Source organism: Aotus nancymaae, unplaced genomic scaffold (genome assembly GCF_030222135.1).
Source record: "Aotus nancymaae isolate 86718 unplaced genomic scaffold, 86718_ANA_hifiasm-v0.15.2.pri h1tg000029l, whole genome shotgun sequence".
In the NCBI taxonomy this organism is placed as follows: Eukaryota; Metazoa; Chordata; class Mammalia; order Primates; family Aotidae; genus Aotus; species Aotus nancymaae.
Window position 1 is genome coordinate 85,993,578 of NW_026988442.1, and position 71,002 is coordinate 86,064,579.

General features: G+C 52.8%; 1 long non-coding RNA gene across 1 annotated transcript; it reads left to right on the forward strand.

Moving 5' to 3' along the window:
- Positions 1–14,853: 14,853 nt before the first annotated feature.
- Positions 14,854–48,825, forward strand: LOC135276947 (uncharacterized). Its single transcript, XR_010344505.1, has 3 exons — positions 14,854–14,942; positions 39,994–40,129; positions 48,753–48,825. It is a non-coding gene; the product is annotated as an uncharacterized LOC135276947 (long non-coding RNA).
- Positions 48,826–71,002: the final 22,177 nt, after the last annotated feature.

The window sequence follows — 71,002 nt, forward strand, 5'->3', positions numbered from 1 at the left end:
GAGTCCCGTGCCTCTGACACATGTGCTGTTCAGAGGAGCAGGCTGGGCCAGGCGCAGTGACTCACAGCTGTAATTCCAGCACTTTGGGAGGCTGAGGTGGGCAGATCACCTCATATCAGGAGTTTGAGACCAGCCTGGCCAACGTGGCAAAACCCCGTCTCTACTAAAAATACAAAAAAATTAGCCGGGCGTGGTGGCAGGTGCCTGTAGTCCCAGCTACTCAGGAGGCTGAGGCAGGAGAATCGCTTGAACCCGGGAAGCAGAGGCTGCAGTGAGCCGAGATCACGCCATTGCACTTCAGCCTGGATAACAAAAGTGAAACTCTGTCTTAAAACAATTTTTTAAATAAAAATAAAAAAAAATAAACAGAGGAGCAGGTTGACAATGTCAGAGCCAGACAAGGGAGCACAGTCAGCTCAGAGATTAGGGCCCAAGGAAAGGCAGGAAAGGAGACTCTTTTAGCTGCTGAAGGACGTCTTGAAGTAAAAATAGCCCAGCATAGGCCTGCTAGGAGGGGGCTGGGTCGCCCTGACACCCCAATGCTCCCTCCCATGTCTCCCCTCTGGAAGTCCTCAGGCGACTGTCTCTGCAGCCCAGAAGTCCTGTGAAGGAGCCGGAGTGAAGGAAGGGGCAAGACACCCTTTGTGCTCTCTTCTTGAGGTCAGGGTGAGGGCAGGGTGGCTGGAGAGCTGGCAGTGAAGGAAGCCCAGCGTTCCTGTCCCTGACACTACCCATTTAACCCTAGAGCCCTGCGAGGACCTCAGGGTGTGGGTGCAGATACTTGTTCGAATGTGGTGACCCACGGTGCCTCCCGGTGTTCCTGACTTATCTGCTGTTGTCCTACTGATCGATATAGGGAGGGGCAAGGAGCCAGGTCCCCAAATGAGACACTTGGCTAGAAGGAGAGTTCTGGGGCTCAGGGATTGCTCTGGCTTTCCTGTTAAGAAGAGTGTTCAAACCTCGATAGGCAAAAGCCCCTGTGGGTCCCACTCAGGACAACCTGGGCATTAAGGGAAATTATTACCAGTGCTACTATGTCCAACAAAAACGCATGTCATAAAATATATTGCAATCATTGAGTTGTACACTTCAAAGGGTGCATTTTATTGTTTGTGAATTACACCTCGATAAAGCTGGTTATGCATCTCTCACTCCCGAGCACTTGTGTTGGGCACTCTGCAAGTTTTTTATGTGGATTATCTCATTAAACCTTTCCCCAAACCCACTCCACATGTGAGGAAAGGAGGTGGGGACTTGGTTCAAGGTCACGCAGCTGGTCAGCGTGGAGCACTCAGAACCCCACGTGGCAAGCCTGGCAGGCTGCCTCATTTCTTCTTCCATTCATTCAGTCAATTTTCACTCAATCGACAGAAGATGTAGATATCCAGTACCAAACAGTGCTGGTGGTTCCTGAACGCCAGTAGGCAGCAGAAACCTCACCAGAAATGCTTATTAAAATGCTGGCTTGGGGACCCACTGCCCAGGTTAGGTCTCAGTGCCGGGGGCAAAACCTGCACTCCAACCACCAGCCCAGCGGGCGACCCCTGGGGGCCAGGCGGCAGAAGGAAGGAGGGGCCGGGCGCCTGAGCACCCGGGCATGAGGAGGCTGAGTCACAATGCCTTTGTGCTCGGGTAGGTATTAATAGAAACATAAAACCCCGGATCAGCCATTTCTTCCCCTTCTGGACAAGCCCGGACGACACGGGGCCGCTGTTCTGCGACTCCGACCTCTGCTGTACATTAAACAAGAGGAGGGCTGGTCACATGGACACCTCATTAATTCACCCTCCCCGTGGCAGGAGGATGGGGGGACAACAGAGGGCAGAAGTCGCCACGCTGCAGCCTTATCAAGGATAGCGAGTGACCGTGGCTGGGAAGCGGGGGAGGGGCGAGGAACCCTAGGGGCGGGGCGAGGATCCCCAGGGGCGGGGCGAGGATCCCTAGGGGCGGGGCCTCCATGAAGGAATAAATTAGTGCATCCTTTGTTTGCCTGTCAATAGGTGCTTCCAGGAAAGCCCCGGGGGGTTAGGGAACTTAGTTTGCCCAAAGCGTTTAAACAATTCCCCTGCAATCCTGTTTGCACTCTTCATTTGCTCAGCAAACCTGCCCCTCGGATATAGCCTTGGGGTAAACTCAGGCCCAGCTGCTGCTGAGCTCAGGGCTGTTGCTTGGCCCTCCCAACTGGGGCAGGGCCTCCAAATGTACACAATGCCCCCCCCCACACATACACACAAATAACACCCCACCTGACCTCATCCTGCTGGGCAAGTGAGAGTTAAACTTCCTAGTTCAAGTTCATTCTGTCTCTTTTAGCTAAGTACCTGACTTTTCAAAGGTCAGAGCTGCTGCAGGGCTGTCTCTGCTCTCAGAAGGACACCTTTCCTCCCTCTCCCTCTTTGCCAGGCTGCAGTGGAGGTGGGGGTGTTGGGTTGGGCTATCTTGCTTGCAACACGCCTTGCAGTCCTGGGGCTGGGGTGGGGGTGGGGGGTCCCCTGGTCTCTTTACTACACCTAAGTCATGCAGGGGCATGGTTTTGTGCCCTGCAGCTTGATCCCCTATTCTGGGGCTGCCACCTGAAGGTCTAGCTATGACCCCAATGACCCCTGGCATGGCTGGCTGCTCTGCAGTTCTTGTCTATAGGGCTGACTCCTCGGCGAGTGCACCGGCCAGTCTCAGCTCCCTCTGGTACCCTTTCCACACAGCTGGGAGCCTAGGAACCTGGGGGTGCTAGACCAGGCTCTTCTGGTACTTCCTGAACCTGCCAACACCGTCTACTCTGGGTGGCAGCCTCATGCTGTGGAGTTGGGGTCTTTGGCACCAGAAGCACAGGGTGCAGGGGAGGGAGGGAGCGTCGGCCTTCTCTCGGATCTAGGAAGTTTCTTACTCACCCCACCCCCGGGTGCAGGCTCACTATCTCCCTCCTGATGTCTTATGCAGTTCCAGCTCAGCTTCTTGTCACATTCTGTGTCCTCTGTACCCTACACGGGCTGAGAGTAAACCTCACGCTCAGACCTGCAGGCATTGCACTTGATATAGAAAGGACAACGTGCAGACGTACAAAGCTTTTTCCCCTGCAGGGGAGCCTGGCTTTCAAACTCCCCTTGCTGTGGGCCTGGAGAGCCTAGTCTGGCCAAGCGCTCACGTCCCTTTGTGTCTTGTCACAACCCTCATCCTCCTGGAGGCTTGGGCCTCTGGCAGACTAGCGGGAAGGTCACAACCAGGGAAGAAAAGAAAAACACCAAAGGCATTCCCACATTTTAAATGTATTATTCCATTAAATGTCAATCTGCCCTGGAGATGTCCTGGTAAGGGCACCAAGTGAACACAGGAGTACGTGGAGGGGCCCCCATCTGGGCCCAAGGATCTCCCGGCATCAGGCGTAGAGGGCAAAGGGCCCCTGCCACTTCTTAGTGAGTGGCCAAATGCCTGTGGCCTAGGAACAGTGATGCCTACATCACAAAGGTATGCAGATGAAAAGATTAAACTCTGGTGTAGCCTCGGCCTTACCATGGGCATACATGGAGATGCTCCTCGTCTTGCTCCCTCTCGAGCTGGTCTTAATGCCCAGCTAGACCAAATTTCCCCCCAGAACAGGAGTTCCCCATGCCTTCGTCTTCCAGGCAAGTTTCAGTAAGAGGAGCAAGTTGAAGGCTGATGCAGTTTCCAGGTGTGCAGGGCAGAAAGGGATCCTCTCCCCAGCATGGCTTTTTGACAGCTAGAAGGCATGGGTGTGACAGAGAAGGAGGCTGGATCCTGGGCTAGCTATCAAGCTGCGGGTTTGGGGAGGACTGGGGGCTCACAGCCCTTAGACTACCCTGACTCATGGCTGGAGCCAGACATCGGAGCTCCCTTCCCACCAGACCACCCCTGCCGAGATGTGCTTGCCCCTGTCCCACCCCACCTCAGTTTCTCCACTGCAGAATGGACACCACATTGAAGTCATAAGGTGTAGGGGCAGTGAGTCTGAAGCGCACCACAGTTAGGAAATCAAAAGCAGCCTTTGTCTTGGTGCTGGCGAGGGTAGCTTGCATGAAGGTCAAGATAAAACCCGAGGGGAGAAAGGAGCGGCGGAGTGTTTTGTTTGGCGCGGCTGGCAGGCTGTTACCTCGGTCGGTCGCTGAGAACGTCGGCTCTGGTCACGCTTGCTTCTGCTCCAATCCTATTACTCCGTGCGGTTGGGCTCCGAAAATAGCCCCAGTCAGCCCCATCATCACAGTTCAGCGTTTCCACCACCGGCCACTTATTGTTCCGTGGACACAGTCATCCTTAACCCCTCCTCTGCCAGCTGGCCAGGGGCACCTGGGGATGAGATTCCACCTCTGGGGAGAGCATTTTTCTGTGCACCCCCATCCACTCTGCAGGGAGAGCCAAAGGGTGCTTCCAGGGGATGGAGCTTCCACCCGTTCCAGACACTGCAGACCTGCATGGTGTCTAACTGCCCTGCAAGTTAGAGGAGTGATCCGCATTTGGTGGAGGAGGAGGTGAAACGACTTACTCAAGGTCATCAGCCAGTGTGTGGCTCAGCCCAGGTGCAGACCAGGGCTGCTGGACTCCAAGGCTGGCCATGTCACCTCGCCCTGCAGCCACAGTTCTTCTGCCCCAGCTGGGGTGAGGCCTCTTCCCCGCAGCCTCCTCCAGGCCCCTTTGGTTAACAGACACTGGCCTGGAGGCATGGGGGGAGAATGCTGCCTGCTGCAGGGTCACCTGAAGTGTTTGTGTAGAATAGAGGTCGCAATAGCTTGCCCCCAGACCACCTGGCTCAGTAACCTAGGGACACAGCCCAGCAGGCCTTATGAGTCTAACCCCACAACTGTCCTGAGAGTCTGCAGGTGCCACTGGGAAGGAAGGAAAATTGGCCTTTTTGGAGCCTGGTGTGGCATCCAACACATTAACATATAACAGCGTGTTTCTTCTCAAAAGTGAATTTTTCAGATGATGAAATGCAGAGTCCCTCCATGGCACCGGATTGTCTCTCAAAAGAAAACAGCCAACAATTTTACAGCAAAGACCAGCCTGGACAATGCACAAAGGTATCACACAGACCTAAGTGTGGAGTAGGCGCCCAGCTGGGAGGCAGCTAGGGCAGTGGCCTTGAGCACAGCCTTGGGGACCAGGCAGGCCCTGAGTGGTTGGGGGTGTGAATGAGATAGCGCGTGTCCCGGGGCAGCACAGAGCCTGGTGCTAACGACAGTGTCTGGGATCACTGAGGCCTCGACTTGTGCAAAAACACATGTCCTAAGAAGCTGATATTCATGGGCTCGTCCACACTTGTTAGGCAAATTCTGCTGCTATTCCCAGGGGAGAAAATAGAAACTGAGAAGTAATTTACTACTGGAAGTAGGATGGGAAACCAGGCATCTGCTTTCAGAGCTTTGTGCCTTCATCATTACGTATGTTCCCTGGGGACGGAGCAGTCCTGGTATACTTGCTGGGGAGTCCTGGCCTGCCACTGAGACTCCCCCACCTCCCCTCGGGCTTCTCTGTCTCCCCCTGCAGGGCCTGGACCACGTGCTCTCAGGGGCCTTGTGGCCCTGACCCATGGAGGATGCACCCTGCTGTGGTCTCCTTGCAGCAGCCCAGGATGAGCCACCCTGGCTTCTGCAGGCCAAGCCCCTGGCACTCTGGCTCCTCCTGCTGCGTCAGGCCCAGCCTCCTTCCAACCTGCCGAGCAGCTGACTAGCCCCTGATGACCTTGAGTAAGTCGTTTCACCTCCTTGAGCCTTGCTTTCCTGAGTTTGGACAACGACCTGTAAACCCTGCCCATGCTGTGATTTGATCCTGGCTAGTCTTTGCTTGCATACCATGGCCATTTACATCGATCTGCTGGTGGAACCTGGGGTGAAGAAACCAAGGGTTCTGGGTCCCTGTGTGGTGACCCTGCACCCACAGCAAGGAGAGTAGATGTTGGAACAATCTATACCTTTCACAGGCTTGGAGTTCACTTGCTCCAGAACAGCTTTGTGACTTTCCGGGAGAATGCAAGCAGTCATCTCCATGGGCCCTGTGGAAAGAACTGAGGCTCTGCCAGGCTTTGGTGCCCCCTCTTCAGCTCTTGGGCTGAGTTTTGGTGAAATGATGCTTATGGAACGCCTAGGAAAGCGCCCCAGGTCACAGTGGCCCCATGAAGCAGTAGGTCCCCTAAACCACCTCCACTTGCCCTTCTGAGCCTCCCTCCCACTGCCCCTTCTCTGTGCCCCAGAGCCTGACCAAGTGGACATCAACAAGCCCCCATCATCGGGCTCTGGCTGGGTTTGCCTAGTGGGGTTCCCTGGCAGGGGGAGTGAAGTGGCCACGATCTGGCTGAGTGTCTTGCCCACCCTGGAGTCCCTGGCCCAGCAGGAGGCGCTCTCCACTCGGCCCTCCTGCTGGGATCGGTAATACTCCTTATCCCTGGAGGCAGGAGCAGACCCCTCCTGGTGTCCTGTACCCTGGCCTCAACTTGTAAATAGTTCCTTTATTAAACTCTCAAGTCCTTCTACTTTGAGTGCGTCATCTGTTTCCTCCAGTTACAGTGACTGGTCCAATAGCTAAAAATATACAAAGCCAAATGAACAAAAACCCTTGTTTTTGTGGACCAGCGCTTCAGGCTCTGAGCTGGGCGGTGACCTGCCCAAGGTCTCTGGAGTTAGTGACACACCTGGGCCTGGGCTCTGCCTCCTGCCCTCTGTGTTGTCCTTTCCTTGCACCCCAGGATCTCGAACCCTGGGGCCTTCTTCAGAGAAAAGGGAGCTCAGTCCGCCCCCCACAGAGGAGACCCCAGACCCAGGGGCTGTGGGCTCTGGGCCCTAGCAGATCTGGAGTGTAGGGGATATTCCTCACTCCCGGCCAGCCGTCCCCACCTTGGTTAGGACTGATGGCCAGTGTGAAGGGCCCTCATCTTCTTCAGCCTTTTCAAGGCTTTTGTAGGGAATTGCCTCTGAGTTTTCTGCCCACTCCACCTCATCATTGGGGTCCTTCTGTCCCTTCTGTTAATGATCAGTAGGCTGGCAGAGAGCCCAGCATGCCTGGCACCCCTTCTCTCTCTCGCCTGTGTGTGGGCACAGTCAAACTCCCCACCCTGAAACTGACGTCCAGCATTCACCTCAACTACTACTGATGGGTCCGACAATTCACCATTATGAGTTTATCAGAGCTCAACCTGGGAAAATCTCCCAATAAAAGGAAGAGTGTTAATACTCAAGCTCTCAGTGGGAACTAGAAGGGCTCTGACTGGCTCCCTTAGCTCAGAAGCCCGGAGCTGTCTGTGCGGAGGGCTGTGGTGTCCTCCGGATCAGCCTCTGCTCATCTCCTGGTTATGTGGGCTGGGTCTCTGGAGCAGCAAGAAAGATGCCCACCTCCTGCTCAGGCTGCTGAGAAGGCCCTGGGGGAAGACAGGCACCGAGACTGGGAAATATGGGCCCGAAAAGAGGATGGGGCGCTGTTTCCCATGTCTGTCAGAGGGAAAGAAGAGAGCAGGAGGCTTTTGGTGCCTGAAGGAAGGAGAGCAGATACTAGGAAGTTAGGGAGATAAATGAGGTGAAATGCTTCCCACCATTCTCCCTCCGAGAGACCCAGTGCAGGGGATAGGTGCCGCCTCCTCCATGGGGCCATCTCTGATTACCCTGTCTTGCATCTAGGCCCAGGGATCTTCAGGTTCCTCTGTCTCCCCGGGTCACCCATGGCTATTTACTTATCTCTGTTCTCTACCAGATGGAATGCTCCTCCAGGCCAGGGGATATGTGTTAGTTATAGCGGCCAACACCTTCCCCAGCCCACATCTTAACTTCATACAAGAAATTGACTTCTCTCTCACATAGAGCTCCACGTGGATGTTCGCAGCTGACAGGTGACCCTCCACCTGGTCAGCAGAACGCTGGGGTCTTGGAGCAGCGCCTCCAAAAGAACTTGCGATTCAGTGCCCATGTGGCTGAAGAGCATTTGAAAGGTGGCCGGTGTGATGGAGAAACTAAACTTTTCATCTCACTCAATGCCAGTTAATTTTAATTTAAACAGCCACATGCTGGGGCTGCCATCTCACTGGATGTGGCCTTGGCGCTCCTTGCCTGATCGGATTTCAACTGGAAGACAAAAAAAGGGAGAGGATTTTGAGTCAGGCTTGGTGTGCCTCTTGCTCACCTTGTCACTCGGCCACCTCTAACTGCAGTGGACGCTGGGAGCTGTCACCTCACAGGGAGCCCTGGAGGTGGACGGATGAGTTTGGCAAGAGCAGCCGTCTCTACCCACACCTCGCTGAGTCGCCCCTCTGCTTCCCAGACCTGGCAGTGCCTGGCAGGATGCTGGCACTCAGGGAAGGCATTTGGATGAGGAGATGTGAATAGGAGTAAGGGGATGTGTATAAATATGAATATGGGGAGAGGCGTGGCAGGAAGACTCTTAAGCAGATCTCTGCTTGAGGTGCTCTGTCTTGCCAGTGGCTGCCTGGAGCTCTAGGCCACCTCCCTGACCCCTGGACCCAAACTACAGGGCAAAATGCAGAACGTCAAACACGGGGAAAGAGCATCTATTAAACAGCCAATATTGACCCTGTGAGGAGAAAAGCAAAGTACAGAGTGCGGAAGCACTGGCCCAGCCCCTGCCAAGTGGGGTAGGAGGCACTTCTCGAAGCCAGGGCCCTGGGTCAGGGACAGAGTGGGGACACCCCTTTATCCGACTCCATACACACACCAGCCCTGCAGCATGGGGTTTGTAGACTGCACTCTAGGAAGCAGGGTCTCTTTGGAAGGTACTGGTGGCCACTGAAGGGATTCCAGGGGCAGGGAAGGGGTGTGAAGAGGAGTCTTTTTTTTTTTTTGGAGATGGGGTTTTACCATGTTGGCCAGGCTGGTCTTGAACTCCTGACCTCAGGTGATCTACCCACCTCGACCTCCCAAAGTGCTGGGATTACAGGCGTGAGCACCGCTCCCAGCCAGAGGAGGAGTCTTAGCTAAGGCCCCAATTAGGGGCTGACTTCCCCTCCTGCCTCTCTCTCTAACTTGTCATGGAACTGCAGGCAAGTTCCTTTCCCCCTCTGGAATTCTGTAGCCTACCTAAAAATGAGAGGTTTGAACACAGGATTTCTAAGGTCCCTAATGCACAATAGACCCGAGATTAACTTTTGTCTCCACCTCAACAAGCTGCAGAGACTTTAGCAAGGACTTCGACCTTCAGATGCCTCAATTGGCCCAACTGAAGCCAGAGGGAGAGGCGTGCCACTCACCTGGGACTGTGCGGGAAAGAAGCATAGACCCCTGGGTCTATGGTAACCCAACTCCTCCGCAAACACGGCCGATCTTGTCCCCAGCACTGAGGACCTGATGTGGGGCCTGCAGAGGTGACATGGTCACAGGATGACTGTCTCCCATAGAGATTCAGAGCTCTTTAAGGAAAGGAGCCTTGCCCTGTGCTGAGCTGGTTCTGAGGAGGCCAGGAGAAGCCTGACTTGCAGCGTCTGCCCGTCTCTCAGGGGTGGATACCCCGCCTTGACCAGTGTCAGGTTACCCACAAGATGTCATGGAACATGGAGCTGGAAAGAGGTGCACAGTGGTCTGGAAGCCACGGGGAGCTGGCTCTGGTTACCCTTCCCCAGCCAGGCCCTGTTCATCTTGGCACCTCCAGGACCAGGGAAGGGCCTGGCACGGGGCAGTGCTCAGTGCTCCCCAGCTGAGAGAATGCTTAACTAACACAGGCTGATGTCAGGGGAGGCCCTCCTGGAATTCCTCACACCGAGGCCCTTCTTTGTGGGAGCAAATGGTGACATCAGGAGGAGTGAGAGACCAGGGCATGGATGCTGAACTCATTACAGCCCCTCATCAGAAAAACCTCCCTCCCCAATTAGCAGCACAGACAAGGGCAAGTCTCTGGATCCCCGGAAGGGTCCCCCTCCCTCCAAGTGCTTTGACACCATCCGAGTGGCTGAAGGAAAGCGCTAGAGAAACCTGCAGGCCCACACCCCTCCCGGCAGCACGCGGGGCATCTCTCCTGGAGACTCTTGCTGCAGTCTGCCCCACCCATTCATCCACTGCACCAACGAGAAGGAGAGGCGGGGCAACAGTGACTGGCAGAGGCCACTCTACAGGCTGTGTGGAGAGCACCAGGCTAAGTCATTCTCCTCATCTGCTTCTCCCAGGGCAGGGGGCTGCCAGTCCCTGGCCTCCTAATAAGTGAGTTTGTGATGAACAACCTACCCCCAGCCCCCTGGCAGGAGTCCTGTGGGAAGCAGCAGTCTGGCTGCACCCCCAGCGTCAGCCCTAAATGGACCTTCCCTTCTGTTCAGGTCAGACCCTGCGTGAGTATCTTGGAGTGCCTGAGCCTGCCTGGTCGCCGACCTCAGCTGACCTTGTGGGCTCCCCCTCTGTTGGGAGATTTAAGCAGGGCTCCGCTGGAAAATTCTTCCGCTGTCCGTGGCATCAACTATGGGTGGGCTGGGCTAGAGGGTCCAATGTGACTTCACTGCCATGCTGGCACATCTGACGCCTGCTCCTGGTCTCCACGATGACAGTCCCGGGGCAGTTGGACTTCTTAGGAGGCAGCTGGCTTCCCCAGAGCAAGCATCCCAAAAGAAGCAAGCGGAAGCTGAGTGGCCTTTTCCAACCCATGACCAGAATGGAACATGACTTCTGGCCCCGGGTCCAAGGAGGAGGGAAATAAGACTCCACCTCTTGAAGGGATGATTGTGTCCACTCCCCGGGCTTGCTGGGGATGATGTGGACTCGTGTGTAGCAGGTGTCGGGCAGGGGGCTGGCACTGAACAAACCTTAATGCAGAGTGCCAGTGCAGAGGAGCATGAGAGAGGGGATGTGCTGCCATGCTCCTCCGTGAAAGTACAATCGGCCACAGATGGGGCACCCAGCTCCTTGCCTCCGGGTAGCCTAAGGAAAGGTCGGCTTGGAGGGTCTGATTCAGAAAGCTTACTAAGAAAATGCCGGGTCACAACTTTCGGATAATATGATAGTTAAGGTTATTTGAGCAATTACTGTGTGCCGGGGACTGTCCTAGATACATGCATGCGTAATCTCATTTCATTCCCACAATCACCACGTAAGGTAGGGACTGTCATTCTTTTCCTTTTACAGATGGGGAAAAAGGCATGTTGGACGCTTGTCCTAGTAACTTTTCTAGAAGAAGCACAGGCAGGAATCAGACCCAGCACTGGGGCCCAGGGTATAAGCACTGACCCTTAGGTTTCTAAGGCCAACTGGCCTCTGGCTGATTGCAGGCTGACTGCAGCCCTGCCTGGATTGGAATGCTGGCACTGCCACCTATGAGCTGAGGCATACATCCCTTAGCCCTTCTGAGCCTCGGCTTCCTTGCCCATGAAATGGGATGATTGTGTCCACTCCCCGGGCTTGCTGGGGATGATGTGGACTCGTGTGTAGCAGGTGTCGGGCAGGGGGCTGGCACTGAACAAACCTTAAGTCTCTTTCCTTCCTTGAACTCCAGGAAGGAAATGTGAAGACAATGCATATGACAGAACACTTTTGTTCCCCAAGAGGGAAGGGACCTGGAATTCTAGTGATGCTGGGATTCACCCAACAGTGAGCCCTCTGGAGAAGGGAAAAGGGGTGATCGCTGTAGCTAATGCTTCCCAAGTGCCTGCTGTGTGCCAGGCTGCCTACAAGGTACGTCATGTCCCTGGGCCCTCCTGACAAAGCTGCAGGGCACAAGAGTCTAAGATTCAGAGAGTATAAGCAATGGACCCAAGTTCCAAAGCAGTCACAGCAGAAGACAGCTTTGAACCCAGTACCCTCTTATTTCCTGTGTCCCCTGCATCTTCCTGGCTCCCAGAAGGCACTGCTGAAACACAAGTCAGTGTGCCAAGGAAAAGAGACAGTTTGAGCATCACCTCTGGGAGGGGAAGTGACTGCTTACTGTCAATCATGCTAAGGATCTCTTGCCCTCTGGCCATTGGTGTTAGATCCAAACTCCTGCAAGCCTCAAAGCCCCTGCAGGCTCTGGGTTCCTACAAGCTCCTACCGGCTCTGGGTTCCTGCAAGCCCCTGTAGGCTCTGGGTTCCTACAAGCTCCTGCAGGCTCTGGGTTCCTGCAAGCTCCTACCGGATCTGGGTTCCTACAAGCCCCTGCCAGCTCTGGGTTCCTGCAAGCCCCTGTTGGCTCTGGGTTCCTACAAGCCCCTGCTGGCTCTGGGTTCCTGCAAGCCCCTACCGGCTCTGGGTTCCTGCAAGCTCCTACTGGATCTGGGTTCCTACAAGCCCCTGCCAGCTCTGGGTTCCTGCAAGCCCCTGTTGGCTCTGGGTTCCTACAAGCCCCTGCCGGCTCTGGGTTCCTACAAACCCCTGCCAGCTCTGGGTTCCTGCAAGCCCCTACCGGCTCTGAGTTCCTGCAAGCTCCTACCGGATCTGGGTTCCTACAAGCCCCTGCCAGCTCTGGGTTCCTGCAAGCCCCTGTTGGCTCTGGGTTCCTACAAGCCCCTGCCGGCTCTGGGTTCCTGCAAGCCCCTACCGGCTCTGGGTTCCTGCAAGCTCCTACTGGATCTGGGTTCCTACAAGCCCCTGCCAGCTCTGGGTTCCTGCAAGCCCCTGTTGGCTCTGGGTTCCTACAAGCCCCTGCCGGCTCTGGGTTCCTACAAGCCCCTGTTGGCTCTGGGTTCCTACAAGCTCCTGCCGGCTCTGCGTCCCTCCCCTCTACCTGATCTTATCTCCTTCCACACTACCCCCATCTGCCCCCAACTGCCCTTGCCAGTCACATTCCTGCTTCCAAGACTTTGTGCCTGATCTTCCCTCAGCCCTGAACACACTGTCTGCCTCAGTGTGGCCTGCCCTTCCTTCATTCAGGTGTCTGCTCTGGAGCCCCCTCCTCAGGGAGGCCTTCCCCAACCACTTCACCACTGTGCCTCCCCCTACTTTCTAGCTCCTTACCTGCCTTTTTTTTTTTTTTTTTTTTTTTGCTACCTAGCACATAGCACCGTCTCACATTTTACTGCATATTCATCTCTTCATCTATTGTCCGTGCTCCCCACTACAATGCACATAGTGGGTGTTCAATAATAAATGGTCACAAGGCTGAGGCGGAAGGACTGCTTGAGCCTGGGAGGCTGCAGTGACCCCTGATGGTAAACCGCTGCTCTCTAGCCTGGATGACAGAGCAAGACCTTGTCTCTAAACAAGTAACAGTCACAGAAAAAAAAAGCCTGATTAACAGGACAAAGGGGAAGCTTGGGAGGCGGAGAAGCTTGTGACTTAAAAGATTCACCTTGAAGGAGAATTTACTTAGGGATCTTTTTGTTTTTAATCAGAGCTTTGCTGACTTGTCTAGAAGAACGGCCAAGGCTTTGCCCACTGATTCCAGGATTTTCAGAAGCTTTTTCCTAACAAGAGAAATGTTGCTTTTCAGCTGAGCGTAACCACATTGCAGGCAGTGCCCCAGATGGGGGCAGGAGGCAATATTTTAACAGGAGACTTAAAGGCAGGCTGCTCCAGAGGCCTATGACCTGTGAGGTTGTACAGGGGCCCGCCCTCCCCCACCCTGAGGGGCACCCCATGCTGGGTTTACTCCTCTGTTGTCATTGTTTTAAAATTTTTCACCTTTTCACAAGGGACCTGCATTTTCTTTTCTTTTTTCTTTTTTTTTTTTGAGACGGAGTTTTGCTCTGTCGGCAGGCTGGAGTGCAGTGGCCCGATCTTGGCTCACTTCAGCCTCTGCCTCCTGGTTTTAAGAGATTCTCCTGCCTCAGCCTCCAGAGTAGCTGGGACTACAGGCGCGAGCCACCACACCCAGCTGATTTTTGTATTTTTAGTAGAGACAGGGTTTTACCATGTTGGTCAGGATGGTCTCGATCTCTTGACCTCGTGATCCACCCGCCTCGGCCTCCCAAAGTGCTGGGATTACAGGCGTGAGCCACCACGCCCGGCTTATTTTTGTGTTTTTAGTAGAGACGGGGCTTCGCCATGTTGGTCAGGCTGGTCTCGAACTCCTAACCTCATGATCCACCCGCCTTGGCCTTCCAAAGTGCTGGGATTACAGGCATGAGCCACCGGGCCTGTGGATCAGCTCTTTCTTGTTGGAGAGTCTTCCCTCAGCCACTGTGGCAGCACGTGGAAGAAGGAACAGAAGGCAAACTCCCCAGAGCAGGAAAAGAAATTCTTTTTAAAACGTCTTTTCTGCTTCCCCGCCCTTGGAATCTCCATCATTCATTGAAAGATACTATACCCAGTGATATTCATGTGACTCCTTCCATCCTTCTAACCACCCAGGAGTGTGAGTAACTCCATTTGTCAGAAAAGGAAGCAGTAAAGCTCGGAGGGGGATGGGGATGACTTGCCCAAAGTCACACCACAGGGAGACACAGAGGGAGTGGATTAGGAAGGCCCAGGCCAGGACGCCCGGAGCCGAAAGTGTCCCCTCCCCCGCAGCAAGGGGAAAACCTCGCTCTGCTCTGGCGCGTTTGCCCCGTTGGACTCCACCTTGGGGCCTCGGAGGGAGTGGCCTGCGTTCTGGGTCCCCGAAAGACCCTGGGGAGCCCTGGCGGCCGCCGAGGGGGCACGAGCGGGCAGGAAAAGAGCCTCCAGCTCCCGGGCGCTCCACATCTGCGCGGGGGGCTCCCCGTGCGCGTTTCCGCCTCCTGGGGGCCGTGCCGAGCGGATGCTGCTGCCTGCGTGTGAACAGGGCTTGTTTTCCCTTCACGCCCTCGGGCTCCGTTTTTATGAAGCACTTCCTTCTGTTGGCGCTTTGGGAATATTCATTCTTGGCTCGCGCCCCGCACGGTTGACAGTTGGGCTGGGAAATGTACCCGCGACTTAATTAGGGCATCGCCAGACCTGCCAAGCTCCAGCTCCTCCCCTTCGCGACTGCCGCGACCCCCGGGACCCCCAGGACCCCCAGGGCCTGCCCCACGCTGTGGGAGGGCGCCTCGCTGTTCCTACGGCTGTACCATCAGTGCCCAACCCGTGTGCTCCGGCTCATAGAAACCTGTCCTGGCCAAGGCAGAGCGACGGCCTGTCCCACAGGTAAGCAGTACTATTGCACGCTTTTGTTCTTTCTCTTGCTCCCTCTGGATTGACCTCTGCCCTCTGGACATAATCAGAACTCTCCTGGCCACAGACCACTCCAGATGCCTTCTACTCACCCTCCCTAAACCTCCTTTCCTGAAGCCTGGCTGCTGCTGTGCCCCAGGCACTGCCCTGGGCCGATAGACCTATATGGGCCACCTGCTCTGTTTCCAACATCCTCACCTGGAATCCAGGAGGAGAGGCTCCACCTGTAGGTTTCACCCTGTTTTTGAGGAAGCTGAAGGTAGCATTAACAGGAAGGCTGGCTTTCCAAGCACTGCAGAGCTGAAAATGGACCGCATCCATCTACACGGCCAAGGGCAAGACCAGGGAAAACCTCGCACCCCCAAAAGCCCAGAGGAACACCGCAGAAGGAGGCTGGCTGGGTTGACTTGAAATGTCAAGTCAAAAAATAAATATTGAAAATTCAACTGCATGTGATATTAAAATCCCACCATAAAAAAAAAACTAGAAAAAATATTTGCAACACATATGGCAAGGGGTGAGTTTCCTTAAATGCTAAAGCACTCCTACAGTCAGCGGAAAATCAACAACCCCAGGGGAACACGAGCAAACAGCAACAGGCCGTTCACAGAACGCAGCCCCAAATGGCTTCCTCAGAAATGAGACGCGCAACCTGCTGCACAATGACAGGAATGTGGAGGTGAAAAATGGCATCGTGCTTTAGATTGTATCGAGAAACACCTTCAAGAGTGTGGCTCTGTGGGGGGCTCCCACGGGCGTGGGTGGTGAGGGCCCGGCGGATTTCAGTGACAGCCTGCACGGCAGGGGAAGAGCCTGGGTGAGGCCCCAGCACTTCCCAGCTGTGTATTCGCCGGCAGCTTACATTCTCTGGGCCTCCGTCTTCCCATATGTAAACTGAGGACCTGGGAACTGGCGTTTCCTGGGAAGATGAAGGTGCGGTCTCAGAGGGAAGAACCAGGGAGTGCCACAGAGGCTGAGAGGGCTCTGGGAAAAGGAGGAAGGGGTCCCGATGGGGAAGGGCAGGGGCATGAGAGGGTGGGAGAGGAAGTCTTGGTGGACGCAGACCTGGAATGGTGGAGGGAATGGGGTGAAGATGGAGTTGGCCTTGGCGACCACACTGTCAAGGTTATTTGGTGGTGGAGGAAAGAAGAGAGCCTGCAGGAGGGACAGGATACAGATGGGAAGGGGGTTAGGATGAGGGACATGAGAATATCTATAGACTGAAAATGGCCTAGGCTCCCAGGCCCCGGCTCTCTAGCAGTATCTCAAAGCCTGGCCCACAGAAAGCCTCCAGGCTGGCCTTGTTTTATGTGATCCAATCTAGCAGAAGGCCAGGTTGTGCTTCCAGGGCTGGAATGCACCCACAGCCCTATAGAGGGATGGGCCCAACCCAGCTTCCCAGGAATCAGCTGGCGAGGTGGCATTTAACTCAGAGCTGTGAGGATAGCAAGACCAGAGCAACAGCCCAGAGCATGGCGTGTGAAGGAGGAAGCAGAAACTCTAACCCAGGAAAGGCCCAGCACCACGGCCAAGCAGCAAGGCTAATAGGAAAACCGATCCCAGGGTCAGACACTGGGAGGAAGCGTAAAATGTGTGCTTACAGAAAGGTGCCTGATATACGGAGGGCACTCCACTAACATTTCACAAATGCCTAAACTGGAGGAGACCTCACGCCTGAGCCCGTGAGAGCAGCGAGGATACAGAGGCATGGTGGCCGTGAGGACAGGTGCTGGGCGGGTAGCGCAGGTGCGGTGGAAATGTCTGCTGCAGTCTCAGCACTCTCGAGAGTGCAGATGCAATCGGCAGGCACTCTGCTCCCCCGGGAAGTTGTCATCTCAAAAGGGAGGAAGGTTCCTCGCTGGGGCCTAGCGGCTGAATGCAGGCTCCCTGGATTCTACAGCATTGCTCTCCTTGGTGCCTTGGGGTACGTGACTTTCACAGTGCAGGAAACTCTACTAACCTTGGATAGAAAGAGGGAAAGCTCCTGAGCCTCATAGCTTCCAGGGCCTCGAGGAGGGGTACAGAGGGCAGGCGGGAGAGGGAGAAACCTGGCCAGCTCTGAGCACCTGCAGACTTCCAGCTACTACCCCTCCGTTGTGCCTCAGTTCTCCCAGTTCCCTCTGCAGATTCAGGTCAGAGCTAGAAGTATCTGATTGGCTGCTGGCCAGCCAAAGGGGGCACCCTCCAAATCCACTCTTAGTCCAGTGGGCTCTGGGCTGAGCTTGTTGGGGCAGGTCACATTTGAAGAGGAAATGGGATTCAGCAGGCCAATGAGCTGACATCTGGGTTGTCCTAGATGATTGGTGATTGACTCCAGAGGCTGCATGATAGATCAAAGAAGGCTCGAAACAGGCTCAGCCCACCTGGGCTCCATCTCCTCCCTCCAGAGCTGCAGAATGCAGGGCGTTCTCCCTCCCAGCCTCAGTTTCCAAAATCACAAAATGGAAATAATAATGGTTTGTCACAGGTTGTTGAGAGAAGAAAATAAGATAATAAAGAGGATAGTGCTCTGCAAACCCCAGAGCTAGAGATGAGTTGTTTTATTTCACATCCAAGGGAGTGAATGCCTTCGGTTTTACTTTCCATGAAATCTTGGTCCAGCTCCCAGCCGATGCTGGGCACAGGTCAGATCTTACACCTTTATCCACAGCTTGTGAGGGAAAATGCATGTAAATCTTTCTGCAGTCGGCACCAGGCTGGACCAGCTCAGCTTCAGTTGTAGCACTGCCCCCAGAGGAAGGAAGGTGGGTTAGTCCTCTGGGTCTCAGTTTCTCCATAGGCAAAAGGGGCTTGCAGATGACTGCCTCGCCCAGCTCACACACTGCTGGAGGATTACATAACGCCTTCTCCCTGCTTGTCTTCTTTGCTCCACATTTGCTCTTCTTCCCCTTCTCGCTGGGCTTTCTATGGATGGTGGCAGTTGACAAGGAAGGAGCCCTTTGGACCATTTCTATGCCCTCAGCAAACTCTTCCTCCTGCCAGGTCCTCTGAAATCCAGGCCACCTGCTTGCAGAGCCTGACGCCAGATGAGAGTGCACTTTGTGTTCCTCTTTAATTGTTCCAAGTATGTCAGTTACATTTTCACAGCTGGATTCTAAACCTCAGAAGTTGTCGGTAATCTATTTTACCAAGATCGCAGGTGCCCTCCCTGCAGGAGCAGAGCAGGCGCCCGGCACCTCGGTTCAGGGAAAAGGAACAGAGCAGCTCTCAGCACTGTGTTCTCCCTGACTCGCCCGGCCCTCCCTTCCAGTTCTCGGCCTCTTGACCTCTGCACATTCCTCACTGTCTGCACAGCCTCAGTTTCCCACACATTGCATGCCAGGGACAAAATACTCCTCATGAGTGGGCCCACCATGCTCCTTCCTCCTGGACCTCTTCTCACTGGTCCCTGGGATCCTGGGACACCAGCAAGGAGGGGCTGTCGCTCCTGAGCTCACACCCAACTCCGCAGGCCGGGGTGTCATCTCTTGCAACAGCTGACAGTGGCGCCGGCACCACTTTGGTGTCACTTTTAACACTGCGCGTTAACACCACCGGCTGACTGTCTGTGCAAGGAGGCCCCGGCAGAGCCGCGTGCAGCCACACCCCACATGTGGAGTTGTTAATCCAGCAGTTGTTCAGCAGTTTCTCTGGGCCTCACCTCCAAACGTGTTACTTCTGGGGGGAAAGACGCCCACGGAACTGCACAAGCTCTCCAGGAAGGAATGACAGAACCGGCCTGTCCTGCGTCGGCCAGGAGAAGAGGAGGCATTTCTGAGCAATGACATGCGAAGTTCTGGGGCCTGGATCTCTGCCACCTACACACAGTTCCCTAAATTAGAAGAATAAGAGGAAGGAGAGAATGAGGAAGAGGGAAATAGTGTCACCATACAACTTAAAATCTTTTCTTAAATCTGCAGTTTTATGTGTGCCACATGTTTTCAAAGAGTATTTGATGATGTAATGGGAAGAGACAAAAGCTGTGAAGAAGCAGAATCACAGACGCGATGTGTCTTCGATTCTGGGAACATGAGGGGTGGTCATAGTCACGGTGCCCCCGGCCCCACTGCCCATTGCATCCAGGCACCCTGGGAGATTTTCCGTCCTCGCCCCTTGATATCGGGATCGTTGTGTGACTTGTTCTGGCCAGTGACATGCGAGGGAAGTAACCTGTGTCACTTCCTGGTGACGGTGTTCAATTGCTGGTACTCCCCTTCCCAGCCCGCTCTCCCCTGGCCTAAGGAGCCATGGAAATATGTATTGATTCAAAGGAGCCTCTATCACTGAGCCAAAGTATGGGCAACAGCACCTGAGAGGCACCCGGACTCCTGTGATCTGGGTATAAGCAGAAAATGAACCTCTGTTCTGTGAAACCACTGAGATTTTGGTGCAGTTTTCCCTAGAGCATGAGCTATATTGACTCATATAATAAGCATACAAAGTAGATGGGAAAATATTACTGAGAAGCATTGCAGTGACTGGAAATTTTTATTTTTACACTTTTCTAGATTTCTCCAGTTTTTTACAGTCAGCATGTATTACTTTTATGATGCTTAAAAGTTCACAGTCTTATGCATAGCTAGCTTTTTTGAGTAAATAAATGTGTCCCTGGTACTGGGCTGTGTCTTTTGCTAAGTCATCTCATTTAGTGCTCTGAAAACACTAAAAGGATTTTCTCATTTTGCGAATGAGAAATTTAAGTTTTAGGGAGATTAGGTACCAGGCATTCCATACTCATTATCTCATTTATCTCTTCAGAGGCTCAAAATATTTTCTAACAGTTTTAAAGGGGAGACTTGGGGAAAATGCCCACAGTTAGTCACTTAGGCTTTGAAGAAAGTGAAATTAAAACCACCACCATCACAACAGATATCCTTTATGGGATGCTTTTATGTGCCAGGTCTAGGCGTGATCTCATTTAATCCTTTCAGTAACCCTACAATGTGGGTACTAATATTATTCTTACTTTCTAGGTAAAAAAATTGGAGTCCCAGAGGGACTGAGCAACTGGCCTAAGGCCACACAGCTAGCAATCTGTAGAGCTGGGACTGGTACCTTGGTCTGTCTAAATTTTGGTGAGCTCATTTTGCTAAGAATGGGGGTGGTACTTTGGCAGGGCACAGTGGCTCACGCCTGTAATCCCAGCACTTTGGGAGGCCAAGGTGAGTGGATCACCTGAGTTCAGGAGTTCAAGAATGGGGGGTGGTACAAAAGGTGATTTTTAGGTAATACAAGCAAGAAAATTTTTTAATTAAATTTCTAATTTTATAAAAAAATTATATGTTCAAAATTTTAAAAGTCAAATGGTGCAGCAAGGCTGGTAATGAAAAGCAGCAGTCCTGCCTCTCCTCAGAGAAAGCTACTTCAAGTCTTTTAGCTGTTCCTGCTGACATTTACTTTCATATTTCTAAATATCATTCTCTAGATGTATTTTTTTTTTTTGGATATTATGTATTGGCTTCCTCCTGTGGAAGATTGCTGGTTCTCCACCAGCCACCATACACAAACACACACTTTTCCTTCCAAGATAGTCCTATCTCAGTTGCTAAATCAACACTCAGTTTTGACCGTATCATATCTACATATAGATTATTCACAGCTAAACAAGGGACTATATTACGGGTACAGTTGCTGTCTTGTACAGCTTTTTGTTTTCCCTGGAGTTAGTAATTACTTCAGTTTTTTAAATGTAATTAGTTTTTGATGTAAGATTACTAATTCTTCCCACAAACTGTGACAATAAAACTCTAAAATTTCTAGTAATATAGTCAAACACATCTGGCAACCTGTGAGTGAGATTTTTCCGGGAGCCCTCCTGCTTCTACCTGGATGAGTTATTCTCCTGGCCATTGTAGTAGAAGTAGTGAAATTTCTCTTCACATTACCCTGGGAATTCCCTTTCCCTCTGCCCTGTGTGGGTGCCTTGTTTCTTAGATCCTAAGTCATCTTCTTTCTTGCTTTACTCCCTTCATTTTGTTGTAATATAGACGCCAGTAGCTTCCTTGGAGACTGCATATGGGAGTTCAGTTTTTGGATAATTGATTGACAGTTTGGCTGGAGGTATAACTCTCAGTTGGAAATCATCCCCCCTCAGAATTCTGAAGGCAGTTCTCTATTGGCATGTGGTGTTCTGGGTTGATGTGAAGCAGTCCGATGCCATTCTGATTCTCGATCTTCATTGTGCGACTTTTTCAGTCTCCAGAGCTTCTAGGATTGTCTGTTTATCTTTTGTTTCTAGAAAACTTTTTCATAACACTTAATACTTATTCTGAAAAAATGCTTTTAATAAGTTAGACTAGATGGATAAGTCCATAAATTACCATCTATCTATTTTAGCCCAGTCATCTGTTTTATATCTAGAATAAGCCAGAGGGGAGATCATTTCCACGCTGTCGTCACCATCACCACTACTCTGGAGGATCAGCCAACGCTCCTGGAAAGAGGCATCCGATTGGAGAGGAGGAGGTAACTTATTGCTGATTGAAGATTATTTGACTATTTACATGGAAAACCCACAAGAATCAACTGAAAAAGTGATTGAAAATGACAAAATAACTGAGTAAGGTAACCGGATTCAAAATTAGTGTTCTATTATCAATGGCCTTCAAATACACAGACAACAACCAGGACTAAAATATAATGGATATAAGACTGCATTTGCAAAAGCAACCTAGAAATAAACTTTTTAAAAATGTGCAAAACCATTTTAAATGCTGCCAAAGGATACAAATGTGAACTTAACACCACATTCTTGGGTTAAAAATCTCAACATTATAAGGATGCCAGTTCTTCTAAATTAAGTTACACATCAACACAACCGCAATGAAAATACTAACAGAATTTCTTGTGGAACCATACCAGTCGATTTTAAAGTTGATATGGAAAAATACACATGCATCCAGGAAAAGTTTGAAAACAGAAATGTAAAAAGCAGAGATAACCCCATCCATTATTTACTTGTATTTTAAATCTATTATAAAGCTAAAACAATTCAACCTATGGCACGAGTACATGAATAGCTATATAATTCAGAAATTACTAGAAGTCACTCAATATATATAGGAAGTTACCATATGATCAAGTTGGCACTTAAAACAGGATTTATCCATATTTGGTATTGGAACAATTGGCTACCCATCTGTAAAAGAAATTAATTTAGATCCTCACTTCACATGTTATACCAAAATAAATTCTACATGAATCAAAGGTTTAAATGAATTCCTTAAAGAACCAGAAGAAAGCAGGGGATATAGGAATGATCATCTATTGAGCCTTTACTTCCGCTCAAGGCCTGGTGACATAAGTAGGCCCAGCTCATGGATTGCTGGCTGGATAATGGCTTGACTGACTCTCGGGTCCTGTACTAGATGCTGTAGCAGTGGCTGCCAGTTGCAGACACTGGACTAGATTTCCCACACGTCTTAGTCCATTTGTGTTGCTATAAAAGAATACCATAGGCGGCCAGGCATGGTGTCTCATGCCTATAATCCCAGCACTTTGGAAGGCTGAAGCAGGCAGATCACGAGGTCAGGAGATCGAGATCAGCCTGGCTAACATGACGAAACCCCGTCTCTACTAAAAATACAAAAAATTAGCCAGGTGTGGTGGCACGCACCTGTAGTCCCAGCTACTTGGGAGGCTGAGGCAGGAGAATCACTTGAATCCAGGAGGAGGAGGAGGTTGCAGTGAGCTGAGATGGCACCATTGCACTCCAGCCTAGGCAAATGGGAGCAAAACTCTGTCTCAAAAAACAAACAAAAAAACCCAAGCACTTTACCCAAGAGGGCTGGCCCCTGCCCACCCTTTACTCCAGAGGCCTGGGCCCTGCCTACCCTTCATCTGAGAGGCCTGGCCTCTGCCCACCCTTCATCTGAGAGGACTGGCCCCTGCCCACCCTTCGTCTGAGAGGCCTGGCCCCTGCCCACCCTTCATCTGAGAGGCCTGGCCCCTGCCCACCGTTTGTCTGAGAGGCCTGGCCCCTGCCCACCCTTTGTCTGAGAGGCCTGGCCCCTGCCCACCCTTTGTCTGAGAGGCCTGGCCCCTGCCCACCGTTTGTCTGAGAGGCCTGGCCCCTGCCCACCCTTTGTCTGAGAGGCCTGGCCCCTGCCCACCTAGGGGATCCTTTGCTGTCACTCTGTGCTCCCTTGCACTCCAAACCACGTGACTTGGGCCGTCCTAGAATCAGCCAAGGGCTTTTTCTCACCTCAGGGCCCTTGCACTCGCTGTTTCCTCTGCCTGAGACACTGTTCCCCTGACTCCTTAGCTGGCCAGTTCCCTCCTCATCCTTCATGTTTCCTCTTAAATATGCTTTCCCAAAAGAAGTCTGGAATATGCTCCTAGAGGCCGAGGGACAGCAGAAATGCTGACTCCCACGGGATCCCCGGGACCATGGAAAAAGGAGTCAATTTCTGAGTGCAAAGGGAAACCTTTGAAGGGCTGGGGTGTGGGTGGGGCAATGCAGCAACCAAATCTGTTTTACCTCCTCCTGAAAGTCTGCAGCATCCCCATGGGAAACCACAGGGCCCAAGTGGCAACCGGGGAGAGTTGGGGCGCTTGTGCCGGTGACAGGTGCAGAGGAGTGCAACTGGAGAGAGCTCATGGGGTATTTTGGAACCCACAGGACATGCGGAAATGCGGGAAGGAGTGGGATGAGCGCCACAGGCAGCAGGGAAAAGAGTCAAGCGGGGTGGCGCGGTTTCCAGCCCCAGCAGTGGGTGGGAGGTGGTACCAGTTTCCTAAGGTGGAGACCCAGGAAAGGCACAAAGCAGGTGTGCTTTGGAAGGACAAGTTCTGGAGCAGCCCCTCTTCCTGTCGGCCCCCTTCCACCGTGCGCCTGGACATAGTGTGAGGGCGCAGGGCCGCGCGGGCATCCCCGGCTCCGTGGCTGTGGCTCAGGTCGGTGGGGAGGCCTGGATGGAGGCCGGGTGTCCCCGCGCCCCCCGCAGCCCTGGCTGCAGCACCGCCAAGGGCAAGAGCACGGCCATGACCGGGTAGGAGGCGGGTCCCACCTGCGAGCCAGTGAGCCACTCAGCCTCCTTGGGAAGGGCGAAGGTCAAAGTGGCACCCCACGTTGCGGGGCTTGGGGGGCTGAGGGAAGAGCGTGAAGGCCCGTCCTCTGCCAGGCTTCGGGCGCCTCGAGGCAGGGCGCGGGGGCTTTGTCTGCACGGAAACGCCCGGCACTGCGCCCGTACAAAGGCCGCTTTGTGCCCGCGGCCGGCGGAGGTGGGGGCCGCGCGTCCCCGGAGCCCCCTGCCCCGGCCAGGCCTGCGGCCCCGAGGGGGCGCCCGCCACTTCGCCGCAGCCAGCGCTTGGCCCGGGGCGCCAAAGGGCCTGCCTCTTAATTGTTCCCAGAACGGGTGGCATTTAGGTCAATTAATATGCAAAACAGGAGTAAATCATCTCATTCGCGGGCCCCACGCGCGGCGGGGAGCAGAGGCATTTGCTAGGCTGCGAGGTCGCGGCCCCCGCCGCGTGTTTATCTGGGGAAATGGAAATCAGGCGGCACACAAAGCCGCCCCGCGGGTCCGGCCGCGCCCTCCGCCGCCCGCGGTGGGGTCGCCGGCGCCCGTCCCGACTTGCAGCCGGGTGGGCAGATCGGTCAGCAAGCCTAGGGTCGCCTCTGGCCCTGTAGCCCAGAGGCTGTGCACCGTCGGGCCGCGCGCCGCCCCTCTCTCGGCTGGTGATACCAGGAGTTCTGTTATGACAGAAATCAGGTCCTGGGAGAATCATACGACTCCCTAAGTGCTTCAGATTAGAGCTCGCGTGCTCCTGAGCGGTTATTATGCTACCGAGCCTTGACTGAAGTCCAAAGCCTACTTGCATTCCTGCATTTAATCCTCAAAATCGCACTAAGAGGCAGGTGATTATTTCCATTGTTCAGCTGAAGAAACCGAGGCAGAGAGGTGAAGATCGTCACCTGGCCGGGACCAAGCACTTCCCCATTACGGTGTGAGCCCCAGGCCTTTGTTATTTCACCGGGCAGCTCCCTCCGCTAGGGAGACCGGCCCCTGCAGGCAGAGTTCTGTGAGCCTGCTACTACTGCACCATCCTACTCATTCTTCCTGAATTCCAGAAATGTAACAGTACCCACTGTGCACCTGCACTCTTCTAGACTCTGGGGGTTCCGCAGTGAACAAAACAGGAGATTCCAGTCCCGCAGGACACCAGTGAGAGCACCTCCAGGAGAAGCCAGCAGGGTGACAGGGACCGGCCCCTCGAAGGAGGTGACACATGAGCAGACAGCTGGTGGAGGTGACAGAGGCTTCCAGGCAGAGGCAATGGCCTTGAGGCTGCAGCATGAGGAGGCCAGGGAGGCCGGTGTGTGGAGCAAAGGGGGAGGGATGGAGACAAGGCAGAGGTGGCCAGAGCTGGCACTGGGGGTGCCGGCTCCAGCTCCAGCTGGACACTGAATTCTCTGGATTCTCTTGGTCTGCAGACAGTCTGTACATGGGGAATTGTAAAGGTTTCTGCTTGGCTCAGCCTGGTTCAAGTGGCCCCACCTTGGGCTAATTGGCAACGGCCAGGGGCAGGTCACATACTGGACACACTCCCATCAGCTGGACACCCACCCCAATCGATACCCACTATGCAAGTGGCCCCCAAACCTGAGCAGCAGGCAAAGTCAAAAGCAGTCCAGGGAGCCAGGGTCCAAAAGCCAGAGACATTTCTGAAGGTTGTCAATCTGTGAGGATTGGTACAGAGCCTGGAACTGAAGATGTGGATAACCTATGTGCACTGGGGCCAAGGGATAAGGGCATCAGGTGCCTAGACATGATGGAGGGGCAGGGGTCGGGGGAGGGGGGCCCAGTGTCAGGCAAACAGGGAATGTTCAGAGCTAGGTGTGATATTTTAACAAAATCACCAAACAGTCAGGAGAAGTTGATGATGCTGGTCCCGTGCCAGGGGTTACCAGAGGAGAGTTTGCAAATCTTTTCCTATAGGACACCTTCTCTATGGTGACGCAGTCAGCTACCTGGAGAGCCTGACTTTTCCCCTCTCTCCCCACCCCTACCACATACTCATCAAGCCTGCCCATTCTTGCTCCTTAATGCCTCTTTCCCCATCCCTTCCTTTCTATTTCTGTGGCTCTGTTTTGGTGAAGACTCCTATCAGTCATCTTTGGATCATTGCAGCGGCTTCCTCCCTGATCATCCTACTCTCACTCTTGCCTTTAATTCACACTCCAAATAGGGCACCACAGGGATCTTCTGAACACATACACCTAAGCTGCCACCCTGGTTAAAACCTTCTATAATTAACAACACAAACCTATTAAAACATGGGGCAAAGAGTTAGGCATTTCTCCAAAGAAGATATACAAATGGCCAGCAAGCACATGAAAAGATGTCCATCACTTATCTTTAGGGAAATGCAAATCAAAGCCACAATGAGATACGATTTTGCACCCATTAGGATGGCTACTGCACAAATGTGGTCCATTGCATAAATATATTCCTTCTCCTGTTGAATGTCTGAGCTGTTTCCAGTTTGGAGCTACTATGAATAAAGCTGCTGTATGTTGGGAGACAGTTCCCTGTGAGTCTCCTATTTCTGCACCTCTTATGAGTAAGGCACTGACTGACCTATCTTTTCATGGATGTTTGTATTGCAAAAAGCTTTGGAAGATCAAGCGTCTCCCTCTGGAGCAAAGGGAAAGCATGCTTGCTTCCCATTATAAAAGATCCGGGTTCCCTAAGCTCAGGGTTCCTCTCCTGTAATGCAATTCGCTCCAAGTGCAGTATCTGTCTGGGTCTATTCACATTATCCTGTGGGACTTAGGCAAAGGGAACTGATGCAGATATGCTGATACACGTGCTGCTTGCGGTGCTGTAAGGAATAATATCCTTTGTCTCTGACTCATGGTTCTCGAATCTTCTGCCAGCCACTCAAAGAGCCTAACTCATTACCTTTCAAGTTGGGTAAGATTTCAGAACTTTTATAGTTCTTGACACTAAATATTCTTATTCAAGTGTTTTTGTGAACATATATTTCTCCACTTCTTCTTTGTCCTTCCACCCTGCTGCCTGGAGTGCAGACCTGGTGGCTGGCACTCCGGTTACCATCTTGACCCATGAGGACCAGGGATGTAGTGGATAGAAGGAGCATGGGTGCCCAAGGCCTTTGCAGATCAGAATGACTATATTGGCCCTGGAATTTTCCAGGAGGAAAAAATGCCTTGTTGACAGCACTGTACTGTGGTGTTTTCCGACCTGTGTTGTGGCTCATCCTGTCTGAGGTGTCTTCCTGCCCTCCCTTCCTTTGTTCACTAATGTATATCATACTAACCTCAGTGAATGACTGTTCACATTTCTAGTTCTTCCCCAGTGATTGCTTCCTGTATCCTAGGGCCTTGTACAGTGTCTGGAATGTTAGTAGGTGCTCAAGAGGTGGGAGCTGATGAGGTAAACGAATACATAAAAGAAAAACGCAGATTAACAGAGATGATGGGAAAGCGGCATTCTCACTTAGAGGAACAGGTAGAGCATTAGGCTGGCAGGGAGGGAGCCAGAGCTAGAATCCTGTGCTGTGTGACACCACCTCAGCTCTTTCCTCTCTGGGCTCAGTTCTCTGGCTCTGCAATGTGGGCTTTGGCTAGGATGGTGAATGCCCATGGTCCACACTGATTCTCAAGCCCCGTGCTAACTCTGAAATTTGAGTACTGCTTTTCTGGCAATGCTGCCCTGCTTCTCTCTCCTGTAACTTATGTTTGACCAACAGCATCATTTGATCGCTGAGAAAGGTTCACCCCTTGCTGGGCCCGGGACTGCTCTGCAACCCAAGCTTGGGGAGATGTGGGTGCCTGGGCCACTTAGCAGCTGGGGAGACTGACAGCTTTACTGAGCCCAGCTGGTGGCATCAAGTTTCTGGGTGCCTGGTCACCATGTTAATCTGCTCTTGGTGCCACTAATACCAATTTGTGAGCAGACAGCCAGGATCAGACAGGCCAGCTGTCAGACAACTGTGGACAGCTCAGTGTGTGGTTTGATTTTATGGCTTAGGGCTGGAATTATAAATTAATTAGCAATTTAAGTTTCTGGAGCTGCTTCATATAGGTAGCTCCCAGGGGCCAGGTGACACCAGTTTAACCCAGTGATCCCAGCTCAGGTCCTGCCACCCACCACTACCACCACAAGGCAGTCAGGAAGAGTCCCTCTTGTTTCCAGCACCACCACCACCCTGCTGGGGGACCCAGGTGGGCCCTCTCCCTCTCTAGGCCCAGCCTCTTCGTCTGTACACAAAAGAGCAAGACTGGGTGCTTTGTCTGTCTTCTCCATGCCAGCATTCTGGGATTCTAATTAGGCACAAGATGTCTAGTGTGTGGTAGAGCCACCACAGCTCTGTCCATGCTTCTGCCTTCAGTGCAGGTGGGACCACTTCCCCTGCTTTACCCCTGTAACCTTTACTGAGCTCCAGAGATCCCTGTTTCCAGAGAAGACAGGCAATAGAGTGGAGTGATCTAAAATTACATGTGCAGCTGTGTCACCCCTCCAGCCAATCCCCACCCTCCAACAGGGAGGTTTCCCAGTGTCCTGATGGCGGGGTGGGGTCTCCAGATGCCCTGCTTATCCTAGCACTGCCTCTCATCTCCTCTCATTGTCCATGAACTCCGGCCACACCAGCTCCTCCCTAGTCCTCCTAAGGGCAGCTGCCTTCCTGCCTGCCACAGGATCCTAGCATATGCAGCTCCCTCCGCTCCCCCAGCGTACCCCACTTCCTCCAGTCTGTCTTCCTGCAGGCTGATGCTCCCTCCTCCGAGAAGCCTGATCTGACACCCTATTCACTGCTCTCTGAGTGCCCTGTGCTTTCCCCGGCACCCCTCATCACAGAGGGAAACACTCACTTTTAGGGTCACTTGTTATTTCTTACCGTCTCCATCCCCCCATCGGGACTGTGAGATCCACGGCACAGGAGCACGTCTGCTTTATACATCAGTTTTGGCAGAGCTGACTAGTGGTCTCCCAATGTTTATTCTCTCCTCCTCTCTCCCAGTAAGAGATCGCTTGATTTTTAGCTTGGCCTATGTTCACCCAAAATAAAGACCACAGTCCCCAGTCCCTCTGCAGCAGGGTGTGGCCACGTGGTCAAGTTCCGGCCAGTGGTCGGAATGAGCATGCTGTGTGCAGCGCCTGGCTGTGCCTTTCCTCCTCCACCTCCTCCCACTGGTGAAGGAACATGATCAGTGCAGGTGTGAGGTGTGTGGACCATGCAAACAGGAGCTCACTCCAGAAATGCAGAGCAACAGGTAGTGGGGCCTGAGCAACGCACCCGCTGGGGCTTCGGCGAGCGAGAAGTCAGCCTCTGTCTTGTTAGAGACACTGTCATTCTAGCCTAGGTCAGATAACTGCACCCCAAACCGAATTTGTACACCCCTACATCTGGTAGGCACCTGGTAAACATTCACTGACTAAATGAGGGATTGAATGAATGAATGAGCAAAGTATGGGAAAACCAGAGCTAATGTTCCCAAGCTTCAAGCACATTTTGGATTCCAAGAGCTTTTATAGGCTGACCTGGGACCTAATAAACATTGTTTGCTTGAAACACGGTCCAAGTCCTCCACAGATGGGCTCATGTGTCCACAGACAGTGGCAGGCTTCATTGGCCCAGGGATGGGTTCTGTTGATCTTCCTCTTCCTGGCACAGCCATAAGGCGCAGAGAGGCTGTTCTTGTGGCTAACTGGTTTCCACCAAGTAAAGGGTGTCTCTTTACCAGGGCTCCACCAACCAGAAGCCCTACTAATGATGGCAAGGATGTGCCAGGGCCCTGAGAGTGAAAACCAGACCAGATTTCATCCCGAGCTCTTTTCAGAAAGGTAGAAATATTTTTTTTAATGGATGCAAAAGCTTTGAAATCTGGTGTTATATGAAGAAGAATGAGTAGTAAATATTTTGACAAGGGCGCCTGTCAGGATGGGCACTGCAAAAAAGGTAGGTAGAACCTGAAAATGCCCCAGAATCCATAGTTGCTAACGCCTGAGATTTCTTCCTGTGGGTAAAGTAACCACAGAGATTTTGAAATGCAAATAACCCTTGAGAGGGCATCCTGTAAGCCATTCTCAGTGATCTGTGGCTCTGTGGGCATGCGTTTATGAGATCCTCGCAACTGAATCAGAGCAGGTTTGAATGGAGCAGGGTGGAGAGAGAGGAGAACGGGCTGGTTAGGCGAGGAGATGAGGGAGGCCAGACTGCAGTCACCTACCTTGCAGGTGCCGCTTCCTAAAGATTGGCAGGGAAATGGGGCATTGACACCTACTTTACAATAAAGAAAGGCACACGGCAATTCTTCTGTCCCACCAGGGACTTCAAGGTCCATCCCCCTTTGGGGGTGCAGAACAGTGGCTCTGAGGTCTCTCGGTCACTGCTGTCCCCAGCTGGGAGGTTTACCTGAGGCCATGGAGGTCAGCTCCCTGCCTCAAGGCACGGATCTAACCAAGCCACTGGACAGATGTGCAACGGTTTACATCTAGGCTGCATGTGTCATTAATTACCCGCAGAAGCCATGAGCTCAGGAAGATTCCCTTGGCTTAGGTCTCCCACATCCTGCCAGAAATGCAGTGCAGGTGGGTTGGACTGTGGAAACTGGATGGACTAAAGTTCAGGCTTAGCAAGAAAATATATTGGCAGGTGATTATGTGCTTCGTGAAAGCTTTGCTGTGCAAAAGGGAACCGCCCCCCGCCTCTGCCCGCTGCCCCCTCACTGTGGCCACCCAATCACCACCCTTGGATTCCACCCACCCGCAAGCCCTGCCGGGAAGATTTGGCTCCATCTACTGTCGTGGAATTATGTTGGAAACCTTTGAGGATAAAGGGGAAAGAGCAACTGGTGGAAGGAAACGAGCTTGGCCATCCACGACCTGGAGCTGGTCCCCACCTGTAGCTTGTTTTTGGGTAAATTTAGGCAAATCACTCCCCTGCTCTGAGCTCCACTCTCCATCACATCTAAGGTTCATCACAGTCTTTTGTGGCTGCTTATAAGCTGTGTGTCCTTGTGCAGGTGACTCAACCTCTCTGATCCACATGGCCTTTTCAGCCATAGAAACTGTAAAGTCATGACACGTATCTCAGAGGGGTCTTGTGAGAATTAAGCCAGATAGCAATGACAGGCGCCTGGAACAAAAAGGCCAACCCATTCGATGCAGTTAATAGGCCCCAGCCTGTCACAGACCTGGGCTCCAGACTCCAGACCAGTCACCGCCTTCTGAATCACATCAGTTGGTCCCTGGGTGTGTCTCTGTTGCCGAGGGTGGAGGGGCAGCCCGGGGACTGGATGCTGCCTGCAGCAAAACTCACTGAGCTTTCAGTCAATATTTGAAAAATCAGGAGACCTCTTTCTCTCTCTCACTCTCACACATGCACACACCCTTTCACACATGCACACGTAACACACATACCCACTCGGCATTTCTGGCTTCTCTAGAAAAAATCCGAAGACCTGGCCACCCTAGGTGCCAATTCCTGCCAGATGTCAAGCAGCTGTTGCTGAATAGCAGCTGGTCCCTTTGGACGGGAGCACAAATGTGTGATTCCTTCACAGTCCCGCCCTCCCGAAGACCTCTCACCTAGCTCCCTTGCTCACGTGCCATTTACCTGCCCCGCCCCTCTGGACCTCTGTCGCTGATTGCACTGATTGTTCTGTGTCTGTTAGGCTCACGTCTCTTGCATCTTTGCCCTGCACCCTGACTCCCAGATCCAGCCCAGGGCTGAGGCCGGCATTAGGCGGCGTGGACACTTGTTGGCTGTGGTCCTTTGCTCTTCGGCGTGCAGGGTCCTGCATGCCCACTCCATGGGGCTGGCACCGGTCTTGAAACCAAGCAGGTGCTCATGGTGAAATGAACCTTTGAGCTCAATGCCACTGGACAGATGCTCATTTCAAGAAGATCAGAACTCGAGTTCTGTGCTCCTTGGGGGTGTGGGGCAGCAAACAGAACCTGACCTGGCTGGGGAACAAGGTGGCAGCTGGCCCAGGAATGCACAGCCCTGTGCCGGAGGCTGGAGCCTCTGTCTTGTTCTCCTCACAGCCATGGGGTTTGGTGGAGGCCCAGGGCTCCCCTTCTTTGTTCTGTGAAGAGCAGAGGCCACAGGCAGGCCCCGTCTCTATCTGTGAGGCCATTAGGGCTAGTGTCCCTGTTTAAGGGAAAGGTCTGCAGATAGGCCCCCATCCATGAGCTGTGCAGGTCAACCGTCCATCCCACCTGTGAGAGCACCCTGAGCCTCAGCCATCCTGAGCCCGGTGCTCAGTGCTGCAGGGATGCCCAGAAACCACTCCCGCCTGTAGAGAGCTCTTGGCTGGGGTTAGAGTAGAACACGGAGCTGAGCAGTTAGGCCACATCAGGAGGCTGGGAAGCCTTGAGAACAACTTCTGTGGACACCCCATGGAAAGAGAGGGCTGAGGACTGTAAGCAGGGAGGTGGTCAGGGAGGGTTTCCTGGAAGAGGTGGAAGGGACTACAACTCTGGAAGAAATGAGCTGCCTGTGAGTACACATCGACTACTCTCATTTCTCCCCTTCCTTAGAGCCCAAGTCCTGAAAGTGTCCCCTCAAGTACATATGAGCAGGTAGTTCAAGGGCTAGCTTTCAGTCTATGCAAAAAAGCAGCTGCAGGAGCTGTTCTCCATGGAACAGCATGTCTGGTCACCTGGCAGCAGCTTGGAGGCCTGGCCACAGTCCTGGCTGTCCCCTGTGCCGGGCCTCAGCTGCCTGTCTCAGGCCCTTGCTGTTCCCATTCCCTGGCCCTTTCAGGTTGGTGCGGCCCCTCTGTAGCTCCTGCTGCTCCCTGGCCACTGCTCACTGCTAGCTCTTAGCGAGCGTCTGTGGATCCTCCTCTGTGTGTTTTGCTGCCCAAAGCCCCGAGAGACAGCATCTGTTTGTCTGGACAGACACTGGGCGCTGCGCCACACTCGAACCAGGCTAGTGACAGCTACCCTGGGTCAAATCTCCGAGGCTGGCCTCCCCAGCTGTGGCCAGAGCATCGGGGTTGCGTGGAGATGCCGGCCCTCTGCGTGGCAGCAGCGTGGCAGAGTCCTCGGCTGTGTGGGGGCAGCAGTCTAAGAACCCTTACATGCAGATCGTTCTAGCAATTCCCAGCCCTCGGGGCACCTTCAGGCAGCGCTATAGCCAGGCGCGAGGAACAGAGGCTGACCATAGCTAAGAGATGCTGCTCCCAGAATGCCTTGTGCCAGGGCCCCCCGCGGGACCCAGGTAACAACTTTGCTGTTCTCGACAAATGCAAACTCCATCCTGTAACACAGGCCAGGGAAGCAGGCACCCCACCAGCAGCTTGGCGCTCACCAAACCGCAAGACTTTTTGGGCAAAAGATTTTGTTCTCTCTGCCCCACCAAACCCTTGTCTCCTTTAATTTTGCCATTGTTCTTTCCAGGGAAATCTAATTTTAAAACAAAAAACATGTTTCCTAACCAACAGGACACATGTATGTGCCAACAAATATTTGATTTGAAAGCAAGTCTTGCTCAGTGTAAGCTTTGTTTTTAACGGACGGGACAAAACACTGTGGCCAGCTGTGCAGAGCGTGTGTTTGGCCCCGGAGGCCCTGTGTTCCTTTCAGCTCGGAAATCTGGCTGGGGATGTCCAGCTGGGACCACATCGTGATGGTCACATAGTTTCCAATCTGGAGGGTGAGGCGGGGCCCGGTGGCAGTGAGATCTTCTCTTTAAATCAAGAACCAAAATATCCCAGTCTGCGACATTATCAAGCCCGGATGTGTCTCCACACACAAAGCCGCTTGCAAAATAAAGCCACATTTGAGCTCAGGCCAGGGGTGATGTTGAAAACAACACAGCTAATAAGTCACTGGTTGCTGGATGAAATCAAACTGTTTTTGTTTTGTGGTGGTTTCTCAGCTTCTGGGGCAGCTCTTCTGCCCCGGGGGAGAGCCCTGTGTCAGCCTCCCTCTTCCTCTGCTCCAGAGATGCTGCTGCACCTCCACGGGCCTGGGGCTCCTCGGGCAGACCTCAGTAGCCCACACATACACTCAGTCACAGCTTCCATAGCACGGACTAAATCACACCCTAGACCCAGCCCAAATAAGAAGAAAAAGTACCAGTTCCATCTGGTGGCAAGAAGCCTCAAAGGTCGGCAGTGACTGTCAGGTGTCTGGATGTCTCTGTGATCAGCGCCGTGCTGACAGTGGGCGTTCGTATCGTGGAAGCACCAAGCAGTGCTGTGTGTGGGCTCCCACGTTAGGGGCAAGTCCGAGGGTGAAATGAGTGCCTGCCGCTCACAGGCTGAGCCTCACACACTGTGAAACCCCTCTGGGCCACAGTGTCTCCTCTGTGCAGTGAAAGTGTATTTTACACCTCAAGAGGTCGGAGGTGGGGCGTAAAGGGGAGAAATCTGTGAGGCCCAGACGGAGGCTGCAGAGAGCCCTGCCCATAGGCATCCTCCAGGCTGCCTGAGAGACATGAGCCTGGTGTTTTGCTGAGCACAGGGCTGCCCAGTCTCCCTAGTGGCTAGGTGTGGCCACGTGAGTGACCCACAGGCTGTGAGCATAGTGCTACATGTAGTTTCTGGAATTTTCCTTAAAAGATAGGTGGCAGGCACCTGTGCCCGCTGCTTGGAATATAGAAAGTATGGCTGGTGCCAGGTCCATTCTGGACCACGAGGCCTGGACTACATCTGAAGCAGGGCACAGCAGGGGTCCCGCTGTGCCTGTCTTGGCCTGTCTCCCTCTGGACTGCTTCTCCACAAGAGATAAGCTTCTTTCTCCTTTCTCAAGAGATCTCCAACATTTCTGCACCACTCATCTCATGGGCACAGGCCTGGCATTGAGTACATGGGAATGAGCTGCATGTTTGTCCTCCAGGGATGGTCATGTCCTGGGAGACCCTGGGGTGACTCAGTGGGGCCTCTCGGTGGCCTGGAGAAGGTGGCCCACTCCCTTCTGGATGGGCAGGCAGGGGCTACAGGAGGAAAACGGGCCAGTAGGGAGTGGTGGGGCCTGGAGAGCCAGAGCCCACAGCCACTGCCCAGGGCCACCAACTGTCACCCTGAGGAGAGTCAGACCGGCCTTGCTTGAGTCGCTGATATTTTAAGGGAAACTGGGAAGCTCCTAGTTGAGTACATGCTGATAGTTCTTTCAGATTTGCTGGCAACACGCAGTGCAGCTGCCGTGGCGGGGGCTCCGTGAAGCACATCTGTTGTGCATGTGGCTTCCAGCCTGGTGCCACCCATTCGTGCCCTCTGTCTGTGTCTGGGTTAGAACACAGGCTGGCACGGGGCAGGCCACAGGCCAGCTGTTGTGCAGCCTTCTTTTCTTTGCGCCTCTCAGAGGGCTCAGGGGCTCTTCACCTTGCCCCTGGGAGACTCCACACACCCCTGACCCCTCAGGCTGTTCACACCAGTGCCCCTCTTTGCCTCTCCTGCCATTTCCCCTCACTCAGATTCACACTGGCATGACACCTCCACCACACTACACACTGCCAAGGCACAGGCTGCTCCACCTTTCAAAAAGAGGTGGGTGCAGTAAACAAGATGCTGTCAAGGTCCATTCTCTCCCTGCTTTATTAATTGCCCCCCCGAGTTTAAGCTGGGCACATGACCTCCCAGCCAAAGACCACTTTCCCCAGCCTCCTTGACAGCAAGGTGTGGCCCACGAAATAAGTCTGGCTGGTCAGATGGGATCAGAAGCAACTTCTGGGTCATGCTTTCAGAGGAAGAAGGAGTACCTTCTCCTTCCCATTTCCTGCTGGCAGGAATCTGGATGTGATGGCAGGAGGGGGAGCAGCCACCTTAGACTGAGAGGTAAAAGCTGATTCTTGTGATCAGCAGAGCCTGGGTCCCCAGTGCCATGGAGCTGCCATATAAGCCCATCATGCTTCCATTCAGCCTGCCATGTGAGGGGGCAGTAGACTCTGATCTGGTTTACAAGACAGTTACTTTGTCATTTTTACAGCAAGCCTGTATTTCATAGCACTAGTGAGCATGTGTTCTAACTGGTTCACGTGACTTACCATTTCATCTTACATAGAACTCATTCACATCAGTTACCCCACTAGATCCACTTCATTCTTGCATGAGTCTGTCCAGTAAGCGAGTCCTGAGCATTTTCTGTGCAGGTTGCTGGGGAAAACACAAAGGCAGATGACCTGCAGTTCCCCACACTTGAGCAGGAGCTTAGGACTGACGGTGAGAAGACAAGTGCCATTAGAACCCTGTTCTGTGGCCCAAGGTAGCAGTTCCGCAAACAGCGGATGAACATCTGCTCTGTGCTTCACTTGGAGTCCCTGTGGGCTAGGTAGTCACTGCAGACAGTGACATCACTTGATTCTCCCAGGGAAGCCCCAGACGTGCAATAAGACTCCAGCCAGGCGAGGGGGCCACTGCGCTTGTGTGTGCACGCGTGTGTGAGCAAGCATGGACATGCATGGACGACGGAGGGGAGGGAGAAAGAACAGGTCTGTTTGTAAGGGCTCATGGACAACGATTCACCTATTCATCAAGATTGTGTTGCATACCCACAGCTGACAGAGATCAGTGAGCCAAGCCCCTTCCTGGAGAAGCGCCCCCGTCGGCCATAGGTACACCTGAAGATACCGGTGACTCCAGTAGCTCCCTGGGATAAGGACAGGGAGCAGCTTCTATTGTGCCCACAGCTGCTGCGAAGTCTCTGTGTCCTGCTGCAGGGCGCATTCGTGGCGTCTGTCCTTTGTCCCTGCCCTTAGGATGGATTTACACTGAGCCGTTCATGCTTTCCCCAAATCTTGTTGTGATCAAGAGCTGGGGTTAGGGGCTCTTCCTGAAGCCACTGCACAAAAAATCCCGACAACCAGTCTCCTCAGAAATATTCCTAACCACGCCTATCAGCCACCTGTTGGCCAGCAAGACCAGAAATTTATATACCTTGTTGCATTCATTTTCACAGTAGCCCTAGAATGAAGGCAGCGTATCCCCCATTTTACAGATGAGAAAACTGAGGTTTGGAGAAAAAGCAAAGAAGGAAAAAAGCATGGGCACCATCATGAAGAGAGACCGGCCGGGCATCTCTATGTCCCTGCACCCCTCCCCAGGCAGGCGGGCTGGGCTAGCCCCGAAGAGCCAGGACCAAGGTCAGGGTCAGAATGCAAGCTCTGGAACCTACTGGCTGGGTGATCTTGATTGACCTTCCTGAGCCTCTGTTTCATTGTCTGTAAAATGGAGCCGGTAATACCCAACTCATAAGATCATTGTTAGACCTAAGTGAAAACATGTAGAAAAATGTACATGCAGACACAAGCCTAATACTGGGGCCACTACTGACTGGTGGTTATAAGGCTGAGACTCAAGGTCAGACAGGCCTGGCCCTACTCCTTCCTGGCTGTCTGTGCCCTTAACCCCTATGTAGATGGCAAGAGAGCCATGGCACCCACCTTGTGGAGCCATGTGGGCAAAATGAGTCAACGCTACGTGGAGGAGTAAGTGCCCAGCAGCCAGTAGGCACGGCTTCTCCCGCAGCTGTGGTGTGTGTGCCTCCTTCTGTGTACTGAAGCCCCATCCTCAGCTGTGTGAGTGGGCTACGCTGCCCTGTACTCCAGCCCCTGGTCAGCACCAACCCAAGGAACGGATTGCGGGGCACCGGTCTGCCCATTGTCCCCAGCTGCGTCTCCTCGGTTTCTGTTCTCTAGTAGCTGTTCCTTTCCTTCCAACCTTTCAGACCTCCAGCCAATCAGCCTCTGACCCCAAGGACCAAGGTCAGAGGCAGAAATAAAGACAAAACAGTGCAGCTGTCTTAAATCACCAAATTAGCCATTACACGGGAGGGCAGTAAAGGAAAATAAAACAAAGATGAGATATAGATCTGAAATAGAAATGCCAAGGAGAGTGACCGGTGGGGGTTGGCAAGTTAGGGAGCCAGGCGGACCGAGGTGCTATCTGGGTGGCCTTGGGCAAGTCTCTGCCCTCCTGAGGGTCTGCCCCTTAGGGCTCAGGACTGCAGAGACCGTGATTCCCGGGTTGTGCTTGCCTGAGGGAGCCCAGAGCTCTGTGTGGGCTGCGGTTCATCTCCACGTCCCCTCCCTGGTGCCTGCACCTGCTCTTGGCTCCAAGTCCCATCCAAGAGTCTGTCTCCAACTGGGCTTCTCCCCTGAAGTGCAGATGCCCAAAGTCATACAACGGCTTGATGTTTGCCCATCAAGCTACTTGCTCATCGCTGTAGCCACATGTCCAGAACTGAGCTGTGTACCACCCTGGGCATGGTGGAGGCTGCCATAAGGAGACGGCCCTCGCCTCACAGGAAGGGGAGCCTGAAATCCCCAGGGGCCGGAGGAGGCTGAACCAAAACTACACCCCACCCAGGACTGCTGAGCTGAGAGGGCGCTGCCACGGCGAAGGCTCTTCCACCTCACACTGCCAGGTCCCCGGCCACTGGTGGCACCAGGAGAGGGTCAGAGCGTGCCTGGCGGGGTGGACCCTGGCTTTGCACCTCCCACCCTTCCCGAGAGACATTAGGCTGCATCTCTCTACATAGCAGAAGAGTGGGGACATAGGTGCCTGCCTCACAGGGTTGTGGGGTGGCCTGGGAGAGGGCTAGCCTCCGTGGGGATTCTGTGGCCCAGCTTCCACCCACCATACCCCTGCCCGGCAGCCACCCTACAGGCTCCTGAGGGTTCAAGCCGCTGCATGATCTTCAGGCTTCTCCTGCCTTCACCTGACAGCCCCCCACGCCCCAGCCACACCCTTCTTTAATGCTGTCATTTTTTCGTTATTAAAACGTTGTAATAGTCGTGCATTTTAGTTGCTTAAATTCTGCAACAGTGAGACAATAAACATGGAAATCACTCTTCCAGTTCCATTCCGCTCCTCAGAGCTACCTACCATTGATGGTTGTACATTTCACTTCAGAAACATCTATGACAGCTGGCAGTTACAGACACAGGCGTGTGTCTGCATCCATGTGAGTGTGCATGCAGGATCGTAAACAGCACACACCGGCCGGCGCTGCCCGTACTGCTGCGTGCCTTGCCGTTATCTTCCCCGGATGAGTGGGGAGCATGTCGCAATGCCAGCGGGGCAGCTTTGTGTTGGCTGCATAGTTTTCTGTCGCGCACCCTCCTCCCCGCTGATGAGCAATTAGGTGGCTCCACTTCCTTTGCTAGTACAAACCAGGAGGCCCCGAACATCTTTGACATTTTTGAATGATAAGCTCCCAAAAGTGAAATTTCTGGGTCCCAAGGAGTGTGCATTTTTGAATATCACTAAGTTTCCCAGCCACCTCGCAACCTCCACAGGGACCCCACTCTGACTCAGCGTAGGAGATCCTGGGAGCCCCACATCCTGGCCGGTGCAGGACTGTGATTCCTTTCCATTTTGCCCCCATGTGTTCTTGCTGTTTGATTTTGATGTCCCAGGTGACTGGGGAGGTTAAGCGTCTACTCGGTCATTCTCTGGCTGTGAGTATTTCTTACTGTACGAGATGCCCATTTCTCTCCTTTGCCTGTCTTTTTCTACTGGGTCATGAGTTTTTACTTGCTGGCTCACAGAACCTCATTGTATGTTATGATACCAATCTGTTGTACATTTCAGTTTTTTCTCCCAGTCCATCAGATATCTTTTAACTTTATCGTGTAATTGGCCATGCAGAAACTATTTATTTATTTATTTATTTTTTGAGATGGGGTCTTACTCTGCCACCTAGGCTGGAGTGCAGTGGCGTGATCTTGGCTCACTGCAACTTCCACCTCCTGGGCTCAAGCGATCCTACCATCTCAGCCTCCCAAGTAACTGAGATCACAGGCACACACCACCCTGCCCAGCTGATTGTTCTACATTCTTGGTAGAGACAAGGTTTCGCCATATTACGCAGGCTGGTCTCAAACTTCTGAGCTCAAATGATCCGCCTGCCTCGGCCTCCCAGAGTGCTGGGATTATGGGCATGAACCACCATGCCTGGCCAGAAGCTTTTTATTTTTATGTAGTCAAATCTGTCAGGCTTTTGTTTTATAGCTTCTGGATTTCGTGTCTTGCTTAGGAAGGTCTTCCCTCCTCCAAGATCATGAAAATATGCTCCTTTCTTTTGATATTGTGGTGTTAGAACTTTGTTTTTTCCTTTCACAGCTTTCATCCATCTGAAATGGATTTGGCAGGATGACACTCCCTTTCTTGTGAAACCCAGTCCTGGCTTGGGATCCGCAGATGCTCCGACGCGTCCTACCTTCACCGTCCCTTGGTCCCTCGTTCAGTCACTCTACAAGTATGTTTTGAGCCTTTATTAGGCACCAAACACTGATGATCCTGCTTCAAATAGATCATGCCCTTGTCCTGGGAAAGGTGTATTCTATGGTGGAGACAGAGAGCGAACAAATGAACACAGGGTGCTGTGGCTTGGATGTGTGTCTCCTCCTAATCTCATGTTGAAATGTGACCCCCAGTGTTGGGAGTGGGCCTAGAGGAGGGTGTTGAGTATGGGGGTGGGTCCCTCATGAATGGGTCAGCCCCGCCCCTTGGCGAGGAGTGGCAGTGAGACTCACTCTAGAGCTGATTGCTTAAAAGAGCCTGGCACCCGCCCCTTTTTCCTTGCTCCCTCTCTCGCCGTGTGACACACGTCTTCCCCCTTTGCCTTCTACCGTGAGTAAAAGCTTCCGGAGGCCTCGACAGAAGCTGATGTCATGCTGGTGTCATGCTGGTACAGCCCGCAGAACTATGAGCCAAATAAGCCTCTTTTCTTTATAAATTACCCCGTCTCAGTGGATTAACATCCTCAGTGAGTGTAATTTTAGGTAGTGTGAGGAAAACGCACAGAGTCTGAGGATGGACGGCATCACTCAGGGCCGTATTTACAATGACATGGTCAGGAAAGTCCTCTCGGAGAAGACAGTCTAAGCCAGAGATGCTAACAGAGTCCAGAAGCGAGCCCCACAGCCGCCAGGGCGACAGTGCCACAGACAGAGGGACAGCAGAGCCAGGGCCTGGGAGGGGGCTGGAACAGCAAGGCAGCCCTCAGCTCAAGGTGAGGAGTGTAGACCAGATCACAGGCCTTGGAGGCCAGAGGGGAGGGTGCCACTTTATTCTGAATCTGACTGGAAGCTTTAGATGATGGACTTTGGTACAGTGTGTGTGTGTGTGTGTGTGTGTGTGAGTGTGTGTGTGTGTGTATCTGTGTGTATGAGCAGTGGTGTAGCCAGCACAGAGCCTGGCAGGCAGTTGGCCCTCCATGTACATTTGAGAGTGACCCAGGTTAACTCTGGTTCAAGCCCTGTCCTGGCTTCCAGCGACCCCCAACTCCTGCACCTCCAGGCACCCCATCGGAGCCTCACTCCAACATGTCCTGAAGCGAGCTCCTTCTCTGCCCTGAGTCTTCTGCTCCTCCTCTGCACACCAGGGGCCCTGCTTGACTCTTGCCTGCCCTCTCCCCCTCACCTGCCTGTGGGCCACTGAGGACATGGGTTCTATCCCTGGACAGCTGCAGAAGCCACCTTCTCACACCCATCCCCTGTCTGCACGCTGTCTCTCCTGGATTCTGAATCAGCTGCAGCCTCAGCCAGTCCCCTCAGCCTGGTCCCTCCAATCCATCTCCAAATGGCAGCAAGGTCAACTGCTCTGAAGAGCACCCCTGTCCACCACCTCACCTCCCTCCTCAGGTCAATTCATCCAGTTGCACCTGCACACACACACACACACACACACACACACACACACACACCCCTCATCCAGCAGGTATAAGCTCAGCAGCGAGAGTGCAGAGAGTGAGGCGGGAGGGGAGTTGGGGGAGAGGAGGTGAGAAAAGGAGAAGGAAGGGAAGGAGACAAGAGGGGAGGGAAGTGGAAGGGAGGGGAGAAGAAGCGGGGACAGATGGGGCCGATGATAGAATCAGGGAACAATACATAGCATCAAGGAACAGTCAGGGTATGAGGCCCCCAGGAGAGGCTGAAGGATGGGAAAAGAGAAGCAGGAGAGATGAGACCTCTGAATTCTAGGAACAAGAAGATCTTTAAGAAGCAAGAAGGAACAGATGAAAGAGGGATGACAGCGTCAAGGGCAGCTGGGGTCAAACAGGGCAAGGCTGAAAATGCCATTGGGTCTGTCCGAGCTCAGCGACCTCTACCCCACTGTTTACTAGACATACAGCATCTTCTGGATTCTCCCTGCTGTGCTTCCTGTGCCTGGCGATGAACCTGTCTGTGGACAGGGTAGGGGAGGGCCTTGCTGACCTAGGGCAGCCATTGATCACTGGCGTTTCTGTTCCTGGGACCCTGGGTGCTGCCTGATCCTGTCAGCTCTCCAGGTGGGCAGAGGCTGCTTGTGGAGCCTGACAAGGACACAGCCATCCAGCCAGGGCGGGATGCGGGCCTGTCGCTTGCCTCTGGCACACCTGATGATCTGCCGCACTCACACACCTGTGCCACAGACCACGCTCTCCTGATTCGGGGATGATGGTGTGAGGTTCAGTAACCTGCCCATGGCCACATGGTCAGGAGAGGTGGAGCCTGGATGGGCACCCAGGTCTGCTGCCTGGGTCTGGTGCCACCAGAAAGGGACACACAGAATGTTCCCCCTTATCCAACTCGACACTACAAGGGGCATCAGCTGCCACCAGGGCAGTGAGGATACAGCTGCCACTACAGGGCATGAGGGAGGGGATGGGGTCAGGCTGTCCCTTGTGAAGCCTGTCAGGAGAGCTTTCAGTTTTGAGTAGCAGACGACCCCACCCACAGAGACCCTAGCAAGCAGGGCCTGAGGACAGAGATGTCCTCATGCTCCAAAGGCCATCTCTACCCTCATCCTCTAGCACCAGGTCACACTTTCCCCAGGACCCACCCACTGCAGATGGCCTCTTTCCTCCCTGTCACCCACCAGGACCGAGGCTGTGAGCCCTGTGTTAGGAGGCCAGGAGTGCGTGTTTCCCTCCCAGTCTCTGGAGAAGGCCATTCCCCGGCCACCACATGAGCCGTGCAGAGAGGCAGCAAGTGCGCCCCTCCCAGACAGGAGCAGGCTGAGCCAGAGAAGGCTGGGCATCAGACTGCACAGTTCCCCTTACAGGGTAGACTGTGACAGCGCATCAGCCAAATAGAGTTGTCACCAACGCCTTGAGGCAGTCCAGGAGGCGTGTAGAGCTGGCCCAGGGTGAAGAGCCCAGAGCAAAACCAGGAGACGGAGGGCGTGGCAGGGCTGGCCCCAAGATGGGTGCCTCAGCTGAACCCTGAGGGGCAGCCAGGACACAGAGCAGGAGGGCGCAGAAAAGTGCTATGGTTCTCCTTCGGAATTTCAGCGAGGGTGGGCAACGCATTGAATTCAAGCTCAGGAAGGAGGAGGAGAGGTGGAAAGCGGTAGATGCGCCACTGAGTGTCAGACTCAGCTCAGGCAGGTTACCCCGGGCATAGCTCACTGTTGTCCACCATCTCATCAGAGAGTTGCTATTATTCAGATTTTACAGGTGACAAAACCGAGACTCAGCGTGGCTCCCTGGCTTGCCTGCAATTGTGCAGCTGAATGCCCATGCTGGGGTCCATCCACAGCCCTCTCTTCTGATTGTGTGGTCCACCTCATGGCGACAGCCCTGCAGACAGACCAGAAGCAGCTGTACCAGCTCCTCACCACGCATCCTGCACAGCTCAGCTAGTCCTCCCAGCCACTCTGCCTTGAGGCATCACAGCCCCACCCCATGGGTGGAGCTCAGAGGGTCGGGGAAGGTGTCCAAGTTTGTAGGGACCTAAGGGCTGAGGTCCTAGACAGGGGCCCTGCCCTCTCCCCTGTGTCCCTTTCATTTCTTTTTCTTTTCTTTTCTTTTTTTTTTTTTTGAAATGGAGTCTTGCTTATCACCCAGGCTGGAGTGAAATGGCAAGATCTCAGCTCAATGCAACATTTGCCTCCCGGGTTCAAGCAATTCTCCTGCCTCAGCCTCCCAAGTAACTGGGATTATAGGCACATGCCACCTGCCCAGCTAATTTTTTTTGTATTTTAGTAGAGACAGGGTTTCACCATGTTGCCCAGTCTGATCTCAAACAACTCCTGAGCTCAGCCAATCCACCTGCTTTGGCCTCTCAGAGTGCTAGGATTACAAGTATGAGCCACCACGCCTGGCACCTTCCTTCCTTCCTTCCTTCCTTCCTTCCTTCCTTCCTTCCTTCCTTCCCTCCCTCCCTCCCTCCCTCCCTCCCTCCCTCCCTCCCTCCCTCCTTCCTTCCTTCCTTCCTTCCTTCCTTCCTTCCTTCTTTTATCTTGTTTTCTTGCCAGGCTGGAGTACAGTGGCATGATCTCAGCTCACTGCAGCCTCTGACTCCCTGGTTCAAACCATTCTTCTGCCTCAACCTCCTGAGTAGCTGGGATTACAGGCACATGCCACCACGCCAGGCTAATTTTTGTATTTTTAGTAGAGATGGGGTTTCACCATGTTGGCCAGGATGGTCTCGATCTCCTGAACCTGGTGATCCACTGGCCTCGGCCTCCCAAAGTGCTGGGATTACAGGCATGATCCACCCGGCAACTTTCATTTCTTTATTGACTGTTTTCTTAAGAAGTATCCATCGAAGCCTCCCAGACTCACCTTTTCAGTCCTTGTGGAGCCCGCGGCAGAAGCAAATAGGTCAGCCCATTCTTGGGGAACCTGGGCCAGGGAGCCTTGTGAGTAAAGAGACCCAGGCACCTGGGTCAGGGAGCCCAGGGGGCCTCAGGACTCCAGGGACACCAGCAAGCAAAGATAGCCGACAGGTGCCAAGGCATGGTGGGGGAGCAGGGGAGGTCCCAGGCCCAGTTCCCTCAGTCACGCCTCCCCTGGAGGGAACAGGTGCTGTCCCAGACCTGGGGTCTGCCATCTTTGCCCCATCAGGAGGAGCCATGTAGAAGGGCACACTCAGGAGTGAGGTGGGCAGCAGGGCCTCCAGGGGCAGAGGCAGGTGGGAGAGGGAAGCAGGCTGGGGGTGGGAAGGGCCCCGGCTCTGGACACAAGAGATCACAACTGCAGTCTTATGTCCGGCATGTTGGATGAATGAGTGATTATACCCATGGGACACATGTCCTGAGCACTCATTGACCATGCCAGACATGGGACAGCATGGAAAGAAGGATGGGGTTCCCAGCCCCAAGGAGCTCCCAGTGCAGGGGTCACCCCTGTTGCTGGCTTGTCCCCCACCAGAACCTCAGCCCTGACCACAGCTTTCTTCCTTGCTTCTAAGCTGCCCCCTAGCACTCCAGCCCCTGAGGGAGCTGCTGGGAGCTAGAGCCGCAGGAGGCTGACTCTGCACTCTGCCCTCCCTGGGGCTTCCTGCGACCACGACCCCTGCTGCTCCCAGAAGCCTTGCTTGTTCCCTGGTTGGAGGTGAATCCAACCTCTGGCTGAATGGTGGGGAGACAGGTGCACTTGCTTGCTGCGGCAGAGACAGAAAAGCCCTGGTCCGCAGGGAGGGGGAGTGGGGGGCGGTGAGCGACAGCTGCAAGGCCCCTCGGAAGGCAGAAGCCCTCTGAGCAGGGAGGCTCACAGTGGGGCCAACTACAGAGGGAGGACCCTGACACCCAGGCGGGGATGAGTGTGAGGCTCCCCCAGCTCTCCCTCCTGGCTGGGGATGGAAAACAGTGGGGTGGCCGGGGAGTGGGAGGATCCTGAGGCCCTCTTTCCCTCTGGAGAAGGCCTTGGGGGCTGCAGGGGCTCCAGGCTACCAGCATCCAAATCCCCAAACCACACAGCTTTGGGGCAATTCCACGCAACATAACCAGAGTACTTTGGTGACTTGAGCTTAGATTGTTGCTGTTTTTAATGGAGTATGAGGCTACCTGACTGATCTCCGCGGCTCCTAAAGAGGAGGAAAGGGGCTGCGAGCAGGTGGGGACAGGGATTGAAGCAGTGCGGATGCTTCCACTGCACGGAGCAGACAACTCAACCCCAATGGCACCAAGGAAAATGTCACATGACAAGAACTCCTGAGGAAGGGAGCACCGGGGTTGACTAGTTTAGCAATTCAGTGACATTATGGCAGGCCAGGCTCCTTCCACGACTCAACTCTGTTCCCCACTCAGTGTGTTCGCTTTGTCCTCAGACTCACACTCCTCATGGTCTGGATATTGCTGCCAGTGTTCCAAGCATCACACACAAATGACACCACAGAAAAGCACCTCTCCCTATGTGTCTCTTTTATCAGTGAGAAACCTTTCCCAAAGCATGCTTCCCCTCACATCTTATTGGCCAGAATTGTATCACAGGCCCACCTCTAGACCAATCACTGACGAAGAGCCACGTTTGTCTTAGAATACTTAGGATTTACCCTTGAGTCATGGAGTGAATGTGGACAACAGCAAAACCGAGTCTTACCAGGGAGGAAGACTGAGTGGGGGCTGCTGAAGAGGTGGCCCGCCTCCAGGGCAACACAGGTTGGGGCCTTCGGAACCACAGCATCCCAGGGCCTATAGGACCCATGCACACTGGGTACAAGCAAGGCTGGAAGGCCAGCCCTTGTCTGGGCCCTTAGGGTGACCCAGCAGCACACACCTGGGAACCACTGATGCTGGGAGAGGGGACCCTGGCTGGGGCCAGGGCTGCAAAGGTGATGGCCAAGGAAGCTATGTGAATCTGGAGTCAGACAGGCTGGGCCCCTGGGCCCTTCTGGGCTAATGCGGTCCAGCACAGAGTGATGCCTGCTCCTCAGTCTGGGCTCTGCAGACATCTGTCAAATGCGGCCCTGCAGGAAATAATAAATACAGCCTGACGGGGCTGCCCTCAGCTCAGATACCTCTCTAGAAAAGCCCAGCTCAACAGGTGTCTGCCTCCTCCCATGCTCCCAGTAAAGACAGGATCTTCGTGGGATGGTCAATGAGGGAAAAGTCTGCATCCTCGGGGACAGCATCCACTTCCTGCCAAGGAATCGTCTCATTGTTTTACAGCCCAGCAGCTTCCCTGAGACTCATGAGGCCCTCCCCACAACTACGAGCGAGGCCACAAGGGAAGAGGCAGGAATGGGCCCCGCCAGGGTCGTGTCTCCTCACGTCATTAGCTGCTGCTGCTGGAGAGTCGAATGACCCTCAGTGGGAGGTGGTGTGCGGAGGAACATGTAGGCTGCTTACCTGGGCTGAAACAGGGCTGTTCCTTCTCATCCCTGGCTGCAGTGTCATTTGCTTTTTTTTTTTTTTTTTTGCAAACAGAATCTCACTCTGTTGCCCAGGCTGGAGTACAATGGCACAATCTCGGCTCACTGCAACCTGCGCCTCCCGGGTTCAAGTGATTTTCCTGACTCAACCTCCTGAGTAGCTGGGACTACAGGCCCATGCCACCACGCCCCGCTAATTTTTTGTATTTTTAGTAGAGATGGGGTTTTACAGTGTTAGCCAGGATGGTCTTGATCTCCTGACCTCACGATTCCGCCAGTCTTGGCCTCCCAAAGTGCTGGGGTTACAGACATGAGCCACCGTGCCCGGCTGTCATTTGCTTTTTAAGAGGAGCCCAGGAAGGCCACATAACTGGCTCCAGACAGGAAATGGATGTTGTAGCCTTCAGAGATTTCAGGGTCAGCTCAGGCGGAGGAGTTGAGGAAAGATCTTTTTAACTTTCAAATTAGTTTTCTCATCTATGAGCTCATTTGATTCTCTTCACAGCCCTGGAAGACAGTGGACCCAGGGATTTTTACTCATTTGGCAGATGAGAGAGCTGAGTGACTTGCCCGAGGTCCCGCTTTGGAAGAGTGATAGCTCTGAGCTTAGAATCCTCTGAGACCTAGGCTGTTCCACTGGACCATTCGGGATGCTCCTTTGAGAGTGAGCAGGCCTCCAAATGGGAGGGGGCTTTCAGAGACCCAGGCCCTCCAACACAAATGCCCAGATGTCATGAGACCCTTTCCGGAGGCATCCAGCTGTCCTGTCATTGGTAGAAGCTTCATCCAAAAAGCTGGTGGACACGTATCGGTTGTGACATGGTGCTTTGAACTTAGTTCCCAATGACGTGTTTGGTACGGTGCAAGACTGGGACTGGTCTTTAGCAATCTAATTGTAGAGGATTGGTGGGGACAGAGGGTCACTGGTGCCTGGCAGAGCTGCCCAAACATTTTCATCAAAAGTGAGGCAGGACTCCAGCCAGCTGGCCCCATGAATAGAAAGGGCACATTGCCTAACTCTCTGGGACACCCAGAGCCATGAGCCACCCCGCCTGGCCCTGTGGTAGCTGTTGCATCTGCTGAGCCCTCCTGAAGGATGTGTGCTTCCCTTGACCACAGAAGGCAAGCCCATTTCCAGACATCCTTGGTACCCAGTTGCCTGGGGATGCCCCAGTTCCTGACAGGGCTGAGCCAGCCTCGGTTCTGCCATAGGCATGTGCTGGCCCCGTCTGGGTGGGTGAGGATGGCGGCCCTTGGCTCCCTTCTTGCTCAGAAGCCACTTGCTTCCCTTCCCAGCCCCGAGGTCCACGTGCCTGGGAAGCTGCTCGAAACTGTCCTGGCCTCACTCCCCTCTAAACCTTTGACTCTGGGAAAGGCTCGTTCCAAATGGACAGAACCTGCTTCTATTTTCACCTTGAAACTAGAAATTGAGGCTTCAATTTGCTGTTACAGCACCTGCAACTGGGAGTCTCCCCATCCTAGATCCCTCCCTCCAAGGAGCAGGAGGCAGCCCCAAGGTGCTCAGTGAGTAGAAGGTGTGGCTCTCAGACACCGAGGCCTTCCCATGGGCCTGCCGAGAGGAGTTGCACCTGCTAGGGCACCTTATAGCTCATGCCCCGATTGGAAATAACTGCTAAAGCCTCCCTCCTCTCCTCCCCCTTCCTCTCCCTTCCTTTCTGCAAATGTTCACTCGGCTGTGCCATGCTCACAGCTGGTCTGGAAGGGGAGCAGGGGCCATAGGGGGGTCTCTCAAGGGCTTTGGTCTTCCCTCAGTTTCAAGCGCCCCTCTTTTTTTTTTTTTAGACGCAGTCTCGCTCTTGTTGCCCAGGCTGGAGTGCAATGGTGTGATCTTGGCTCACCGCAATCTCCACTTCCCAGGTTCAAGCGATTCTCCTGCCTCAGCCTCCAGAGTAGCTGGGATTACAGGCATGTGCCATCATGTTTGGCTAATTTTGTATTTTTCGTAGAGACGGGATTTCTCCACATTGGTCAGGCTGTTCTTGAACTCCCGACCTCAGGTGTTCCGCCTGCCTCGGCCTCCCAAAGTGCTGGGATTACAGGCGTGAACCACCACTCCCGGCCTCAAGCCCTGCCTCTTTAAGGCTTGAAAGCTCATCCAAAGCTCACCCCAACCCCATCCTGAACCTCCTCTGAGGACATCGCCCTCTCTGAGCTCTTTAGCTCTTCTGGATCATACCAGAAAAGCGGCTCCGGAGGGACCTCTCCCACGCTGCAGCCCTAAGTGCACAAAAACAGCCACACTGGGCTCCCAGCCCACTTCACCTGGATCCCCATCTGAGCTCATCCTGGAACCCTGTTTCCCCCGCCAATAGCCTTCACATCCTGCCAATTACACCCAGGCATAGCTCCTGAACTTGTCCCTTCTCTCATTCCCCTGCCCGCTCTCCTCTCCAGGATCCCTTCAGCAGCCCCCTCACTGGTGTCTTGCCTCAGCCCTTTCCCGTCCCAGTCTGCATTTCCCCAGGAGGAAAGATCATTCTGGATGCACACTGGCCTGTCTCTAAGGCCTGTAAGACAAAGTGCAGACACTCCAATGGGGCTCAGGAGGCCCCTCTTTCCCGGGGAAGAGTTGATCCATCCCCCAAGCTAACCTGTTGACAAGTGTTCACTCCCCGCACCAAGCCCCACCTTGCACTTCACTTTCCTAACACCCGTAACCTGCCTCTGGCTACCCTCTCCTTCTCTTCCTGCTCACCCTTCTCCATTAACTCAGGCCTCACCTCTTGCAGGGAGCCTTCCCAGACTACCTTCCCACATTCTTCCCCCAGCCTGGGTTCTTGTACCTATGACACCACATTACCTGCATCTGGTTCTGTGTTTGTCCCTTACCTGACCATGGTCTCCTAAGGACAGGAGCCATCGGGCTGGTCTTCATAGGTGGGCTCCGCATGCAGGTCTGCCAGGTGGGGCCGCCCCGACCCAGAGAAACAGAGCCAGCAGGAGTGCGGGAAGATGTGGCAGCAATGAGCTCTGGGACACGTGGTTCTGGAACAGAAGCCTCTGGCATTCTGTGTGACCCTAGGCAGGCCATACAATCTCTCCAATCCTCTATTGCTTCATCTTCCCTATAAGGAAAAGGACAAAACCCTCTGCCCCCATCCCCATCTCCAGGTGGGGTTGTGATGATAACTAAAAATGCTGGAGACGCATGGGGTCATGGGATTACCAACATTCCCAAACAGGATGTGTTCTGGAGACACACAGCAAGGTGCCTTTGCCAGCTGAGGATGCAAACCAGGCAGAAATGAGCTAAAGCGACTCCAGGTCTCTGTCTTCTGTGCACCAGGTGTGACCTGCCTCCGTGGCAACCAGGACACACAGTCCTCCTAGCTGAAGGACAGAACACCTTCTCCACTGCACAAGCCACCCCCAAACACCGACTGCGCATCTCTAGGTTTCCTTTTCCTCCCTCTTCTTGCTCTTCACCCCTATTCCCAAGAGAATCACTACATTTCCTCCAAACCTCAGACCAAAACTCTCTCTTCTCTGGGAACCTTCCCTGCCCCCTCTTCAAAGTAGATTCTTGGCACTACCCTGGACCCCAGCTTTTAACAGCTGCCATCCTCCCCAAGGTCAAAGTGCTAATCAGCTACTAAAAGTAACTGCAGTCCATACTCAAAGCTCAGGAAAACACCCTCTACCGCAGCACACGCGTGCGTGCACACACGCGCACCCCATTTGGGAGATCGATCTTCTCTTCTGAGAATGGTCACTCTAGTTTGGAGGCTGTATCTTCTGCAGCCTGAGTTGGTCATACCCTCACCCTCACCCCCACCCTGACTCCCAGGCCCAGTCCAGACCCCCAAATTCCCAGGGCCAGCTAGGGGTCCCAGAACCGGCTTTCAGCCTCCAATGTTCTTCTTCCCTTCTCTTCTCAGCAGGGACTCCTGTCCTCTCCTGGAAACTTGCCATCCTGTGTCTCATTGCCGAAGATCATCTCACAGCTGAAAAAGGAGCCTGTAATAAGCATTCAGGATTGAGCAGATCATACGTATTTGCAATGCTACTGGAGATGGAGGGAGAAAATGCCTTAGCCCAGTGGAAGGAACCACATGGGTGATGTGGCTCATGGCAGAGAGACTGGGGCGGGGGAGGGCAGAGGCCAGGTCGTTCCTTCACCACCCTGACTCCTTACACCTGTGCCCAGAGCCATCCCCGCCCTGGAGGTGAGGAGAAAGGCCCAGAGCTTTGCCCGATTGCCTCAGCTCCGCCCCACACCACCTGCCATCCGTGCATGCAAAGCCAGGCCTCTGGAATTGTGCTGCCAGGCCCCGGGCTGGAAGAGAAAGGGCTGCCAGGGCTTGAGTCCAAGGGAAGCCCACGAGCTTCAAATTTAGAACTTGAGTCTTTCAAGGTCTGAGTCTATTTAGACTCCTAGAAACACAACCTCCATTCCTTTAACATAACCGGCGAGTGGTGGGTGGGGAGTGTAGGGAGAGAGCATAAAACATCTCATAAAAAGGCTGTGCGTCCTGCTGGACATCAAAGGACTCCTAAGGAGTGCATGTGGATGAGTTCAGGATAGAGGAGTCATCAGCATATGGATTAAATTCCCTATTCATTATGCATCCGCCAGAGCGTCAGGAGAAAACTTCACACAGCATGGCCCCAGTTCAACGAGCTGGAAAATGCTCTGAGTCACGGAGGGACCCCAAAGGCAATCAGCCGCTCCCCGCCATCCTGAATCTTCTTCCGCTGTGGAAAAACCTGCGCTAGAGGAAACCGGCTGTGCTAATTCAGAAAGGCTGGCCCCACTCACCGCGGTCAGCCCCTCCATGCCTCTCCAAGGTCTGCTGCAGCCCGGCCAGCTCACCCAGATATAGCTGGGCCCTCCCCTGCATTTGGCCCCTCCTGCCTCTCCCCACTGCCACCCCAGGGCTGTGACCCTACTGCCCATCCCTGTCCCTACAACGGCGACCTGGGCCTGCCTGGGAGGAGAGGGAGGGCAGAAAGGTGCCCCGGCACCTGTCCGGCAGGGCTGTCCTGCTCAAGCAGGGCTTTCTGACTGATGGAGGACCCAGCACATCCCCTCCCTATGCTCATCCCAGCCCACCTCACAGGCCAACCCCTTTTTATCTTCAGTAACCATCTCCTCTTCCAAATTCATCCCAGCATCCAGGCCTTCCTGAAATCCCCATGCCCCACGAAGCCCAAGGCCTAGAGTTAGCGGGAGGCTCGGACAGCATGTGCCGCATTTGGCCAGAGGACCCCGCCACTCAAGATTCCTGCTCTGCGAACTGCTGCACCTCCTCCGGGCTCCTCAGGAGATGTGTACAAAGAAGACCGATAGCGAGGTGGCCTCAGGACCCCACTTCAGGAATGGAGGACTTAGTTCCCCAGCTGCTCAGATGTCTCCGCGCTCCCTGTCCTCTTCTTCCTGCAGGCAGGAAGACAGCCCCGTTGCCCAAGGGCACGCCCCTTCCTCAGGGGACCCATCAATGGCTGATTGGTGGCGCTGAGGTACAAAGGCTGGAGACACACCTCCAATGCAAATCTCTATCTCAGCTGCTTCCCAGGGAACCCCACCTGTGACATACCAAACAGGAAACTGAGACAGAACCTCTTCACTAAAAACTGGCCTCTCGTCCAGTATCGCCCCGTGCAGAGTTCCAGGAAAGCTAAGACGCAGAAAGCACTTTGGTCCTCCGGAGTGGGGAGGCTTCCTATCTCCCTACAAACACAAATCCAGATCTCTCTGGCCAGCCATGCCTAAATCCACACACTCTGCATGCAGAGGAAAGAAACCACAGTCTGAGAATAAACTCGGGCCCTCTTCCTGTGCCAAGAGAGACAGACGACAGCAAAGGAGGTGGCCTGTTCACAGCGGGTGCTTTGCAAGCTCAGGACCTTGCCTACCAGCAAAGGTGGCCCACTGGGGGACTTTGCCATCTGACTAGAGCGGGAGCTTCTCCTCTCTCAGAACTGATGGGTACACGGAGGGAAGCCCATGCAGGAGGGAAGGCCTCCTCTCCCTCTCTGACTTGGAGCTGAGCCCAGGGCTCACCAAAACCAAGTTCCAGGCCCAGCTTCAGAGATTATTTTATGAAGCAGACATTCACTGCAGTCCTAGGAGCCTTTGTTTTCTCAGCTATAAAGTGGCACCAGTGGCCCCATCCCGCTGGCTCATGGGTTGGGGTGAGGACATGCTGGGAAAGAGTAGTGGAAAGGCTCCCCACGCTGTGAGGGGTGAACACACACAGAACCGACTGCTATGGTGATGATGAATGGTCTTGCCTTCCCCTCCAGAGTCCACTTCTCAGGAGGGCCGGGATCAGGCTTCACATCTGGGTTTCCCTCCAGCCAGCAGAACCAGCCTGGATACAGGTGTTCCCCGAAGCTGGCTGGATGATGAACTAAGGACTGAAAGAATCAGGAAGACGGATGATGACTCGGCGTGGCGCGAGCCCGGACCAGCTGCTAGGGACCTTCACACAGCACATCTCTCCATCATCGTTTCACTGCTGTTGCCCTGACATCCCCAGCTTGCAGCTGGTTTTCTGTGTCATTTGTGGCTAGCCTGAGAGTCTGGGAAGGACAGGAAGAGGGAAGCACAGCGATTGCTCACAGGGGCTCTGTGCGCTTTACCTCCTCGGTGGCCTGCAAAAGCAGTGTCACCACTGCGGGGCCTGCACTGTGCCCCGGGAACACAGCTGAGTTAGGGGTGGGAACCAGGACTCGAGCCCAGCCTGCAGTCCACTCCCCAAGCTCTGTACCCAGGGGAGCAATTTTTTCTAGTCATGCAAAGATGCTCTATAGGTTGGCAGTCCCCAGATACCTAACCCCTCTGAGGCATGGTGCCATTTTACAGAGGGAGAAACTGAGGCTCAGAAAAGTTCACTTGCCCAAGGTCACACCACAGGTGAGTAGTGGAGCCAGGCAAGTACACTTTAGGCTGGGCTTGAGCCCTGGCCTCCTGGAGTCAGATAGACTCCACTCCTTACAGAATGTGGGTGTGGACTCCACTTCTTACAGAGTGTGGACACTGTGACCACAATGTGGCTCCATAAAGTGGCCACCTCCACAGACGTCAGACAGAGGCTCTCTTCACAGGCTGGCTATGCACGACCCCACCTTACAATTTGGGCACGCAGGTAACTCCTTACGTGATGTGTTAGTTACAGTCCTTCTAATTTCAAGTAACAGCAGCCAAAAGAGGAAAAGAGAAAAACTTTATTAGAAAGATACTGAGAGACCTGAAGGAAATGAAAAATCCAAAAAGAACAGAATCCAAGATTGTCCAGGACAGCTCTGAGGATCTCAGAGTTGGAAATGACCCGGCATGAGTTGGACTTGGCTTTCAGTCTCTGTGTTACAGTTCCAGGTTCCTAGGAGAGAGAGCGAGCGTGTTGGGCAACCTGGGTCAAGCGTCTCCTTCAGTGAATCATTTCCTGAGGCCAGGTCCCCTGTGACAGCAAGATTACCTGCAGCCTAACACTGTGATCACAGGCAGTCACCATGTGGGCGATGTATATACCACCCTTAGACCCAGCGAGAGGGGCTGCTGCCCAGCCTCCAGGCTTCAGAAGGCCCTGCATATTATGAACGCACACAAACACACACACACACCCCCCAACACACACTTCATTATTTTATTTTATTTATTTATTTTTTGAGATGGAGTTTCACTCTTGCTGCCCAGGCTGGAGTGCAATGGCACGATCTCAGCTCACTGCAACCTCTGCCTCCCGGGTTCAGGAGATTCTCCTGCCTCAGCCTCCCGAGTAGCTGGGATTACAGGCATGCGCCACCACACCTGGCTAATTTTGTGTTTTTAGTAGAGATGGGGTTTCTCCATGTTGGTCAGGCTGGTCTGGAACTCCCAACCTCAGGTGATCCACCCGCCTTGGCCTCCCAAAGTGCTGGGAGCCACCACGCCCAGCGGCACATACTTTTCAAAAACACACAGGATCCAGGCCTCGGTGTTGGCAGATAACGAGGTTAAACATCAATTCTCATGACTGGCACTGCTCAGGCCCCAGGGAAATCCATTTCTATATCTCTTGTTTAATGCCCTCAACACAAAAGGCATCTGAATTTTGGAAAATTTGTGAGTTACACCTCTGCAGATGTCAGGTAGACACTGCTTCCAAATGGAAGGAGAATTTGCATGGTGGAAGCTCTTCCCTAAGAGAAAATACGAACCATTTCACTTGTTAAATCCTCTCAGCGTGAATGCAATAGATTTTTAATGACTTATGTTTAGTAACAAAATATTGTTTCCTAGTAACGTTGAGCATCAATTTTCCTTCTCGTCCTGTTCCAATTCATGATTCTGAAGGCACCTGATAATTAGCATATCTTTCACAATAGTGGAGTTGATATTTCGCATAATCAGTTGAGAAATACATTGCAATATTAAACAGTTCGTTTTGCTCTTCAGTGAGTATATATGTAGGTCTCCATTAGACGTAATATGATGAAGTGTAATATCACTGCTTTCTGTTAGTGACTAGCTGACTAGCAGAATGCCAGAATTGTGGATAATCTTTGTTTGGTAAAATCACTTAATACGATTTTCTTAAATTTTCAAAATATTAAATTAAAAACTTCAGCTTTACTTAAATAATTTTAAGATTTTGATATCCATTAATTGTAGTTGTATTTTCTCTTTCAATTGTCAGAGAGAATTGTGACTATTTTAAGGAAAATGCTTTTTTGAAAACATAAATTTTTAAATGTTTTTGATTCTATTTACCATAATTGAGGATTTTTAATAAAAAATCAATTCAAATTTTGTACACTTTAAATGCAGTCACCTTTTATTTTTCATTACATAGGCTGGCATTGGCACACTTTTTCCTAGTGGGCTAGATGATACAGGCAGACAGTATGGGCCCTACTACAAACACTCAGCTCTGTCACTGCAGCATAAAAGCAGCCACGATGAAGCATAAGTGATTGCGTGCCTATGTTCCAATAAGACTTCATTTACAAAACTATTTGTTTATACATTGCTTCATATGTAAAAATTGTTTTGATATTGAGATTAATAAAAATGCTTGTTAATCAACTATGAACAAAGATAGAATGCCAAATTTGGCTGGGCACAGTGGCTGACACCTGTAATCTCAGCGGTTTGGAAAGCCAAAGCAGGCAGATCACCTGAGGTCAGGAGATCGAGACCGTCCTGGCTAACACGGTGAAACTCTGCCTCTACTAAAAACACAAAAATTAGCTGGGGGTGGTGGCGCGCACCTGTAATCCCAGCTACTTGGGAAGCTGTGAGCTGAGATCCTGCCACTGTACTCCAGCCTGGTGACAGAGCAAGACTCTGTCTCAAAAAAAAAAAAAAAAGAATGCCAAACGCCAAATCTGGCTATAGTGTTCACTGAATATTAATATTCAAAGATCAGTTTTGACGAAGTCTTTGGCAAACTTGCAGAAGTTAAAGCTCAAAATAAAAATCTGTGATGTTCTTGATTACTGTCACAGACTAATGCTTTTTAAAAAGATTCTTCCCTTTTTCCAAAAAATTTGATTCAAAAGTATTAATACATAATCTCTCTTTGGTACAGCATATTAATTTTATTTTTTATTTAAGAAAATGTTGAACCATCATGATATGTATATTACATATATAAAGTTCAATGAAAGAAAAATTTCACTGTCTGTACCTCTTTTCTTGCCAGTATTATTATCAACTTCATTTCATGATGACTTTCTGAGACTCCTGTATATAACGGAAGTGGTGTGAAAACATGAGCCACTCTGGGCCATGGTGTGCTGGAGCGAGCTTGCTGTGGCTCATGAGAACTGATGGTGAGGTCTCTTCCCAGTTCTGTGTCCGTAGCTTGAAATCAGCCACAATGGGAGTATTTACACCATGGAGATCTACAAACACCACAAATGAGTGCTGGGGCCCCCAGAGAGCTGGCTGTTAAATATTTGCCAGTCCACCTCTGGCTCTGGTTCTCAATATGCTGAGTACAGATCTGCGTGGGCCCAGTCCTGTTTGGGTCTCTCTTATGTAGCAATGGAATGCTGCATACTCAGTCTTACTATTTGGCAGAGTTGATAACACCCAGCGAATAAGGAGGGGTGTAAGGCACATGGCTATCTGTCATCTTTTGGTCAGGTATGCAGCTTCTCTCCTTGGGCCCAGTATTCTGCAAGGAGCTAATTGGCAAAAGGAGACTAGATGCTTGCTGAACAGATCAGTGCTTTGCTCTGCAATCTTAGGGTTTGCTTTGCTCTGCAATCTTCAGTTATGATTCTCTCTCAGTGCTTTCAATACACTGACCTACTAAAGAAACTTAGCACCATTGGGTCTACTGGGTTATAAGGCCCACAGGACAGAGCTGCTTATAGCCTGGGCCAGCTTAAGAGATTTCTCTTGCTGTGAGCCCCACCCAGACTGAGGAGCTGATGGCTTACTCATAAATGAGATGGACGAGCACAACACAATAAAACAGTGTGTGCACCTTACAAAGTGTAAAGGGTTCACAAAGCCTCATGCTTCTCTTTGTGCAAGGGGACAAATTGAAACAACTTCTTCACTTTGTAGCAAATATCCCAATATGTTCCAGTCCACTAGAATCCCAGAAACTTCAGTGAGGTGGCCTTGTATTTGTATGGAGTTTATCACCTATCTTACATCACACATATGCCTTATAAAAGCATGTAAGTACATGTTCTTTCTACTTCCCTGGTCTCCTAGCTTGAGGTCTGCAATGCTGGAGACTAGCATTACATCATGGGAGATGGTGAGACAAGTACAGTGAATTGTGCCACAAAGCCAGAAGCCTAATGTAATCGGAGAGCACATCGTGAAGACGTACTGCTATCCTTTCCAGGTGAAATCAAACTACTAAATTTCTGATGCTTTTATGTTCATAGGAATTTTCTTTAAATGACCAACTGTGATGCCATGGGCTATGTAAATTTGTAAAGATTCCTCATCTTAAAATAACAGCTGCAATTGAGGTTACCACTTGAATGAGTTTACAATAATCTGTGGCTACTCTCCATCTGTGACAGATCCATCTGTCTTCTGTATCAATGAAACAGGCAAGTTATATGAGAATAAGATAAGAAAAATAAAACAAACAAAAAAAGAGAATAAGGTAAGAATCACTACTCTTGCACTTTTTTCAAATATTTTATGCTGGCATTAATATCTGAAATTCCCCCAAGGATATGGAATTCTATGGACTAAGAACTTTGATAGTGAGGTAGAATTCCAGGGGCTTCCATTTGGCCCATCTCAGTAATATACTAAGCCTATGATAGCCACTATTCCACAAATCAAGGAGTTGGTGTAGAGATTCTGTCCATTTCTAAGCATTTCCAACTATTCATGTGAAAATGGAAGGCAAACATGGGATGGGCTTGGGTTCTCATTGCCTTCATTGAGGTAAATTGAGTCAAAACTCCAATTATCCCCCGGCCTCAAAATCTTCTGACTGGTAGACCACAGTGATGTTTTCTTTTCTTTTCTTTTTTTCTTTTGAGATGGATTTTTGTTTTTGTTGCCCAGGCTGGAGTGCAATGGCACGATCTCAACTCACCGAAACCTCTACCTCCCGGGTTCAAGCAATTCCCTTGCCTCAGCCTCCCAAGTAGAGGGGATTACAGGCATGCAACACCAAGCCCGGCTAATTTTTGTATTTTTAGTAGAGACAGGGTTTCTCCATGTTGGTCAGGCTGGGCTCGAACTCCTGACCTCCAGGTGATCCACACGCCTCGGCCTCCCAAAGTGCTGGGATTACAGGCGTGAGCCACTGCACCCAGCCACAGTGATGTTTTAAGTTTCCAGGAATCAGTCTTAGCTCAGAACCAACGTTCAACAGTTCTTTCTCCAATGAAGAATTACAGACAAATGGCCCAGGTCACTCTGTAATAGACCTGGAGAAAGATTCATGTTATTACAAGGTCCTGCCTTGAGGCCAATAAGTTTATTCCCATGGGGACTGAATCTGTGACTTGAATCAAGCCTATCTAGGGATTGGTTGAGAAGCCACGACTTTCTATCATGGTGACTCCAGTCAAATCCAAGAGAACCTTAGTAGACTACCTACCTCCTTCAGTCTTCAGGTTCCTAAAACCGAAGAGCCGTGACCAAGATAACAGTCAGACCTTGATCACTCCAGCCCAACGCTCTGTGATGGTCCCATCCGGTGCTCTCTGCTGCCATCTCTGGTGGTCATCTGCCACTGCTTGTCTCTGCCCCGCTCAGATCTTCCATCTTGAAATCAGGAGCCTGTTTCCACCACAGTCTCTCTGACCTGCATCTCTGGCCCTCGGAGAAAGGCCATTATTCCACTTCCCAATGCGGCCAGCACTCTCCTCACCAATGTAGTTCTGGTGAAAGTGGTATCCTCTTGGGGAACAAAATTAGAGAAAGGTTCATGCACAATAACTCCGCTTCAGTACAATAATTTTGTAAATAATTTCTGGTGTTTCAATGTAAGCCATGCCTGAGCCTGGGTGTCCACCGGCCAGCAGAGAGAAAGACAGGAACGGCTCCCACCTGCCCAAGGCTGCACCGTGAGCCTGCATCTCTGGACTGACCCCGATATAGTCGATTTCACTCGCTCGCAAGCCAACTGGTTTGAAAGATGCTTAGAAAGAGAACTGACATCATTGCTGATGGATGAGGAGTGTAAGGAGGAGATTTCCAAGGTGATTCTCAGGTTTTGTCTGATGACACTAGGTAGATGGCATGCCATCGAGTGACAAGGTAGATTTTCACACTGAGTAGATGGCATGTTGCCTAGTGACAAGGGCAAAGCTACAGGAGCAGCAGGGGGGAGGTAAATGCTGCTGGTATGCCCACTTTGCAGAAGTGGGAACTAATGATTAAAGGATTGAAGTGAAGCGCCTCGTATCGCACAGCTCGTAAGTGACAGAGTGGGGTTGACGTCCATGTGTGCCTGGTCCCCGAGCCCATGCTCCTGCCGCCTCACCCCTTCCGGCTCTCCTGCTTCCCCACTCTGCCTCCTCCCCAGCCCCGCCCCGCCCCAGGTGCAGTCACTGTGTCTCCATGGTACATTCTGAGGCTTCCATGCTAAGCCCTTGCATACCTCTTTGTAGTGAATTCTCTCAACGCCCCTGCGTGATGGGTTCTGTTGGCCCTGGTATTACAGACGAGGCCGCTGAAGTACAGGCACGCTAGTTGACTGCTTACATCTACCCGAGGACTGATGACAGCACTGAGACTTTATCTCGCAGGGCGGTGAAGAGGATCAAAAGAGAAAGTGTTAGTGAAAGTTCTTTGAAAAGTTAGCTGGGTGTAATACAAAATGGCCTGTCTGTGGTACGTCCTGTTGGAGCGTCCTGCCTGGTGACTCAGCAAACCTTGCTGAATGCTGCGTCCTGGGGGACCTTTTCTGGTGCTCAGGAATTGGTGACTGAGTCCACAGGTGAACTTGAGGAGGCGCTAAATGCCCCACAGTGTGAAGTGAGGGGCCAAACACGGAGGTCAGGCTCCTCCTGCCAGAAATAGAGCTGTGCCTGCTGTCGTCATCCGCCTCTGCTCAGACCTATCACTCAGGACAGCACCTGGCGACGGGGCAGGGAGCAGGATTGAGGGTGTAGGAGGAAAGGTTTTGTGGTGAGCACTTGCCTCTCCTTTCCCTGGGGAGAAGGAGGCTACTTCCCCGCCTGCCCTGCCCCTGGCCACAGCCTTGAGCCAGGCCAAATGATGCAGGTTGCCAAGGGAGTCATTGGCATTTTGCTCCCCACTTGGAGGCTCCTGCTGGCTGCTCATCAGCATGGAGCAGAGTCAGGGGCCCCCTGAGAGAGCTGGCCAGGGCCCCTGCATTTCAGGAGCTCATAGGCATAGCCATGGTGCCTTCTTCCCGAAAGACCCATGGGTGTAATCTCAGCAGCTGAGCAGAAAACCTCCCACAGGCTGAGAGCTGAGGGGAGCATGGGAAGTCCCCGCATTGTCCCAGACTCATACAGCTCTGGCCAGGCATGGAGGAAGATCTTAAGGGGGCCCCAATTCCACCTGGGCAGCACACAGCTCTAGCCACTCTGATGTTGGCGGACGTGCTGAGGGCTGCCGGGGTGAGGAGGCATCCCACCCAGAGAGGGCCAGGGTGGAGGCCAGGAATGGGGACCACAGATGTGGCAGAAGGGGACATGACTATCCCTTTGGGGGAGGATGTCAGTGAGAGGGGGTCCTGAGGTGAAGAGGAACACCTGTCCGTGGTGATGAAGGGACCACGTGGGCTTACACCAGCCACAGACTGCAGGGCGGAGGCCTCCAATCACCAGCATGGACCCAGGTCCTGGGATACAGCGTTTTCTCTCCTGCCCCATCTGTATGTAGCCATGTCCAGAAGGCAGGGTGGAGTGGGAGGGACCATATGTCTCAGAAGAGACCACACCCTCCCATCTTACTTCAGGTCCTCCACTCTGGGGTCAAATCTGTGTGGGGAATGAAGGAAGAGATACTGCATTTGGGATGGAAGGTTTCAACCAGCCAGATGTCTTTGAATAACCAAAAGCTATTTGATCCGCTTGCCATGTTGTTAAGGAGTCAACAGAATGTTAAGGATCCAACATTCAAGTAAGTTGCCCTGCACACAATGATGGCTTCAGAGTGCAGTCCCTCTAGATGGACCCTCCTAGCGGAAACACCACCTCGGCTCATCAGAAATGCAGCCTGTCCAGGTGGACATGGCTTCCCACGGCCCTGGACAGAAGGGGAAACTATGGGGAGTGAGTGCTGGGATCCCAGCTCCCCCGCGAGCATCCACTGTGACCCTGAGTCTTGCCGCCAGTGCCAACGGGAGAGAAGGAGACGCTGACTCGCTGACTCATAGCTCGATGACAGCACTCCCACTCTCAGTGACAGCAACCAGATGGCAAAGCCCTGTCCTGAGACCACCCAGTCCTCACAGCACAAACTTGCCTGTCCATCAGAAGCAAGCAAATTCGCCCTCGGAGGCTGCTATTTTCAGCCTGGCGGGTTGCTAGTTAAGGCAAGCTTCTTGTCCTCTTTATGGGTTATTAGTCAAGCAGAGATAGATTTGAAAAACAAAACAAAACACCTTACCTAGAAAGCACAGGAATAAGTCAAGATTGGTAGGTTGGGAAAACTCAGCACACTTCCCTCTGGCACACGCCCAGGTTGCAAGGCCAAATGCCCCAGATGGCCCCCAGCAGTCGGCAACAGGGCTGTGACCACAGCCACCTGTAGTGAATGCTGGAGGATGCACACAAGGACTCAGTGATGACGCACAGTGATGCTGGGCTGTAAGGAAAGTAAGACCTCGTCCTCACCAGCTTCTACCCTTCCTGTCTCTAAGCTTGGTCTGGTGTGGGGGCTCAGGAGCTGCACAGGCAGGGCCCCAGGGCTGCAGGCTTTTTGTCAGCTCTGCCCCATGCTGGCACCCAGTCTTCCACCCTCTGCAGGGCCCACACAAGGAAGGAAGAGCTCAAGGGCAGCCTGGGGCAGGCCCAGGCTCAGAGCAGGTATGGAACAAGAGAGGACGGGAGGTCAGAGAGCGTCTGGAGCTGTCTCAGAGGATGTTGTGCAAAGGACAGTTGAATCCCAAAGAATTAGAAAATTTGGGGAAACTGAGGAAGTAGATAGGGCATTGCAGGCGGGTAGTGGGGAGGTGTTGGGGGGTTGCCAGGACAGAGAGGGAGAGTCGATGATTTATTTAACAAAGCTTCCTGGAGGTATCCAGTGTCAAGGCCTTGTGCTGCAGCAGAGAATCAGACCACAAAGCGTACACAGCACTAAGCCCTCTGGAGCTCTCAGTCCAGGCAGGCACAGGGGAGGGGGCAGCCAGACCACGAAAGAGTCCTCACCAAGGGTGTGTGCAGCTGAGAAGGGCAGCGGGCCATCTGGAAAATCCAAAAAGGAGGGGGGTTCTGTATGAGGCCCCGCCCACTCTTCTGGCCTGCCCTTGGGGGTTCTGGAGGAGGCCCCGCCCACACTTCTGGCCTGCCCTTGGGGGTTCTGGAGGAGGCCCCGCCCACACTTCTGGCCTGCCCTTGGAGGTTCTGGAGGAGGCCCTGCCCACACTTCTGGCCTGCCCTTGGGGGTTCTGGAGGAGGCCCCGCCCACACTTCTGGCCTGCCCTTGCCCTCTCCATCCCCGCCACTCCTGATATCCTCCCGCTCCACGACTTCTTTCCTCAGTGCCTTGGCAGATGTCGTCCATCCTCTGGACCTCAACGCTCTCCCCTCTCTCTGCCTGGCAAACTTCTGCCTTTCTTCAGCCTCCCTGGAAAGTGTTACCTTCCCTCTGCCCCTCTGCATGGAGGGCCCCTCCTCCAACTCTTCTAGGACCCCGAATTAGCCTCAATGAGAATATTAGCCATAATAGTAGTAATGGCAGTGATCAATAACAGCAGGGAGAAATGGCCAAGCTTACCATTGTCAGTCACCTCTCTAGGTGCTTCACATCTATGAACTCAGGTTCTCCTCACAACTCCAGAAGGTGACATGATCATCTTCATCTTACAGATGAAGACACTGAAGCCCAGAGAGGTTAAGTAAGTTGCCTAAGGTCACACAGCAACTTCCTCTATGGCACAAAACTGCCTTGCAATTATTTATAATTGTGAATCTGCTCAGGGGAGTGGGTCTCCAGGTGTGGGCTGGCCCTTCCCACCTGGCTATGCATTGCTTTTCTGGGCCAGAGTCCAGGGGGTGTTTGTCCAGCAAAGAGTGACTAAAATCACTGCCCATGAAAACAAGCAATCATCCCAGAACCCCTTGGTCAGCTGCCTCACCTGCCAGTCGCATGACATCACCTCTTATGTCCCTGGAGGCTGCCCTCCCTTCCTAGAGAGAAGAGGAGGCTGGCATAGCCACCAGCAGCAGGAAAACAAACAGCGCCAGCCTTGCCACCTCCCACGTTTCTCGGAACTGGGTGCCCTTCTGCCTATCAGGCGTGAAGGAATTCTTCTAAGAGGGACAAAAGAGGGCAAGCGAGATGTAGAAACGCCAGTGACAATGGAAACGCTGGCCAGCCCACATATACCACGCTCTGCACCTACCCTCTGGCCACATGTTAATGTCCATGATCTGCGTCGGCAGGAAACCCTCCCGCACCAATGGATGGGGAGCATCAGCCTCTCAGCCCACATGGCCTCCATCCGCAGAAGAGGTCAGCATCCCCGCCCCACCCCACTTAGGTCCCCAGTTCTGTTTCTCATGAAGGCACCTTCCCAGATTCCTCGCTTCACAGAATTCTTGCAGTTAGGTGCTCATCATAGAGCCAATCTGATTTTAATCATATTTCTCCATAGGCTGGATGTCCCCAGCTTGTCTTGTTTCCTTACAGATTGGCATACACAGCTAGTGGGTAAACACGCCCCCTTCCTCTCTCCAGCCTTTCTGCACACACATGCAGGCCCACACAGAGCCACTCACAAGCACAGACACACACATACAGCCTTGTGACTGACTCCTGATTTCTCCCAATGCTCTCAGTGGATCTATTCTTCACGCAGAGCCCTGCACAGCAAGATCAGGATGAGGAAAGGACTCTCAGAAGAATGGCTCCCCATGAGTCATGGGGGGCTTCCTCAGAAGCCGCAGCCTCAATAGACTCTAAGAATAACAGGGGAGACTCAGGTTGCCAGCATCACCAGGGTCATCATGGCCAGTCAGTTAGAATCAGATTCAGCCAATAACAGTGGCTTAAATCAGTGTTTCTCAGACTTTATTGTGCATGCAAATCACTGGGGAGCTTATTAAACTATAGATATTGATTTAGTAGGTCCCAGTGTGACTCAGTATCATGCATTTTTAACAAGATCCCAGGAGATGTCAATGATGTTGGTCCTTGGAGCATACTTTGAGTAGTAAGAGCTCACACAAAATAGTTTATTTTTCCTCATGCTCTTGAAGTCTAGAAGTGGTCAGTCCGAGGCTGGTGTGGTGCTCCTTAATGTCAGGGACCCACACTCCTTCTACCTGTTGCTCCCCTGTGAGGTTCCCATTGGACCAAGCATTGAGGTCCTGGGGATGGATGACATCTGCCAAGGTGCCGAGGAACGAGGAATGAGGAGTGGGAGGAAATATGATTGAAATCAGATTTGCTCTGTGATGAGCACCTAACTGCATCCCCAAGGTGCTTCCCGGGGTCCAAAATGGCTGCTGGAGCTCCAGCCATTACATCTGCATTTCACCCTGCTCCCTTCTGCAGAAGCAAGAACTGATAGCAGAAGAGCATGCCCCTTCCTTCTAAGAACGCATCAGAATTTGCACACTGCCACCAGTATCCCACTAGCCAGAACTCAGCCACGTGGCCTCACCTATGTCCATCTGGAGAGGCTGCTGGGAAATAGTCTATTTTATAGGCAACCATGTGCCTAGCTCAAAACTGAGAGTCCTATTACTGAAGAATTAGGTAAGGAATATTACCTAACTAGGAGGCAACTGGTAATCCCTGACACGCAGCACGCTGGGCTAAGGGACGAGATCGCAGACATTCACTGACTGCCTGGTCAGCAGGATCAGTTTCCGTTTTCCAGGGACAAATGTGAAATGAACTGCATTTTTGGCCCTGACAGTCTCTGGTCACAATCCCTCAGTACACCTTAAGGCAAGTCTTATAAAATGACAAGCATCACATACTGAGTCTCAGAGGCAGCGTGTTCTGGCTTCAGGCACTGGAGGCAGACTGCCTGGGTTCAAATCTTGGCTAAAATAACCTACTGGCTATGTAATCTTGAGCAAGTGACTAGCCTCTCTCTGTGCCTGTTTCCCATGTGTAAAATGGGGACCTAGTGTCTCACTCAGAGTGTTGGTATGGAGATGAAATGAGACAAGCTTGCACACCAGTCCTGATGATAAATGAGGCCACCTTAACACACTTTATCAGCCCTCCTTTGACCAGAGCCGGTTCAGCCCGTGCGTACGGAGGTTACAGGAGCAGACCCAGGCCCATCCCGAGGGAGCAGAAAATCCATGGCTGTATCTAATTCTGAATTAATGACCTGGAAGCTGCACATTAGAAAATCATTTATTTGGTGATAATCTCCATTTGCTAAGGAAATTTCAAAATGATAGTTTTGTCCCCCCAACTTTCTTTTAATAATTTGTTTTACACAAGAAATGAATCATAACCATACTGTGATAACTTTGTGAACTCTCTTACCCAAAATTCCTTTTCTTTCTTCTTTTTTTCTGAGATGGAGTCTCACCCTGTCACCCAGGCTAGAGTACAGTGGCATGATCTCAGCTCACTGCAACCTCTGCCTCCCAGGTTCAAGCGATTCTCCTGCCTCAGCCTGCCAAGTAGCTGGGATTACAGGCACGTGCCACCGTGCCCAGCTAATTTTTTGTATCTTTAGTAGAGATGGGGTTTCACCATGCTGGCCAGGCTTAGTCTCGAAATCCTGATCTCATGATCTGCCTGCCTCAGCCTCCCAAAGTGCTGGGATTACAGGTGTGAGCCATCGCGCCCAGCGCAGAATTCTTCTTTCGTGTTTCTGATTAGGGTGGGCTATCAGGGATGTTCTCTTGGGAGTGTGTGTGCTACACGGCAGTGGCTGATTTCCTTCCTCCCTCCAACCCTCTCCCAAGGGTCACAAAGCCTGGGGTGGGTTTCTGAAGGGGCCCCTCCCTCTCCACTGCCAGCTTGAGGTATCCCCATAGCGGGGGTTTCTGAGCGCTAGGCGGTGCTCTGCGTGAGGCAGCTTCAACTGTGCTTTGCTCAACGAGCTCTTCTCCAGCGTTGACCCTGTGTCCATCATTGCACTGGACATTGGGGGTCCAGAAAATGATGAGGCCCCAGGCCTTGCCTGCCCCCAAGGCTGGCCCTGAAGTGTTCCAAATGCCCAGAATGACATCTCTAAATCCTGAAGTTCTGATCTGGGGAAATCTCAGAAACACAAGGCCCCAAGGGAACAGGCCGTTGTCACCAACCTGGGCTCAGGCCAAGCACTCTTTGGAGAACAAATGACACACTGATTTGGTGACTGATGAGGGAAGGAGCCAGGTAAGGGGGTGGCAGGGTGGGGAGGGACAGGGCCCAAGCTGCTTGTCCCTGTTTACTCTCTGAACTTACTGGAAAGTTCCTGGGACTTTGTTTTCCTGAAACGATATAAAAACAGGTTGGACTTCTCCAGTGTTTACTGGAAGGCTTAATTACCTAAGTATAAGCTGGGCTGCCCGACACGCTGGCAGAGGTAAGGTAGGGCAAATGCCTCAGCCTCTCGCCTGGCCCTAAGAAATCACAGGAGGTGGGCTCCCAACCCAGGACACAGGCGCCTCTGGGGCTGGGAAGAGTCCTGGCTGTCTAGGACAGAGCTGGTTACAATGCTGTGTGGTTTTGAGCAGCTTACTTAACCTCTCTGAACCTGTCTTTGTTTACTAAGTGGAAATAGCACTACTTCTTTTGCCAGGTTGTTGAAGGATTAGCACCCAGCCCTCAAGGTCCTCCTTGGGTCAAGCTGTTGCAGCGGAGGAGGGGGAGGGGGGATGCTCATCTATTCCAGAGACCCAGCTACCACGCTCAATCTCCTTCACAAATGAGTGCTGTCCAGACGTGTCCCCTCACTGCCCACCCGGTGTTTCCTCCCAGACATGAACAGCCCCCCTTCAAGATGTCTGGAGAGGAAGCTGGTGGGCATGAGATGCCACAACGAGACAGAAATACTCCTAGCCGCTGGGAGAAAGTTCTTCCGGTTCAGCTCTGCATGCCAGGGCTAGTATCCCTCTGCTCTGCTCTTCTGAAGTTCTCGGAGAGCCAGGCCCACTCCTTGCATCCTGATGACATCTGGCTGCTTCTTTCTTCCAATTTCCCAAGACCGTGAAAATATTGTTGCTTGGCCCTGGCACCACGGATTGGAGAGAAATGCAGACCCAAGTACACTGAAATTCCTCATGGGGCTCAGGGCTCTGCAGATGGCCTAGAACATGTTTACATGTGTTTTTAGATTAGCATGAAAATGAAAACACATCATTTTTTAATTCTCAGGGAGAAGCTGCTGACCCAGTCTGAGAAATTCTGGCTTGGAGTCACAGGCCCTGGTGCAATCTCACCCAAGCCTCTTCCCCACGCGTGGCCCCTCGTGCCTCTGCCCGTGGCACAGTGGGTGTCGGCTGGAGCCTGCTGTGGTGACCAGAGGGAGACTGCAAACAGTGGCCACACCCCTTACTTCTCCTGACTCCAGTCTGTGCTGTTGCAACACCTTTCTCAGGCGGTCTGGTCCCAACCTCGAGTCCAGGCTGGCCTGAGGCTTGCTTTGACAGGGGGACACAGCAGAGATGAGGTGCTGGGTTTGTTGGAGCCAGGTCTTATGCCAGGGTGGGGGGGTGGGGCTGCCCCTCTCTCATTCTTTTTCTCCCTTTAACCCCAGTTTCCTTGACATTGGTAAAGTGACTCGGAAACCAGAGCTCTGAGTGCAGAAATGCTAAGTCCCTTTCTAGAGCAAGTGACAGGCAGGCTGGGACCCCCTCTTGCTCAGACGCTTCTCATCTCCTCCAGAGGAAATAAATAAGGGCCTGCTGCCGGCACTGCCTCCTGCGCCTCCCCATAAACCCACAGCAGCGTCCGTCTGAGGCACTCTCTTTGAGAGCTCGGGCGGGGTCTGCTTCACTTCTCTCTCTTCTCGGTATCCAGCACCACATCTGGCCGGGGATGTGAGGGGCCCTGGGAAGGGCCACTGAAACAACAAAGCTCTTCTGACTGCTTATTACTAGGTGCAAGTTCAAAATCCCATGGCACAGTACATGCACCTTTCTTGGGCAGTATTTTAAACATGTCTGTAAGTAATTATTTCTATATGTATGTCTATGAATATATGCATGTGTGTATATGAAGTATACATGTGCCTGTCTTTATCTGCTGGATTGTGAATTCCTTCATTGCACGGACATGGACCTTGAGATAGATAAATAGACAGACGGATAGATGGGGAGGTGCATGGGTGAATGGAAGGTGATGGATGAATGGATAGGGATGGGGGATGGATGTGAGAACTGACAGATAAAGAGAGATGATGGATGGGCGGGTGAGTGGGTGGATGGGTAGACGCATGGCTGGATAAAGGACAGATCCATCCCTCTGACACCAAGACAATAATTTGTTCATAATAATCTTAGTTAACATGGAAGAAAGGAAGGCAGGATCCAGAGCAGTTCTCGTCCTTAGAGGAGCACAGAGGAGCTGGGAAGGGCACTGAAGAGCAAACGTTCAGGCCTGGAAACCAGAGCGCCCAGTGTGGCCTTAGTCACCATGTTTGTTTGACTTTTACTTTTCCTCTTTGTAAGAAGCAAATGATGATAATAGGGCCTGCCTCGCAGGGGTAAGCAGGGGATGAGCGTGAGAGAGCGCCCTGCGGAAGTTTGCAGCATGGAGAGACCAAGGGCCTTGAATTCATGCAGTGATGAGGTCTAAGTTCCTGGCTCCAGCGGGTGTGGGCCAGTGAACCTTGAGGACATGTCTTGAACCCCCACAAACCTAAACTGCAAAATCAGAAGAGGAAGTTGCTCCTTGGCAGGGCATTGTGAATATGAAGAGACTCCGTGGCCGAAGCCCACGCTGTGGCTGCAGGTGTGTGGTGGTAACAGCCACCGTGGCTGCGGAGCTCACCGAGCACGTGGTGTGCACAGGCCAGCGTGGCGTCACAGAGATGCACGTGGAGGTGGAGGGGGCTCCTGCCGGCACACAGGGCTGCAGAGAAGGCCCGGGGCCTTGGCGGAAGGCTCTCAGGACAGTGCAGCGGTTGGGGGTGGTGGGGGGAAACTGGGGAGGTCAAGGAGTGCTCCTCGGAGGAAGGGGGAGTGTTCATAAGGAAAACCCGCCCCTGCCCAGCTGACGTCCAGAAAAGGAGAGGGAGGAGGGGAGACGTTGGCAAGGTGAGAAGAAGAGAAATATTCTTAAAACAAAAAAATAACAGTTGTTGGGAAGATGCCAATATTTGCCACCGATGGATGGGCTCCCCCAGGAAGGGGGCGGGACTTGGTCCCTGGAGACAGCTGCCAACACAAACAGAGGGAGGGCCAGACTTCGCTGTGAACCCAGGCCTGGAGCGAGGCCAGGTTTCAAGGAACCCTCCGGGGTCTGCACCCAGGCAGCTCGGAGCAGGCAGGGAGAGCCCGGGCAGCCAGGGTTCTGGGTTCTTCTGAGCCTCCTGGGTCTCTTGCTCCTGCTGGGGCCTGAAATGATTTACTGCCCTTGCCCACCATGTGCCCAGCTCCACACTGCGCTGGGTTCTGCTGTGTGGGGAGGGCTCAGCCCTCTCAGAGACATGGCCACCTCAGCTCTCTCCCAAAGCTGCCAGGGTTTGGCCAGAGCGACAATGGAAAGATGAGGAAGGGGCCTGAGGCAGGGCGGCCGACTCAGGCGTGTCTGGTTTCCCTGGGTGCTCTTTTCCATGGATGCGAACTTGGAAAGCTTCTGCCAGCTCTCAGAGGAGGAGAGAGGCTGGGTGTGGGAGCTGTGATCTCAGCAAAATGGTGAGGAGGGGAGGGGATGCAGGGGCTTTCTGTGGTGGACACAGGAGAGTGGAAGAGCAGTGGCACTAAAGAAGGATGGGGAGAGGGAGAGGACAAGTTGTGGGGGGACATCTATCCCCTCCCAAAGCAACAGCCCCAGTGGCGGTCCCCACAAATCATACATTACATCCCATTCTGTTTTAGAATGTATGGACTTTTTTTTAGCCTTTGTATTTTGAAGTATAATACATAGAGAGAAATGTGCATAAAAATAAACATAGAGCTTAACAAATTGTTTAGTGAGACAAATTCCTGGCCAGCTCAAGAGCTGGGAAATGGCACTCCCAAAGCTCCCTCAGCAGCTCCCTTTCCCAAGGCTGACCAGGAGTCCTGGCTTTTCTTTACAGTTCTATGCAGCCAACAAGGCACACAACTGAAAACAGCAGTTTGGCCTTGCCACTTCCTTTAGCCTTACATAAATGGAATCATATCTACGTGTTCTTTTGAGTGTAGCTGCCGTCACTTAACGTAAGTTTCGAGGTTAAATCCTGTTTCGCGTGTAGCTGAGAGGGTTCCTTGCGCCGCTGTAGATGACCCCATTGTGTGAGCACAGTAACAGGACACGTGCATTCCGTGGTTCCATTCCATCCATTCCATGGTTGATGTGCCTTTGGGTT